We start from the raw sequence: 72,089 nt of genomic DNA, 5'->3' as shown, positions 1-72,089 counted from the left end.
CCTTGTCTGCTGCCATACAACTGGAGTACCACACTGAAATACACTTTTTAGAAGCAGATCTCCTAGAAGTGGTAAATGCCTCACTTCTTTCTGGCACCCTTCCAAAGTCCCTTAAAGCCGCAGTAGTTAAGCCTCTCCTGAAAAAGAGTAATCTGGATAACACCATATAGGCAAGATCATTGAAAAAGTTGTTTTCAATCAGCTGAACAAATTCTTCAAGCTCAAACGGATACTTTTGACAATTTTCAAATCTGGTTTCCGACCACATCACAGCACAGAGACAGCACTCATAAAGATAATAAATGATATTCACCTCAATACAGATACAGGTAAATTATCAGTGCTGGTACTACTCGACCTCAGGGTGGAAAACTGGGTCAGACTTTCTGGGATGGTCCTCAAATTGTTCAGGTCATACTTAGAAGGGAGAGGTTATTATATGAGTATAGGTGACCATAAGTCTGAGTGGACATCCATGACATGCGGAGTCCCACAAGGGTCAATTCTTGCACCACTCCTATTCAACCTGTATATGCTGCCACTCAGCCAAATAATGAGAGATAACCAAATTGCTTACCACAGCTATGCTGACGACACCCAGATCTACTTAGCCCTATCACCAAATGACTACGGCCCCATTGACTCCCTGTGCAAATGCATTGATGCATCTTCAGTTAAAGACAAAACTGAAGTCATTGCATTTGGAAACAAAGATGAAATTCTCGAGGTGAACGCCTACCTTGAAGCTAGGGGTCAAACAACTAAAGATCAAGTCAGGAATCTGGGTGTGATTTTGGAGTCAGACATGAGTTTCAGTAGTCATGTCAAAGCAATAATTAAATCAGCTTCCTATCATCTGAAAAATATCGCCAGAATTAGATGCTTTGTTTCCGGACAAGACCTAGAGAAACTCGTTCATGCTTTCATCACCAGCAGGGTGGACTATTGTAATAGTCTTCTCACCGGCCTTCCCAAAAAGACCATTAGACAGCTGCAGCTCATACAGAACGTTGCTGCCAGGATTATGAGCAGAACCAGAAAATATGACCATATCACACCAGTCCTCAGGTCTTTACACTGGCTTCCAGTTACATTTAGAATAGATTTTAAAGTATTATTACTGGTATATAAATCGCTTAATGGCCTAGGACCTAAATACATTGCAGATATGCTGATAGAATACAAACCCAACAGATCACTCAGATCATCAGGATCAAGTCTTTAGAAATACTAAGGGTTCACTCAAAGCAAGGAGAGTCTGCTTTTAGCTTTTATGCCAGCCGTAGCTGGAACGCAGCAGTGAAGAGTGATCTGATTTCCCCAAGTGGGGCAGAGGAACAGCCTTGTATGCATTATTAATTTTGAAGTACACATGATCCAGTATATTTTTCCCTCTAGTAGCACACTTGACATATTGGGTGAATTTAGGTAGTACTGTTTTCAGACACGTCTGATTAAAGTCCCCTGCTATCACCCACACAGGCCTATCAAGGTTTTAATTACTCTTCCCTTAAACCATGAACCACAAGGAGCTAAAGGATCCATGATAGCAACAAGGTCTCCCATGGTAAAGCTTTGTCGTCGTTTTATCCATTTCTGTCTCTCTTGAAGTAATGGTAAGTATTCCCTTGCCCATCTTTTCCAGAAGAGATCTGACAAGTATTGTACCCGTCTCCATCGCTTTTTGATGTACAAATCTCCCTCATCAAAAACTCCAGGAGTCATTACTGGTTTACTTGTATTACTTTAGAAGGAGAATATGAATAAGTGCTTCAAGATCATTCACATCGTCGGAGGCTTTTGTAATGTGACGGGAAAGACTGCTTCAATCTCACAGAGAAGAGTATGAAAGCTTTCATCAACCATAGATTGTTGTCTAAGGGTTGAATACAACACCTTTTCACAAGCCTCTCCCAAACTCCACCCATGTGAGACCTGGCAGGAGGGTTGAATATCTACTTAAGTTCTCTGGATGACAATGCACGTTGGCTCTTGTTATGGTCTAACCCAGTTACTGCTTCCCTCAGCTCTCGCTCAGTTCCCAAAAAATGTGTACCATTTATCTTATCTCAACTGGGCAACATGACCACAACAATACATAAACAGACGAATAGTATTAATACAGGAGTTTGTATTTACAGTATAAGCCATCTGCTTGCCATGCAGGTGAGAATTATCCTGTAGCGTTTAACAGTTCCTCGGCCTCCCTTGATTTCAATGGGCCCAAAGTAGTCAACTCCAACGTTTGTAAATGGGGGTAAATCAGGTAAAACTCTCTCTGCTGGCAAGTCAGACATTTTTTGCTCTCCAAGCTTTCCCTGAAGATGATGACATATGACACAGTGAGAGATTATTTTCCGACAAGCAGAATTAGCGTTAGTTATCCAGTAACGCTTACGGAGAAATGACAACATATAATTTCTTCCTGTGTGGCCCAGCTGCTGATGTACATACTTGAAGATAAGTTGAGAAACAGCCTGGTCCTTTGACAAGATAACTGGACGCCTTTCTTCCTCAGGCATGGCGACTTTAGCAAGTTTCCGTCGTACTCTCAAAAGACCATTGTCCAGCAATGGATCAAGCCAAAAGATGTCACTCTTTCTCTTGACAGTAGCTCCTGCCTTCAATGCAATAATCTCATCGGGAATCTCTCGCTGATAATACTGAATAATAGCGATTTCTGCTTACATGAGATCATCAGCAGTCAATGATTTGCCACCCATTTTGGCCTTCCTCTTTCGTATTTTATGAAATCTATTTGATTCAGTACCTGGAGCACTCTTTGCACAAGTAAATGCCGGTAAAGCCCTCCTTTGTTTCACAAACTGCATAAGCATCTCCTTGACCTTGAGCATCCATACGACAGAGGTTTTATTGCAAAATCAGAAAGTTTAGAATCAGAAAAGCTTAGAAACCGAAGGGTTGGAGAATTTGAAACCTGACAGACAAAGGCATGTGCTGTGCATTTCACTTTGATCTCTGGGTCATCTGGAGATATTGACAACAGATTCATGTTGGACTTGGGCCATGCTTCTTTCAAAAGAAAATCAGGTCCCTTAAGCCATCTCTTACATGCTAAAAATTCTTCAGCACAAAGTCCCCTAGATGTCTCATCAGCTGGATTTACACTTGACTTTATGTGCCCCCATTGCACAAAATCTGTTGAATCTCTTATGACAGCCACTCTATTTGCTACAAAGGTATGAAACCACTTCGTTTCATTTTGGATATATCTCGGTACAGTCGTGCTCTCTGTCCAGAACACAGATGAGTCCAAATCAATCTGCAACTCCCTTTTTAGCATTCTATCAACTCGTACAGCAAGAACCGCAGCCGTAAGATCCATCATCGGGATTGTCATCTGCTTTAATGGAGCAACTCTTGACTCTCCTAACATAAATGCAGTTGCAAAAATGGTATTCAAAAGACAAGGGTCAAAGTGTGCTTGTTGGTCTTTTGCAGTCCTCATTAATGCATAATTTGCACAACTGGGTGAGGATACAGCCCAAAAAATGATGTACTTTCATCCTATACTCCATAGCTATCTGTCTCACAGCACCACTAGGACACCACAAAAACTCTGGAAGTCCACGTTTCTGGGAAATCTTTACCTGATGAAACATGGCTTGTATATAGCTATCAAAGCGACAGGCTCCTGTCTAAACCTCGTAAGAACTCCCAACAGAGAGTTAGTGAGATAGGGGCCCTGCAGCAGCTGACCATTCAGAGAGGTTCCTTCAAACACTGAACCGCAATCCAACACTACTAAGTTTTTTTTTCCAGATGATATACACCATGGTGTGGTATGTACCAAACCTTACAATCTTCTCGGATCAACTTGTGAGGTGGTACTTCCTCAGGTGGTATTACATCAGACAGAAAGGATGTATACTCTTGCTGATATTCACGGTTTCTTTTAAACTTCCTTTGTAGACCCAGGACACGCTGTTGTTTGGCATGATGATATCAGGAGACTTAACAGGTAAGTCTATATAATAATGACCCTCTTCAAACTTGACTGTGGTTTCCATTATTTCCACAAACTGTTGGTTGTTTCTGGACATGGTAACATCATCATCTGACAGTTTCTCATTCAAATCATGATTATATCAACATATCAACAGATCCTCCAGCCTGGCAACTGAGATCCAATTGGCAGTGACTACAGGACAGCCAGTCATTCCTTTTCAACTATTACCACCTCTTAGTGGCCCATTCACAACCCACCCCAATAGAGTCTTGTCAGCATAGGGTCCTCGCACTTGACTGTTAATGACTTCCCTCTGTTTCAAGATTTGATGCATTGAGACCAATCAACAGTTCAACCTCTGCATTAATACTGGTAGTTCTGATACTCTCCAGATATGGATAATCATTACAGTCATTCTGAGTGAGAATGCTATTCTTGCTCACCGGCATTGATTCTTGAATATACTGACCTTTCTTGGCCTAAAGTACGGAGCAGTATACTTGTTCCTGTAAGATTCAGTTTTCACATAAGATGTTCAATGCAGAAACTGGCTGAACTTCCAGGATCCAAAAACGCATAGGTGTTGACAATCATGGTACCTGACTTTGCCTTGACTTGTACTGGAATGATGGACAGAACACACTCTTCATTCCCGGCCCCAAGTTGACCACAAGCAGGTAAAGTGACAAGAGCTTTTTTACTGTCAATGGTGATGGTTTGCTTTTGGTTTCTATGTGAAGCAAGGAGGGATGCATTTGATTGCAGACTTCACAGATTAATGGGTTTCTGCAGTCTTTACTTACATGCCCAGTCTTCAAGCAGCCAAAACAGAATCTATTTTCTTTCTCTGTGTGTCATGTTCTTCAGACGAGAACACCTTTTCAATGAATGGCAGCCATTACAGACAATACACATTTTAGAAGTTAACTCACCAGCGTTTTATAGTGCTTTGAAGATTTCTCCCCATTTAACATTGTTCAGTGCAAGACTCTGCAATACATCTAGTAAGCAATCCACACTCCAGTAGTAGTCACTCACTCTGCCATATGCGTGAGCCGAAACCCTTTCCATTTACAGAATTCCTCCATGCATTCCAATGCACAAGAAAACTATTCCAAACGATATCCTCTTAGTCCAAGAAGGTTCTTACTTTTGTAATGGCTTTCCTATAAGCCACGGACAGGTGGTAAGATGTTCTTGACTCATGATTTGGAATAAACAATGTCCACACAGCAAAATTTATTTGCTTTTCTGTTTCTTTTCACTTGTTGTCAATTTACTCAAATGTATAGGCTGTTGTTACAGAGTTTAAAGCTGTGATTCTATTGTAAGAACCATATGTTCCCGCCACCTGTCCCTACTGATACAACCCGCAGAAAGTTTAAATATCATGTGATATTACTGGTGACCCCACCTACACCACTGATGCACACTGCCATCTAGTGGTTGAAACAGATTGTTACATTTGGCTCCTATAAGCATCTTGTACTCCTTTAATTTAGAGGGAGTGTAGCTGAAGCTTGACTTCACAAAATTAAATCGCAAATCGGATCGCAATCGTAAAATCTGTCAGAAAAATCGCAATGAGGTATTTTCCACAAATCGCAAAGCCCTCTATTCCAAACCACTTCAATAACAAATGTGGCAGTTTCCTGAAAACAACATAGAATCCAAACATTTTTTGGAGGTTTTCCTAAAGAAATGTAACCCCTCTTTCTGTAGCTTACTAGGTATAGGATGTAGCATAGATGTTTTTTGTTTTGAAGCCTCAAATATTTTTGTTTTTTGTGCCATTATATTGGGGCTAACTTGTTTTTGTCTCTTTTAGATCTGATGGCACTGAAAGTGAAGAGTCAAGAACTAAATGACATGGAAGAGAAAGATCCATATGGGCAAAATCATGATTTCATAACTGGAGAAAAATCTTTTAGTTGCTCAAAGACTGAAAAGATTTCCTCACAAACAATCACTCAAAAGCCTGGAAAGAGTTTAATTGAAAAACAACACCTTAAAGTCCACAGGAAAATTCACACTGGAGAGAAGCCTTACATTTGCCCACATTGTGGAAAGAGTTTAATTTATAAAGGAAACCTTGAGGAACACATGAGAATTCACACTGGAGAGAAGCCTTACACCTGCCAACAGTGTGGAAAGAGTTTTGCTCGAAAAGGGGGTCTTAAAGGCCACATGAGAGTTCACACTGGAGAGAAGCCTTACACATGCCAACAATGTGGAAAGAGTTTCAATCAAAAAGTGAGTCTTAAAGGCCACATGAGAGTTCACACTGGAGAGAAGCCTTACATCTGCCAAGAGTGTGGAAAGAGTTTCAATCAAAAAGGGCATCTTAAAGCCCACATGAGAATACACACTGGAGAGAAGCCTTACACCTGCCAACAGTGTGGAAAGAGTTTCACTCATAAAAGAAGCTTTAAGCAACACATGAAAATTCACACTGGAGAGAAGCCTTACACCTGCCAAGAGTGTGGAAATAGTTTCACTCAAAAAGGGCATCTTAAAGCCCACATGAGAATTCACACTGGAGAGAAGCCTTACACCTGCCAACAGTGTGGAAAGAGTTTCGCTTATAAAGGAAGCTTTAAGCAACACATGAAAATTCACACTGGAGAGAAGCCTTACACCTGCCAACAGTGTGGAAAGAGTTACACTAAAAAAAGAAGCTTTAAGCAACACATGAAAATTCACACTGGAGAGAAGCCTTAAATCTGCCAACCGTGTGGAAAGAGTTTCACTCAAACAGAGAAACTTAAAGCCCAAATGAGAATTCACACTGGAGAGAAGCCTTACACCCGTTAAGAGGTAATGACCCCTTCCTGTTCCAACATGACTGCGCACCAATGCACAAAGCAAGGTCCATAAAGACATGGATGATTGAGTTTGGTGTGGAGGAACTCTACTGGCCTGCACAGAGTCCTGACCTCAACCCGATAGAACACCTTTGGGATGAATTCAAGTGGAGACTGAGAGCCAGGCCTTCTCGTCCAACATCAGTGCCTGACCTCACAAATGTGCTTCTAGAAAAATGGTAAAAAATTCCTATAAACACACTCCTAAACCTTGTGGAAAGCCTTCCCAGAAGAGTTGAAGCTGTTATAGCTTCATATTAAACCCTACGGATTAAGAATGGGATGGCATGTAAAGGCAGGCGTCCCAAAACTTTTGGCAATATAGTGTATTTTTAATCTGAATGCTTGAGAGTTTCACTCTCGCATCCTGGGTAGTTTGGACTTGCCCAGTTTGATTCAGCAGAACATACTCCCGAGGACAGGAGGACACAGTCCAGTAATTCTGCATATGAAACTGCATTCTTGATGCCGTCACTCAGCTCACTCTGGCTACTCACAGTTATCTGTATGTATATTTTAGACAACAATAAAACTAAAAAAAATTTAAAACACAACTCTGCCTCTTCGTTTTCATTTTAAGAATCTTACACATTAATAGCCACACAAATGTGGTCCAGGCAAAGCATACATTGATTATCGTTACTGCATGTATATTTAAACCAAAATGAAATATAAAACTCAACCGATTAATATGTTGTTCAGGCAATATGTGAATATGTACTATAAACAATAAACCACAGATTTGAGCTTTAAAAAACTACTTTCTCACTTGAAAAACTCTTTAAACTAAATTTGGTTAGTGTGAGATGCATTCTGGGATACCTGGCTGGGATACAATGTTTGTATTTCTGAGGCTCTGAAGAAGGCCTGCAGCTGTCACCTGTGGCCAAGAACAGTGGTGAATGATACTATATTTATATTGTCATTGATATTATCACAATCAGAAAATATAGTTTTTAGTCCATATTGCCCATCCCTACCTCACAACAGAAATAAACCTTAGATATCACATGAACATGTGGTCAGTGTGGAAAGAGTTTCAAACTGAAAGGAACCCTTAATTACCATGTGATTTTTATCGTTTGTTTGAGGGAGTATTTTTATTGTCTCTTCAGGATTTCCTGAGGATTAGCTTGCACTCTGGTTAGTTAGAGTGTTTCAGCTGGGCTGCGCGTGAGCGGTCCTTCCATCAGAACACTATTTGTTGTTTTGTTGATTTCTTTGTATTTTGTTTGGAGTTTTGGAAGGAAATCCTGGGTGGGGGTATGCTTCTCGCGCAGCTGAACTCATTTGGAGAACCGCTGTTACGAGGTTTAGCGTTTCAAGTCGCCTCGAGCCCAGCAGTCCTTTGAAGAGTAGTTAGGATAGTTTCAACAAGCAGGTATATCGGAGATGTAAAGCCAATGGAAATCCTGGTGAGTACTCTATTTGCTCCCTGTTTATCGTTTAAATTGTTTATAAAGAGAGCATGTTTTTGTGTGTCGGTATTATGTGTTAGCTATGCAAAACTTGGTTTTGTTTACACAATCTTATGTTAGGGACAACAGCAGGTTATAGATGATTAGTGAATCGGGTTGAAATCACTGTTGTAGCCTATTGAGTATGACTGATTGTTTACTATTTGTAAATTAACACTGCATCGCTGGGTAATGTGGGTTGTATAAATTCCTTCTTGGCAGAATTGTATTGAAACAGTGACTTTATGGCCTGTGGAGATTAAGTTGAATGATTAAACTAAATTTGGTTTTGAGAGTGTTCATTCATCTTATGTGTTTCTAGTGGTGTTTAGTGGATTATTGAGCTAGGCTGTATGAAATGGTATGTCAATATGGGTAATATTCAGGGCCGTGCACAGACATTTTGAGGGGCAGTGGCCCAAACCAAAAAAAAGGGGCACTGGGGTGGGGTGGCATTGGGGGCGAGGATTGGGTGCTTGTCCATACAAATTTTCCATCTTACTCTTACTAGTCAGTCAAAACAGTTTTGATCTAATTTTGTGTCTATCGAAAATAGTGATATATGACATTGTATTATGTTGAATATCAAAGTTGTGGTGTCTATTTGTTAAGGAAGGATTTGTGGACACAATGTTTTTGGCTTTGTGGAGTAGCCTAAATGTTATAGCTTTTATTTTTTTTTAAATAGATAAAATTAGACTCTTGAGGTAAGATGACCCAGCCATATTTGGCACAGAAGGCCCCAAGTGGCATGTTGTTACTGGTGTTATTGTTTTTAAATATAATACTTATTGTAATTAACGGGGCTATTATTTAATATTTTCAGGAATTAGATGTACATTTCAGGCATCTTCACTTTCATTAAAACCTATAGGTTAATTGAGTGATTTCTATTATGAGAAAATATATTAGGCCTATGTTTTTTTATTTTTTATTATGACATCTTCAATTAAAATATGGGCAATTAAATAAGTAAATATTGATATGCTTATACTTAAGTCATAAAAAATTACCTTTCAGATGATTATCTTTTACTGGGATTCAGATTTTTCTGTTATCAGTTATTCAATTATCCTTTTCTAAATGGTCAAAATAAAATTAAGTACAATATTTTTAGTATTTTACATTATGACATGTAAGATATAGCCTCAATAGTAATAAGAATTATATCAAAAGTAATTTATACATTCTGTAACAGTTTATGGGCTCTACAGTTAGTGGCTCTAGCCACCGGGCCACTCCCCTGTGCATGGCCCTGGTAATATTGAATAATCATTTCAGTCTAGGATGTTTTCTGGCACTACTTTTTTTAAGGGAGGTTTATTGAGGTCAATTTATTAACTAATCTTCATTGTAATTTGTATGCTAGTTCAAAATGGTTTCCAATGAGGAATCGAATGTAGAGCTTTCTGAAAAGTTTCTAGATAGGTGCACCAAAGAACAACTTTTAGAACTTGCAGAGAGTCATGCTTTTATTTTGACTAGTAATGATAAGAAGTGCAAGGAAGATTTGTTAAGGGCTGTTAAAAGCCAGTTGATAGCCAAAGGAATTCTTGTTATAGGAGATGAGACTTTTGGTAAGGCTCTGTCTCCAAGTGTAGAGAGAGATGTACTGTCAAAAGAAAAACAAACAGTTTGAAATGGAGAGACTATCGTTTGAGGTACTCAAGCATTAAAAGATAAGGAATGGGAAAAATGAGTTCAGTTAAAAAAATTGGAGCTTGAACAGGAGTGTGAGCGTATTGCACGTGAGAGTGAACGTGAACGAAGGCAGTGTGAGGTGAGAAAGCAAAAGCTTGAACTGGAAGTTAAGAAAGCTGAAGCTTCTAAACCTGTTCCGGTTGTGCAGACTTCTTTTGATGGTGGTCGAAACATTAAGATGGTTCGGTAACACTTTAGAATAATGGTCATTAGTTAACATTAGTTAATGTATTAACTAACATGAACTAACCATGAGCAGTACATTTGTTACTGTATTTGTTCATCTTTGTTAACATTATCTAATATAAATACAGCTGTTCATGGTTTGTTCACGTTAGTTCAACAGTGCATTAACTAATGTTAATAAGATTTTAATAATGTATTAGTAAATGTTGAAATTAACATTAACAAAGATAAATAAATGCTTTATAAGTGCAGTTCATTATTAGTTCATGTTAACTAATGTAGTTAACTAATGTTATCTAATGACCATTATTCTAAAGTGTTACCGATGGTTCTTCCATTCTGTGAATGTGATATAGACAGGTATTTTGCTCATTTTGAATGAGTTGCTTCTTCTCTGAAATGGCCAGAAGAAGTCTGGACTTTACTTTTACAGTGTGTTTTGACAGGGAAGGCTCAGGAAGTGTTTTCTTCTCTTTCTGAAGAGAAGTCAAAAGCGTATGAGTTGGTGCCCGAGGCTTATCACCAACGATTTCGGGGTTACAAAAAACTTGAAAAACAAACGTATGTTGAATTTGCTCGGGAAAAAGAGATTATGTTTACAAGATGGTGTCAGTCTCAGAAAGTAGAAACTTTGAACCATGAATTCTGAACCCAGAATTCAGCGTATCATGATGAAATTACAAAAATATGATCTTCATCTAGTGCAGTGCTTCCCAAACTGTGGGCCGCGGCCCCCCGGTGGGCCGTAGTGGTATTGCAGGGAGGCCGTGGCTAGGTTAAATTAAAATATTAAAATAATTAAAATGTTCTAATTGTTCTAAAATGTGATTTTTTCCCCCCTCCTTATTACAAAAATATAAAACATATAAAATAAAAAAAATTCAATTAAGCCTGTTAGGTCGATTATTAATGGAATTTGGTTGTTATGACCGATCATGCTCAATTGCGCCGAATCAGGGACAGTTGCGTTCAGTCTGTGTTTACAGTTGGTGCGAAAAATAATGCACTGTATCTAAAGATTCTAGTCTTAGAATTTAAGAACCAGCTGTAGCTAGTCGTCCTCACAAAGATTTTATGTTTAATATTTGCGACTGGTGCAATCATGCTGAGGAGATGCGTTCCCTGTAAAACATAATTCTTGTAATTTTATCAAACACAATCTTTTTTTATGTTTCTTTTGTATTTATTCACAAGTTAACTATTTTCGGCTTTTCATTTTGAGCTGCAGACGGAAAAACGTGAAACTGCATTTTGTAAAAAATCAGAATAAGCAGTGATTTTATTTTAAAAATAGAAATAAAGAGCGTTTTTAAATTGGTAATATGAAAGCTCTCGTGCGGACCTGGGAGCGCACCAGGGTACCAAACCCGAGAGGAGGTGCTCTGAGTTTGGTTGCCCTGATTGTTCTCGTAATGCGCAAATACACTGCAGGCTCGCACTCGCTCGTATCCAGAGGTTAAATTGGGCCGGAGCGCAGCTCCAGCCTCCTCAGGTCCACAACACACCCTGCTGGAGCTAAGTGGACAAGAAGAGGTGAGACAGACACAATCCATAGCCAGACTTCGCATTCATGTTGAGCGTGCCATTAGGAGGATCAAAGAGTATCACATATTTGATAGGGTCTTACCAATGACACTAGTGGGCTCTGTCAATCAACTGTGGACTGTTTGTGCCCTCTCGACTAACTTTCAAGGGCCTCTGTTCTAAAGGGTGCCAGTGTCTTTATGGAGTGGTTATAAATTATACTGTCCACTGAATTATGCTGACAACATGTTTTAGAGTCAAGTTTCTTTTATTTTCAACACTGTATATTTTTATGTAATTTCTAGTGCTAGAATATTCTCCACACATGAACATTAGCAGAAACATCTGTTACTTCACAAAAACTTTTAAATATAAAGCACTAAAGTCACGAAACCTCTGAAAAATAAAACACTGTACTTTAAAAACTTAAACATGGGCTCCTGTGTTTAATTTCATAGATGTTCTTTTCATGTACCTTTGTTGCACAAGGCAGTGAGGAAGTATGTAAAGAAGAAACTGTCAAGTTTGCATTTCATGTTTTCCCATTCTTCAGGGTTGAAGTGGACCCGCTTCAGGTGATGGTCCTGTTTGACTGAACAAAGAAATCATACCATGTCATACCGGTGATACCCATCTGTCCCACCATCTGGTAGTAGTACTCATGGATTGTCTTCAGAGCATAGGTTCCATCTGTCTTGCAGTACAAGTATGAACAGTCTTTAAAACTGTCCTTGTCTGGACACTTGATTTCCAGAAGTCCGTAGGTTGGAGCTGCACTAAGGTCACGCACTTTCCCATCAGGTGAGGCCCCCAGATGTGGGGCATGGGGGTTAATTACAAACCCGCAGGGATAGACTTCATTGCCAGTGATTTCCTTGTATTCAGCAGCAGCGACTGGCTCCATTTCAAGGCCTCTCTTCATTGCTTTAGTTTGTGTCAACCGTTTCTCCTTCATGTTGTCTGCTAAACTGTCAAAGTCTCTCACCCTGGAGCAGATTCTTTTGAATGATGATGATGTCAGGCGTTTGGCTCGTACTTGATGCCAGGTCTTGCTACTGCTTTGTCCTCTGGTTTCCATCTCTAGATGCTTTGCATCAGACAGTGTGACAGCCAGGCCACCATAGAAGAATGTTTCAGTATCATCTAGAGCAGTGCTAAATGAGCATGGCTGAGGAGGTAGAGGAAGTTCAGGGTCATTTTCACTGAAAATGGACAGGGGACGTTGAGTTTGATAAGATAATATAGAACCCCGGGGAAGGTCCCCAAATTCTGTGGAGACCAGACCAGCAGGCTGCTTACAGTTCGCTTCCAGTAACTTCAACATCTGGCCCTTACTGCCGATTGTAGCCAGGTTGCCACGAAGAGTCTCTGCGAATTCAGCACTTTGTAAAGGAAGTGGCACAGGACAATACAAATTAGAGACAATCCCCTCAGTAGAGCGCTGTTTTTTCTTTGGTGGTGCATTAGCCAATGGTGGTTTAACTTTGGACACTGTCACAGTGCTAACTGCTCTTGGGCTGAGACCTAATGTCCTTGATGGAACATACCAGGCTTGAGATAAAGATGTTTTGCTTGCAGTTGGGGGGACAGATGCATACCCCATTTTTATATAGTGGGCCAGCGTGTAGAGCAGTCCTATTAAGTGATTGCACTGTCCCAAGCCAGCTTTACAGTAGCAGGTTGTCTTGTTAATGAATGGCTCCTCGAAGGACAGCTCCACCTGTAAGAACAATCAAACAAGTTTAAGAACACATTCACATTTAGATAGGTATACCAACATTTCTAAACATCTAGTCCAGACCCAAACAGTCATGGTATCTCTAAGAATTTAAAAGAATATGTAACTGGCCTAGCAAATTAGGTGATGATATAAATACCTAACATGAAATTACAGAGCATGGTGATGTACACTGAGTGTGCAGTTAATTAGGTACAACTGGCGTTTTCATGTTCCAACAATGAAAGCATAACAGTCAATGTTTAAGTTGCTAGGTTTTAGGGCTGTAAACGATTAATTGTGATTAATTGCTTCCAAAACAAAAGTTTGTATTTACATAATAAATGTGAGTGTACTGTGTATAATTATTTTGTATATTTAAAACCACATACGTGCATGTATATATTTAAGAAAAATGTGTTATTTACATATAAAATATTTATATATAATATAAATTATATATAAAACTATATAGTTACAGTATATACATGGCATGGAAATATTTATTACATATATACAAGCATGTGTGTGTATTTATATATATAAAATAATTATACACAGTACACACATATTTATTATGTAAATACAAACTTTTATTTTGGATGCAATTAATCGTTTACAGCCCTACTACGTTCGTTCTAGACATCAGACATGATACTGATTAATACAGCTTGCAGGGTACCTAATATATTGGACACTCATTGTACTAAAACCCAGGGTTGGGGAATAACAGTAATTTGACAAGCTGTTTATTAAAATAAGATATTTTTGAGGCATAGATGCATAAAAGTTTCAAAGTAATCAAATGATGTTACTGGGTTTGTGCATCCCAGTGGACGACATTACTGATTATTTTTTAGCATCTGTGTTACCTGTGAGACCTGAAGAGTACCTTCCCCAACCCTACTTAACATCGCTATGTGAACTGAGCAACCCATGCCTGTAAACAAATGAACTTATACTTAATATTTATTAACTTTAATAACCAACAGTAGCACCCTGCCTTGCTTTGTAATGACACATTGGAAACAAGCTATTTTGACTAATGTTTCCAATAAACTTTTAGCTAAAGATCACATCAACTGCAACATGTTATTTTTAGTCTAGCAGGGAAATATGAACTGTTGATATGAACGATCAAAATGAACATTTGAACGTTTAGCAAGCGTAATTGTTCTAGCAGTGGCACCACTCCGCAAACTGAGCAGTTTATCCACAGTCATGATACCTGAATGTTGTAAGGTGCCTCGTTTTTTTTTCGCATTGAGCGAGAAGACTTAGCTCTCACACTGTAAACTCCTAAAAATAATTTATTGTTAACACTCAAAATAACAGTCAGTCTTTTAATGTTGTCGGGTCCTGTTGTATTAGCTAGTTAACAAGCTAACTTTAAAAGTAACGTTAACTATGTTGATTTCAGGAAAAAAGTGATTGTCCGTGCTTTACCTTGCACGTCGTGCACATATCCCTCGATCCAGTTGCTGTAACCTTTCAGCAAAACAGCCTGGGGAATCTTGCAGTCGTTATTTGCCCATTTTTCAACATAATCCATTGTAAATTTGGGAAGAGACGAAAGGTTTGATGTCCACACATGTACAGCCATGAAGACAGACGCCTGCTGCTGCGCTCTGACATTGAACTTCCGGTTTAGAGTGTACCCCCCAGCCTCGTTTTGGTTTTCAAGATGGAGGCGCGGTGAATAAGGAGAATTAAAACAGGACAAACATCCAAGCAACCGGGAGCAACAGACGGCCGGCCGTACACATTGGCTCCATCTTGATGATGAATCTATATCATCTCTGTACCTCCTGCAATCTCTTATCGGAATCATTTATTTATAAATTTAAATTTGCTCCATGCAACAAAAAACTCACTAATAGAGTAAAAGAAGTGTCTTTCAAAATAATAAATACATTTTACCCAGTTAAACATTTCAGAAACTGTTTATCATTTATGCTGGTCATGGTATTATACTAAACAACTTTGTGTCTTTTTGAAAGAATTTATCATATAGCTTTACACTATTTCATCCTCTGTAAATAAGAAAGCAAGTAAAACGACTTCAATCTGTAATGACTTTAATTTGTATAACCTAATTGATGTATACTACTCTTACCCTCATGTTCTTTTTCTCTATCTTCCACTTATTTTCCTTTTTTTACCTTTATCTTTAACCATATATTGGTAATTACGTTCTCGCTTTTATATTCTGATTACATTGAACATATTATTGCATTACAAACTTATATTATATTATAAACATGTCATCTTTGTATGTTGTTAGTACGCTCCTTATTCAGTTTTCCACCCCATTAATCTACTAATATAAGGAAAATAAATCAGAGAAGACACAATCACAGTTCATTTTGCATATTTGTAACATATTGCAAAATTTTGAATTATTGATTGTTGCCTATGTTTTGTTTGTTGAGTCTGTGGCTCTAAAAAGGTTTAATTATATTGACAAACGTTTATTATTTTTGCTCTTTAGAAAAATCGCAACAAACAAAAATGAGTGTCATTGAAAAAAGTTCCCAACGCTGTAAATGGTTTCAACACACAGAACAGAATCTCACATATTAGATGTGGCTCAAACTCTTTCTTTGGTAGTTTTTTTTAGCACATCATTGACCAACACTCATTTAAATATGTATTTCTTCAAGAATTCGACTGATATGTGTTTTATTATCTGTATGTGAATGTCTACACACATCTGTGACTTGAGCATGTGATCAGGACTTTTATTTTGTAGTGGTGTTGTGATGTCATAAGACTGCGCCACACTCCTGCATCTGTTGTGATTCTGCTGAACAAAGGTTTGTGTTTTAAGCTTTTAAAGTGTTTAAATCAATGCTAACTGTTCAGGCAATTTTATAGTTTGAACAAGAAATGACTGTTTTGACTGTAATGAACTTAACATTATAATGCGTTATCTAACATTAATGAACTGTATTGTGTGTGAGTAAAGCTCATCCACACATGAGTAACAGAGAAGATGCATCTCATTTCTCTCTATATATCATATCTTTATACCGTGAATCAGTTTATCATAAACATGAACTCGGTCACTGGCGAGTAGAGATGAGAGAAACTGAGCTTTATGAAACTCAACACAGGGGTTTTCCTGGCTCAACATGAGGAGGAGGAGGTGGAGGTAAAATCCTGCTTCGCTCCGACCTGTGGCCATTTTCTGTGAGCTTTGTTCATTATATTCTTGTGATGAATTTAATCCTTTGTAAGTGATCATTTTCCAGTGTAAGATTACAGCTAACACCTTTAACTATTTAAGAATTGATTCAAGTAAACAATCTGGCCAAAGAAAAGGGTTTAAATGTATCATTCATATATTTCTACATCAGTATAGAATATCTTTGTCTGTGTTTGTGGAACTAATGGTCACTCTTTTATTTGTTAAACACAATCCAGAATCCACTAAGTACACTACTTCATTATAGAGAAAACAATCAATGAATAAAAATATATAATCATAAACTGGGCCGTTCCTAGGGTTGCCAACCGTTCCGTATAATACGGAATCGTCCCGTATTTAAGGCATCAATGATTATTTCTCTATTTAGAGGGCTTGCCTGAATATGGGACAAACTGCGTTCCGTATGGCTTTCATATCCCGTATTCAGGCATACGCTCTAAATTGAGAATGAATCATTCCTTTGAGACAAATCACTGTTTGATTTGCAAACATAGTCGTTCGCGGAAGGCTTTAAGACCTGCTCCCGCTTCACAGAGAGTGGCTCGCGCTAATGACAAATCCCTTTCACTGTTCGTGTTCTGATTGGCAAATCAGTTTGGGTGTATGCAAACAAAGTGATTATTGTGATTCAACGTGAGTCCAACATTCAACCAATAAAAAAAAACATGCACTCTCCTTGAGGGAAGACGTGATCAAAAAGAGAAGTCGTCTTTCACTATTGTAAGTTAATGTTGTTAAATAAGTATACAAGTTTTTTTTCTCTAAGTAACTTGTAGCGTATTCTTAACCTCATTATTGAAACACAAAATAACCAATAAAGTCTCAAGCACCAAAAGCAATCCTCTAAGTTCTCTTTAATCGAAATATATGCATTTTTATTTATTCATACATGGTTGCAACAACATTTAGTTCTAAATTTTAAGTGCCATTGTTTAAAAAAATATTTTATTGGCTGAGATTATTCCAATAAATTCCGTTCAGTTATTATGCTTTCAAATTTGTTTCTTCCTGAAAAAAAAAACCTTTTAAGTTTCAATCTTTTAAATAGAGGTGAAATTTAATATCCCTTGGTGTAAAAAATATTCAATAATTTGAGTATGGAGCCACAGTATATCTATGGGACTGAACCATATATGGCCTTTAAAATTAAGATAACAAAAGAAAAGTTTATTGAGAATGAGAATAAAGAAGGCTATTGCGATATATTTAATACTTTTAGAATTACATACACAATATTGATGGCACTCAGACAGGAATGTTCAATTGTGTTGATAGAACAAATCGAGATACATTTCTAGTTTCAACATTATTTGTTGTTCAGAAAATGTGTGACCATTGAACATGTGTACCAATTTACTCATGGAGCCACATTGAGATCCCAATATCTCTGGAAATTATTGGGCCTTAAAAAATTAAGAAAGTAAAAGGTGTTTTAAAAATTAGAATCTATTAAGATATTTTCAAAATGAGCTACAGGCGTGCAAACTTTGATCAAAAAACACAAGTGCTTTTCCCTTTTTTGAACTGTCACCGTTGGCATATAATGCAACAAAGATTGCTAAAGTCAACAGATTTCACTAATAGCCCTACCAATCTCTATGTAAAAATACAATAATGATGCTGCCATCTATCTAAAGTCATTTTACACCCCAGTGAAAATTGTCATTCTGGCCCCCACTACAAAATATTGATTTACTCAGTAAAATTTACTTTTTGTTCATTTATGTTTATCTTTCTTCAGAAACAAAATGAACAAAATCCGGGAAAGTTTCTGAAATGTGGTTGATTTTGACACAACCTTTTATACACACACTTAACTGAAGATACTGAAATGAAACAAACTGTGCGGTACAGTACAAATATTTTGAGTGTCCCTTATTTTCCTATAAAGAACCACGATTGTCCCTTATTTTCTTTTCCAGAAGTTGGCAACCCTAGCTGTTCCTGTTACAGTGACTTTTCTGTCTCTATGATTTACTCATTTACTACAATAATTGTTGTATTTAGAGTGTTTTTATGGGCAGTTTTATGACCGTTTTTGTCCTTTATCAGTGTCTGAACTAGAGCTGATTGAGACACACTCAGAGATTTAGTTTTGAGTGTTTACATTTCTGTTAATTCTTCTCATCTTAAACAGGACAAACACAGAAAAACTCCTGGTGAAGCGACTGAGATCCACGTGACACACTATCATATAGATGGCGTTTATTAAAGAGGAGAGTGAAGACGTGAAGATTGAAGAAACATTGAGAGTGAAACATGAAGATACTGAGGAACAAACAAAGATGGCGTTTATTAAAGAGGAGAGTGAAGACGTGAAGATTGAAGAAACATTGAGAGTGAAACATGAAGATACTGAAGAACAAACAAAGATGGCGTTTATTAAAGAGGAGAGTGAAGACGTGAAGGTTGAAGAAACCTTGACACATGGAGAAACTGAGGAACAAACAAAGATGGTGTTAATTAAAGAGGAGAGTGAAGACGTGAAGGTTGAAGAAACATTGAGAGTGAAACATGAAGATACTGAGGAACAAACAAAGATGGCGTTTATTAAAGAGGAGAGTGAAGACGTGAAGGTTGAAGAAACTTTGAGAGTGAAACATGAAAATACTGAGGAACAAACAAAGATGGCGTTTATTAAAGAGAGTGAAGACGTGAAGGTTGAAGAAACATTGAGAGTGAAACATGAAAATACTGAGGAACAAACAAAGATGGCGTTTATTAAAGAGGAGAGTGAAGACGTGAAGGTTGAAGAAACATTGACACATGGACAAACAAAGATGCAGTTTATTAAAGAGGAGAGTGAAGACATGAAGATTGAAGAAACATTGAGAGAGAAACATGAAGAAACTGAGGAACAAACAGGTTGGTTTCATTCTCAAAGCATTTGATCCTTATTCAAATGTCCAGCTCTACAGAAATGAGGGATATTTTTGAAATCTTACATTAAGTGGGTTGCCTCATGTGGACAGACATGTAGATATCACATGACCTGACAAATAGGGGTGGTTAATCTGTCTGATTTCCCGATTCGATTCGATTACGATTATTGAAGTCCCGATTCGATTACAGTCGATTTTCGATTATTAACGATTCTCGATTAGCGATTATTGATTTTCCATTTCACAACAGTAAACGAAAATACACTACAAAGTGATTGCAGTATAAAAAAAAATTCAGCTACTGAATTACTTAACTCTTTTATTGAGTAACAACAACTCAAAGCACTTGTCGTGTAGTGTCGTGTAGTTACACAGAAATGAATACATCACATTGTGTTGTGACTCATCAAGTTGAACTAAACAATAACAAATAAATGAAAGGCTTATTTCCTTTAGGAAGTAGATCAGAACCAACATACTGTAGAAATTGGACAATTTTCTTCTAGAAAGACAACGTGTTCAGGTGGAGGAAGACTGCAGGTTGCAGTCAAAACATGTCAAGGTAAAGAAGAAGTTTTTTCTCCAAACACCTTGTCTTTCTAGAAGAAAATTGTCCAATTTAATCATTAAGAAGACAAAATGAACATTTTTGAACAACTTACTGTAGCTTCAGCTTATATACTGTACTGTGTTTCCAGCATCAGTCCGGCTGTGTGTGTGTGTGTGTGTGAGATCCGCTCATCGCGTCCTCAGGATCGCCTTAATTCCCGCGAATGTGCGCGTCGATGTGTGTCGCGCTCCCTCATCTGAAGCGCTCATAAATCTGCGGATTGAAGGCGTTTATTCGGTGTTTGTGCGCGAATCTGAGCCGTGCTAACGCGCTAATGCTAATGTGCCTGAGCTCCAGAGGAGGCGAGGCGGGAGGATTTCTAGAGTGTTCCCTCAGAATCATCTCAGCATTAACGAGAGATTTACATTCATCTAATAAACACACACACACACACGGTGGTAGTGTCAGGTTTAGATAAATAAAAAAATCGATTTTTGAAAATTTAATGATCGATTCATGCTCGTCCATAACATACTCGCGATTAATCGATAATCGATTTTTTTCACCACCCCTACTGACAAATACTTATTATTACGACGTCACACATTAAATTAGGAAAAATATTAAGGAAGAGGCCTGAAAAAATATATTTTAAGGAACATAACCCAATATCTACTTTTTTTGTAAAGATTTATACATACAAGTGTTAAATATGTAAGTGCACTGGGAGTATCATCACACTCCCTTTCTTCCGAGGTCCGGATAGCCACTGGAGAGAAGCTGTCCCTTAGTCTTGTGGTCCTTGATCTTAAGGATCTGCACCGTCTGCCTGAGGGCAAAAGGTTAAACAGGTGGTTCCCTGGATGTGATATGTCTTGGTGATGTTGTTGGCCTTTGAGAGAGAGAGTGGGAGCAATGCTTTCCAGGGAGAGTAGCGAACAACCAGTGATTTTTTTGGGGGGGTTAGTATTAATATTAATTATTATCCTTTGGAGGGGTGCCTTGTCTGCTGCCATACAACTGGAGTACCACACTGAAATACACTTTTTAGAAGCAGATCTCCTAGAAGTGGTAAATGCCTCACTTCTTTCTGGCACCCTTCCAAAGTCCCTTAAAGCCGCAGTAGTTAAGCCTCTCCTGAAAAAGAGTAATCTGGATAACACCATATAGGCAAGATCATTGAAAAAGTTGTTTTCAATCAGCTGAACAAATTCTTCAAGCTCAAACGGATACTTTTGACAATTTTCAAATCTGGTTTCCGACCACATCACAGCACAGAGACAGCACTCATAAAGATAATAAATGATATTCACCTCAATACAGATACAGGTAAATTATCAGTGCTGGTACTACTCGACCTCAGGGTGGAAAACTGGGTCAGACTTTCTGGGATGGTCCTCAAATTGTTCAGGTCATACTTAGAAGGGAGAGGTTATTATATGAGTATAGGTGACCATAAGTCTGAGTGGACATCCATGACATGCGGAGTCCCACAAGGGTCAATTCTTGCACCACTCCTATTCAACCTGTATATGCTGCCACTCAGCCAAATAATGAGAGATAACCAAATTGCTTACCACAGCTATGCTGACGACACCCAGATCTACTTAGCCCTATCACCAAATGACTACGGCCCCATTGACTCCCTGTGCAAATGCATTGATGCATCTTCAGTTAAAGACAAAACTGAAGTCATTGCATTTGGAAACAAAGATGAAATTCTCGAGGTGAACGCCTACCTTGAAGCTAGGGGTCAAACAACTAAAGATCAAGTCAGGAATCTGGGTGTGATTTTGGAGTCAGACATGAGTTTCAGTAGTCATGTCAAAGCAATAATTAAATCAGCTTCCTATCATCTGAAAAATATCGCCAGAATTAGATGCTTTGTTTCCGGACAAGACCTAGAGAAACTCGTTCATGCTTTCATCACCAGCAGGGTGGACTATTGTAATAGTCTTCTCACCGGCCTTCCCAAAAAGACCATTAGACAGCTGCAGCTCATACAGAACGTTGCTGCCAGGATTATGAGCAGAACCAGAAAATATGACCATATCACACCAGTCCTCAGGTCTTTACACTGGCTTCCAGTTACATTTAGAATAGATTTTAAAGTATTATTACTGGTATATAAATCGCTTAATGGCCTAGGACCTAAATACATTGCAGATATGCTGATAGAATACAAACCCAACAGATCACTCAGATCATCAGGATCAAGTCTTTAGAAATACTAAGGGTTCACTCAAAGCAAGGAGAGTCTGCTTTTAGCTTTTATGCCAGCCGTAGCTGGAACGCAGCAGTGAAGAGTGATCTGATTTCCCCAAGTGGGGCAGAGGAACAGCCTTGTATGCATTATTAATTTTGAAGTACACATGATCCAGTATATTTTTCCCTCTAGTAGCACACTTGACATATTGGGTGAATTTAGGTAGTACTGTTTTCAGACACGTCTGATTAAAGTCCCCTGCTATCACCCACACAGGCCTATCAAGGTTTTAATTACTCTTCCCTTAAACCATGAACCACAAGGAGCTAAAGGATCCATGATAGCAACAAGGTCTCCCATGGTAAAGCTTTGTCGTCGTTTTATCCATTTCTGTCTCTCTTGAAGTAATGGTAAGTATTCCCTTGCCCATCTTTTCCAGAAGAGATCTGACAAGTATTGTACCCGTCTCCATCGCTTTTTGATGTACAAATCTCCCTCATCAAAAACTCCAGGAGTCATTACTGGTTTACTTGTATTACTTTAGAAGGAGAATATGAATAAGTGCTTCAAGATCATTCACATCGTCGGAGGCTTTTGTAATGTGACGGGAAAGACTGCTTCAATCTCACAGAGAAGAGTATGAAAGCTTTCATCAACCATAGATTGTTGTCTAAGGGTTGAATACAACACCTTTTCACAAGCCTCTCCCAAACTCCACCCATGTGAGACCTGGCAGGAGGGTTGAATATCTACTTAAGTTCTCTGGATGACAATGCACGTTGGCTCTTGTTATGGTCTAACCCAGTTACTGCTTCCCTCAGCTCTCGCTCAGTTCCCAAAAAATGTGTACCATTTATCTTATCTCAACTGGGCAACATGACCACAACAATACATAAACAGACGAATAGTATTAATACAGGAGTTTGTATTTACAGTATAAGCCATCTGCTTGCCATGCAGGTGAGAATTATCCTGTAGCGTTTAACAGTTCCTCGGCCTCCCTTGATTTCAATGGGCCCAAAGTAGTCAACTCCAACGTTTGTAAATGGGGGTAAATCAGGTAAAACTCTCTCTGCTGGCAAGTCAGACATTTTTTGCTCTCCAAGCTTTCCCTGAAGATGATGACATATGACACAGTGAGAGATTATTTTCCGACAAGCAGAATTAGCGTTAGTTATCCAGTAACGCTTACGGAGAAATGACAACATATAATTTCTTCCTGTGTGGCCCAGTTGCTGATGTACATACTTGAAGATAAGTTGAGAAACAGCCTGGTCCTTTGACAAGATAACTGGACGCCTTTCTTCCTCAGGCATGGCGACTTTAGCAAGTTTCCGTCGTACTCTCAAAAGACCATTGTCCAGCAATGGATCAAGCCAAAAGATGTCACTCTTTCTCTTGACAGTAGCTCCTGCCTTCAATGCAATAATCTCATCGGGAATCTCTCGCTGATAATACTGAATAATAGCGATTTCTGCTTACATGAGATCATCAGCAGTCAATGATTTGCCACCCATTTTGGCCTTCCTCTTTCGTATTTTATGAAATCTATTTGATTCAGTACCTGGAGCACTCTTTGCACAAGTAAATGCCGGTAAAGCCCTCCTTTGTTTCACAAACTGCATAAGCATCTCCTTGACCTTGAGCATCCATACGACAGAGGTTTTATTGCAAAATCAGAAAGTTTAGAATCAGAAAAGCTTAGAAACCGAAGGGTTGGAGAATTTGAAACCTGACAGACAAAGGCATGTGCTGTGCATTTCACTTTGATCTCTGGGTCATCTGGAGATATTGACAACAGATTCATGTTGGACTTGGGCCATGCTTCTTTCAAAAGAAAATCAGGTCCCTTAAGCCATCTCTTACATGCTAAAAATTCTTCAGCACAAAGTCCCCTAGATGTCTCATCAGCTGGATTTACACTTGACTTTATGTGCCCCCATTGCACAAAATCTGTTGAATCTCTTATGACAGCCACTCTATTTGCTACAAAGGTATGAAACCACTTCGTTTCATTTTGGATATATCTCGGTACAGTCGTGCTCTCTGTCCAGAACACAGATGAGTCCAAATCAATCTGCAACTCCCTTTTTAGCATTCTATCAACTCGTACAGCAAGAACCGCAGCCGTAAGATCCATCATCGGGATTGTCATCTGCTTTAATGGAGCAACTCTTGACTCTCCTAACATAAATGCAGTTGCAAAAATGGTATTCAAAAGACAAGGGTCAAAGTGTGCTTGTTGGTCTTTTGCAGTCCTCATTAATGCATAATTTGCACAACTGGGTGAGGATACAGCCCAAAAAATGATGTACTTTCATCCTATACTCCATAGCTATCTGTCTCACAGCACCACTAGGACACCACAAAAACTCTGGAAGTCCACGTTTCTGGGAAATCTTTACCTGATGAAACATGGCTTGTATATAGCTATCAAAGCGACAGGCTCCTGTCTAAACCTCGTAAGAACTCCCAACAGAGAGTTAGTGAGATAGGGGCCCTGCAGCAGCTGACCATTCAGAGAGGTTCCTTCAAACACTGAACCGCAATCCAACACTACTAAGTTTTTTTTTCCAGATGATATACACCATGGTGTGGTATGTACCAAACCTTACAATCTTCTCGGATCAACTTGTGAGGTGGTACTTCCTCAGGTGGTATTACATCAGACAGAAAGGATGTATACTCTTGCTGATATTCACGGTTTCTTTTAAACTTCCTTTGTAGACCCAGGACACGCTGTTGTTTGGCATGATGATATCAGGAGACTTAACAGGTAAGTCTATATAATAATGACCCTCTTCAAACTTGACTGTGGTTTCCATTATTTCCACAAACTGTTGGTTGTTTCTGGACATGGTAACATCATCATCTGACAGTTTCTCATTCAAATCATGATTATATCAACATATCAACAGATCCTCCAGCCTGGCAACTGAGATCCAATTGGCAGTGACTACAGGACAGCCAGTCATTCCTTTTCAACTATTACCACCTCTTAGTGGCCCATTCACAACCCACCCCAATAGAGTCTTGTCAGCATAGGGTCCTCGCACTTGACTGTTAATGACTTCCCTCTGTTTCAAGATTTGATGCATTGAGACCAATCAACAGTTCAACCTCTGCATTAATACTGGTAGTTCTGATACTCTCCAGATATGGATAATCATTACAGTCATTCTGAGTGAGAATGCTATTCTTGCTCACCGGCATTGATTCTTGAATATACTGACCTTTCTTGGCCTAAAGTACGGAGCAGTATACTTGTTCCTGTAAGATTCAGTTTTCACATAAGATGTTCAATGCAGAAACTGGCTGAACTTCCAGGATCCAAAAACGCATAGGTGTTGACAATCATGGTACCTGACTTTGCCTTGACTTGTACTGGAATGATGGACAGAACACACTCTTCATTCCCGGCCCCAAGTTGACCACAAGCAGGTAAAGTGACAAGAGCTTTTTTACTGTCAATGGTGATGGTTTGCTTTTGGTTTCTATGTGAAGCAAGGAGGGATGCATTTGATTGCAGACTTCACAGATTAATGGGTTTCTGCAGTCTTTACTTACATGCCCAGTCTTCAAGCAGCCAAAACAGAATCTATTTTCTTTCTCTGTGTGTCATGTTCTTCAGACGAGAACACCTTTTCAATGAATGGCAGCCATTACAGACAATACACATTTTAGAAGTTAACTCACCAGCGTTTTATAGTGCTTTGAAGATTTCTCCCCATTTAACATTGTTCAGTGCAAGACTCTGCAATACATCTAGTAAGCAATCCACACTCCAGTAGTAGTCACTCACTCTGCCATATGCGTGAGCCGAAACCCTTTCCATTTACAGAATTCCTCCATGCATTCCAATGCACAAGAAAACTATTCCAAACGATATCCTCTTAGTCCAAGAAGGTTCTTACTTTTGTAATGGCTTTCCTATAAGCCACGGACAGGTGGTAAGATGTTCTTGACTCATGATTTGGAATAAACAATGTCCACACAGCAAAATTTATTTGCTTTTCTGTTTCTTTTCACTTGTTGTCAATTTACTCAAATGTATAGGCTGTTGTTACAGAGTTTAAAGCTGTGATTCTATTGTAAGAACCATATGTTCCCGCCACCTGTCCCTACTGATACAACCCGCAGAAAGTTTAAATATCATGTGATATTACTGGTGACCCCACCTACACCACTGATGCACACTGCCATCTAGTGGTTGAAACAGATTGTTACATTTGGCTCCTATAAGCATCTTGTACTCCTTTAATTTAGAGGGAGTGTAGCTGAAGCTTGACTTCACAAAATTAAATCGCAAATCGGATCGCAATCGTAAAATCTGTCAGAAAAATCGCAATGAGGTATTTTCCACAAATCGCAAAGCCCTCTATTCCAAACCACTTCAATAACAAATGTGGCAGTTTCCTGAAAACAACATAGAATCCAAACATTTTTTGGAGGTTTTCCTAAAGAAATGTAACCCCTCTTTCTGTAGCTTACTAGGTATAGGATGTAGCATAGATGTTTTTTGTTTTGAAGCCTCAAATATTTTTGTTTTTTGTGCCATTATATTGGGGCTAACTTGTTTTTGTCTCTTTTAGATCTGATGGCACTGAAAGTGAAGAGTCAAGAACTAAATGACATGGAAGAGAAAGATCCATATGGGCAAAATCATGATTTCATAACTGGAGAAAAATCTTTTAGTTGCTCAAAGACTGAAAAGATTTCCTCACAAACAATCACTCAAAAGCCTGGAAAGAGTTTAATTGAAAAACAACACCTTAAAGTCCACAGGAAAATTCACACTGGAGAGAAGCCTTACATTTGCCCACATTGTGGAAAGAGTTTAATTTATAAAGGAAACCTTGAGGAACACATGAGAATTCACACTGGAGAGAAGCCTTACACCTGCCAACAGTGTGGAAAGAGTTTTGCTCGAAAAGGGGGTCTTAAAGGCCACATGAGAGTTCACACTGGAGAGAAGCCTTACACATGCCAACAATGTGGAAAGAGTTTCAATCAAAAAGTGAGTCTTAAAGGCCACATGAGAGTTCACACTGGAGAGAAGCCTTACATCTGCCAAGAGTGTGGAAAGAGTTTCAATCAAAAAGGGCATCTTAAAGCCCACATGAGAATACACACTGGAGAGAAGCCTTACACCTGCCAACAGTGTGGAAAGAGTTTCACTCATAAAAGAAGCTTTAAGCAACACATGAAAATTCACACTGGAGAGAAGCCTTACACCTGCCAAGAGTGTGGAAATAGTTTCACTCAAAAAGGGCATCTTAAAGCCCACATGAGAATTCACACTGGAGAGAAGCCTTACACCTGCCAACAGTGTGGAAAGAGTTTCGCTTATAAAGGAAGCTTTAAGCAACACATGAAAATTCACACTGGAGAGAAGCCTTACACCTGCCAACAGTGTGGAAAGAGTTACACTAAAAAAAGAAGCTTTAAGCAACACATGAAAATTCACACTGGAGAGAAGCCTTAAATCTGCCAACCGTGTGGAAAGAGTTTCACTCAAACAGAGAAACTTAAAGCCCAAATGAGAATTCACACTGGAGAGAAGCCTTACACCCGTTAAGAGGTAATGACCCCTTCCTGTTCCAACATGACTGCGCACCAATGCACAAAGCAAGGTCCATAAAGACATGGATGATTGAGTTTGGTGTGGAGGAACTCTACTGGCCTGCACAGAGTCCTGACCTCAACCCGATAGAACACCTTTGGGATGAATTCAAGTGGAGACTGAGAGCCAGGCCTTCTCGTCCAACATCAGTGCCTGACCTCACAAATGTGCTTCTAGAAAAATGGTAAAAAATTCCTATAAACACACTCCTAAACCTTGTGGAAAGCCTTCCCAGAAGAGTTGAAGCTGTTATAGCTTCATATTAAACCCTACGGATTAAGAATGGGATGGCATGTAAAGGCAGGCGTCCCAAAACTTTTGGCAATATAGTGTATTTTTAATCTGAATGCTTGAGAGTTTCACTCTCGCATCCTGGGTAGTTTGGACTTGCCCAGTTTGATTCAGCAGAACATACTCCCGAGGACAGGAGGACACAGTCCAGTAATTCTGCATATGAAACTGCATTCTTGATGCCGTCACTCAGCTCACTCTGGCTACTCACAGTTATCTGTATGTATATTTTAGACAACAATAAAACTAAAAAAAATTTAAAACACAACTCTGCCTCTTCGTTTTCATTTTAAGAATCTTACACATTAATAGCCACACAAATGTGGTCCAGGCAAAGCATACATTGATTATCGTTACTGCATGTATATTTAAACCAAAATGAAATATAAAACTCAACCGATTAATATGTTGTTCAGGCAATATGTGAATATGTACTATAAACAATAAACCACAGATTTGAGCTTTAAAAAACTACTTTCTCACTTGAAAAACTCTTTAAACTAAATTTGGTTAGTGTGAGATGCATTCTGGGATACCTGGCTGGGATACAATGTTTGTATTTCTGAGGCTCTGAAGAAGGCCTGCAGCTGTCACCTGTGGCCAAGAACAGTGGTGAATGATACTATATTTATATTGTCATTGATATTATCACAATCAGAAAATATAGTTTTTAGTCCATATTGCCCATCCCTACCTCACAACAGAAATAAACCTTAGATATCACATGAACATGTGGTCAGTGTGGAAAGAGTTTCAAACTGAAAGGAACCCTTAATTACCATGTGATTTTTATCGTTTGTTTGAGGGAGTATTTTTATTGTCTCTTCAGGATTTCCTGAGGATTAGCTTGCACTCTGGTTAGTTAGAGTGTTTCAGCTGGGCTGCGCGTGAGCGGTCCTTCCATCAGAACACTATTTGTTGTTTTGTTGATTTCTTTGTATTTTGTTTGGAGTTTTGGAAGGAAATCCTGGGTGGGGGTATGCTTCTCGCGCAGCTGAACTCATTTGGAGAACCGCTGTTACGAGGTTTAGCGTTTCAAGTCGCCTCGAGCCCAGCAGTCCTTTGAAGAGTAGTTAGGATAGTTTCAACAAGCAGGTATATCGGAGATGTAAAGCCAATGGAAATCCTGGTGAGTACTCTATTTGCTCCCTGTTTATCGTTTAAATTGTTTATAAAGAGAGCATGTTTTTGTGTGTCGGTATTATGTGTTAGCTATGCAAAACTTGGTTTTGTTTACACAATCTTATGTTAGGGACAACAGCAGGTTATAGATGATTAGTGAATCGGGTTGAAATCACTGTTGTAGCCTATTGAGTATGACTGATTGTTTACTATTTGTAAATTAACACTGCATCGCTGGGTAATGTGGGTTGTATAAATTCCTTCTTGGCAGAATTGTATTGAAACAGTGACTTTATGGCCTGTGGAGATTAAGTTGAATGATTAAACTAAATTTGGTTTTGAGAGTGTTCATTCATCTTATGTGTTTCTAGTGGTGTTTAGTGGATTATTGAGCTAGGCTGTATGAAATGGTATGTCAATATGGGTAATATTCAGGGCCGTGCACAGACATTTTGAGGGGCAGTGGCCCAAACCAAAAAAAAGGGGCACTGGGGTGGGGTGGCATTGGGGGCGAGGATTGGGTGCTTGTCCATACAAATTTTCCATCTTACTCTTACTAGTCAGTCAAAACAGTTTTGATCTAATTTTGTGTCTATCGAAAATAGTGATATATGACATTGTATTATGTTGAATATCAAAGTTGTGGTGTCTATTTGTTAAGGAAGGATTTGTGGACACAATGTTTTTGGCTTTGTGGAGTAGCCTAAATGTTATAGCTTTTATTTTTTTTTAAATAGATAAAATTAGACTCTTGAGGTAAGATGACCCAGCCATATTTGGCACAGAAGGCCCCAAGTGGCATGTTGTTACTGGTGTTATTGTTTTTAAATATAATACTTATTGTAATTAACGGGGCTATTATTTAATATTTTCAGGAATTAGATGTACATTTCAGGCATCTTCACTTTCATTAAAACCTATAGGTTAATTGAGTGATTTCTATTATGAGAAAATATATTAGGCCTATGTTTTTTTATTTTTTATTATGACATCTTCAATTAAAATATGGGCAATTAAATAAGTAAATATTGATATGCTTATACTTAAGTCATAAAAAATTACCTTTCAGATGATTATCTTTTACTGGGATTCAGATTTTTCTGTTATCAGTTATTCAATTATCCTTTTCTAAATGGTCAAAATAAAATTAAGTACAATATTTTTAGTATTTTACATTATGACATGTAAGATATAGCCTCAATAGTAATAAGAATTATATCAAAAGTAATTTATACATTCTGTAACAGTTTATGGGCTCTACAGTTAGTGGCTCTAGCCACCGGGCCACTCCCCTGTGCATGGCCCTGGTAATATTGAATAATCATTTCAGTCTAGGATGTTTTCTGGCACTACTTTTTTTAAGGGAGGTTTATTGAGGTCAATTTATTAACTAATCTTCATTGTAATTTGTATGCTAGTTCAAAATGGTTTCCAATGAGGAATCGAATGTAGAGCTTTCTGAAAAGTTTCTAGATAGGTGCACCAAAGAACAACTTTTAGAACTTGCAGAGAGTCATGCTTTTATTTTGACTAGTAATGATAAGAAGTGCAAGGAAGATTTGTTAAGGGCTGTTAAAAGCCAGTTGATAGCCAAAGGAATTCTTGTTATAGGAGATGAGACTTTTGGTAAGGCTCTGTCTCCAAGTGTAGAGAGAGATGTACTGTCAAAAGAAAAACAAACAGTTTGAAATGGAGAGACTATCGTTTGAGGTACTCAAGCATTAAAAGATAAGGAATGGGAAAAATGAGTTCAGTTAAAAAAATTGGAGCTTGAACAGGAGTGTGAGCGTATTGCACGTGAGAGTGAACGTGAACGAAGGCAGTGTGAGGTGAGAAAGCAAAAGCTTGAACTGGAAGTTAAGAAAGCTGAAGCTTCTAAACCTGTTCCGGTTGTGCAGACTTCTTTTGATGGTGGTCGAAACATTAAGATGGTTCGGTAACACTTTAGAATAATGGTCATTAGTTAACATTAGTTAATGTATTAACTAACATGAACTAACCATGAGCAGTACATTTGTTACTGTATTTGTTCATCTTTGTTAACATTATCTAATATAAATACAGCTGTTCATGGTTTGTTCACGTTAGTTCAACAGTGCATTAACTAATGTTAATAAGATTTTAATAATGTATTAGTAAATGTTGAAATTAACATTAACAAAGATAAATAAATGCTTTATAAGTGCAGTTCATTATTAGTTCATGTTAACTAATGTAGTTAACTAATGTTATCTAATGACCATTATTCTAAAGTGTTACCGATGGTTCTTCCATTCTGTGAATGTGATATAGACAGGTATTTTGCTCATTTTGAATGAGTTGCTTCTTCTCTGAAATGGCCAGAAGAAGTCTGGACTTTACTTTTACAGTGTGTTTTGACAGGGAAGGCTCAGGAAGTGTTTTCTTCTCTTTCTGAAGAGAAGTCAAAAGCGTATGAGTTGGTGCCCGAGGCTTATCACCAACGATTTCGGGGTTACAAAAAACTTGAAAAACAAACGTATGTTGAATTTGCTCGGGAAAAAGAGATTATGTTTACAAGATGGTGTCAGTCTCAGAAAGTAGAAACTTTGAACCATGAATTCTGAACCCAGAATTCAGCGTATCATGATGAAATTACAAAAATATGATCTTCATCTAGTGCAGTGCTTCCCAAACTGTGGGCCGCGGCCCCCCGGTGGGCCGTAGTGGTATTGCAGGGAGGCCGTGGCTAGGTTAAATTAAAATATTAAAATAATTAAAATGTTCTAATTGTTCTAAAATGTGATTTTTTCCCCCCTCCTTATTACAAAAATATAAAACATATAAAATAAAAAAAATTCAATTAAGCCTGTTAGGTCGATTATTAATGGAATTTGGTTGTTATGACCGATCATGCTCAATTGCGCCGAATCAGGGACAGTTGCGTTCAGTCTGTGTTTACAGTTGGTGCGAAAAATAATGCACTGTATCTAAAGATTCTAGTCTTAGAATTTAAGAACCAGCTGTAGCTAGTCGTCCTCACAAAGATTTTATGTTTAATATTTGCGACTGGTGCAATCATGCTGAGGAGATGCGTTCCCTGTAAAACATAATTCTTGTAATTTTATCAAACACAATCTTTTTTTATGTTTCTTTTGTATTTATTCACAAGTTAACTATTTTCGGCTTTTCATTTTGAGCTGCAGACGGAAAAACGTGAAACTGCATTTTGTAAAAAATCAGAATAAGCAGTGATTTTATTTTAAAAATAGAAATAAAGAGCGTTTTTAAATTGGTAATATGAAAGCTCTCGTGCGGACCTGGGAGCGCACCAGGGTACCAAACCCGAGAGGAGGTGCTCTGAGTTTGGTTGCCCTGATTGTTCTCGTAATGCGCAAATACACTGCAGGCTCGCACTCGCTCGTATCCAGAGGTTAAATTGGGCCGGAGCGCAGCTCCAGCCTCCTCAGGTCCACAACACACCCTGCTGGAGCTCAGCTCCGTCTCCTTCAGCACGAAATATTGTTATTAGACTTTAATTATTGTTCGTCTCCTGGCAAATACAGGCTGCATGGAATTATCAGACGTCATAATGCATTAATCGCTGCATTCTCTGGTTCAGCACCGCGCCCACAGCCATCAAGGTAAAACCGTCACAACTCTAACAGTGAGTTACCATGGAAATCCGCGAATGGCTAGAGCAGCGGCCGGGAACCTCTCTCACACTTTACCAACATATCTAACATTTACTAACATGATCGATAAAAAGATTAGACACACACATCAACAGAGATCCGTTCTCTGCAGAAAAAAGCAGCCAATTACAATTCCCTTGTTGTACAGCCTACCGAAGTTAATGACAAGTTTATCATAATAATATTCAAGTTGTGTGTTCAGTGCTGCTCGCGAGTGTCACGATAAAATAAATAATATAAGCATGATAAGTCAAGAAAGACGACTGAATTACTGACAGGATGCTGTGCGCGCACTCCGAGCGCAACACGGACAAATGGACAAGCATACCAGCCTTTGTCTTCGGTTGCGTGCCTAAAAAGGCCATATAAACACAGAAATATATTAATATGACAAGTCGAGTATTCACATAAACTTAGTAGATGTAAGCACTGGGCGTTCACACACACAAATAGTTTTATATAATTTTTTACTGTGGCTCTTTTGGAAAAATACATTTACCAAAAATGAAAAAAAATGGCTCTTTGGTCAAAAAAAGTTCCCAACCCTTTTCAGGGACGCAGACGAAAATGAAAAGACTACAGTCACAGCTCATCTTTAGGGCGGTATTGTCAAATAATCTACTGCCCACTGACATGGTTTTGAAAGCTATTTATTATAAATTTGGCCTTCAAACTTATTAAAAATGCACATATGTAGATCAGAGAAATCTAAATTTTCTCGGGGGAGCATTCCCCCAAACCCCCCTAACTACCTCAAATTTGGGACCTCGCTGATTTAACCCTTAATCGTCCCTTGGGGTCCAGCTGACCCCACTGGACTTTTCCTCCATTTTTTAAAAGTGTTCCCTTCATCTCAGGGCCATGAGACTCGGTGACTTTTACTAAATAATCTATCTAAACATGCACAAAAAATCTGGGCTTGATTTGGTTGTTCTAAGGGTGTGTAAAAAAAAAGTTACCGTTTAAGTCCCTCGGGGTCAGATTGACCCCACATTGAAAATGAATGGGAAAGTGTAAAAAATGAAAAAAATTCACTTTTTTGTCAATTTTTTTTTACTAAATCCAGTATAAATCTGAAAATTTCCACATTTATATCAAGGTCTGGTCCTAGAGCATAAACACAAAGTAGAACGAACTTTCTATCTCATACACACACACGTACACACACACACAAACACACACATGTGTGTGACTGCAACAGAGAGTATTTTTATTGAAATTGGCAAATAAAATCAACAAAACTGGCATAAATCTGAAAGATTTTCATACATAAATGAAGTACTAATACTAGAGCACAAATGCAATATGGAACAAGCATGTTCACTCACACGCACACACACACAAACACAAACACAGGTGTCTGGAGCATTTTTTTGGATTTTGGCAATGAATGGGAAAATGTAAAAAATGCTTTTTTTTTCACTTTGTTTGTAAAAAAAAATCAACTAAATCCAGTATAAATCTGAAAATGTCTACATTTATATCAAGATCTGGTCCTAGAGCATAAACACAAAGTGGAACGAACTTTCTGTCTCATACACACACGCACACACACACACACACAAACACACACGTGTGTGACTGCAGCAGAGAGCATTTTTATAGAAACTGGCAAATAAAATCAACAAAACTGGCATAAATCTGAAAAAATTCCATACATAAATGAAGGACAAATACTAGAGCACAAATGCAACATGGAACAATCATGAGAAAGAGAGGGAAAAGGGCAAATAAAAGAAAGATGAAAGGCAGCTTAACTTTTGCATAACTTCCCTATGGACCTCTATTGGATAATGTGGTCATTGCACTCTCTTTCTCTTTAACTATAATTCCTAAAGTTTTTCCACAAACCTACAGTTGACGGTATTCTATCCCTAACACATAGAGCAATGTCCAAAAACTATTTATATTTATTTAAGATCATCATTCAAGTGATTTTTTCATAAAAAAATAATTTTTAATGAGCTAATTTATGACATAGTTAGGTATTTGTGCAGCAAATAGGTAAAAAACTACCAAATACCCACAAAAACACAGCATAAATGTATAGTTGAGAAGTAAATAAAAAAAATGATATATAGTTTTCCATGTAAAAAAATTATATTTCCTTATGCAATCGCTCTGTAAAAGTTTGGGGTCTATCTGACCCCAAGGGACTCAAACGTAAACCCTACTTGAGGGGCGATTAAGGGTTAAAAAACCCTGCCTATGGCCCTAAGTGAACTGTAAAGCACTTCTCTTTGTTTGAATAACTACTCAACCCTACCTTACACATTAATACTGGAAAAAGAGCCCTTTTGGTGTAAAAACACTAAGTCTTTTTCCGGCGCGATTTTGACACAAAATTAATAGCCTAAAATAGTTAACTTGTGAATTAATAAAAAAGAAACATAAAAAAGATTGTGTTTGATAAAATAACAAGAATGCTGTTTTATAGGGAACGCATATCCTCAGCATAAATCGCACCAGTTGCAAATATTAAATATGTTTAATAAAAACTTTGTGAGGACGACTATGGTATGGGGGCCGTGGAGCTCTTGCTATGTTTTTGGGTGGCCTTACCACTCTGAAGTTTAGGAAGCGCTGATCTAGTGTATTCACCTGGGAAGTATCTCATTGTGGCTGATGCGCTGTCTCGGGCAACGGTAATTTCAGAGAGCAGCCCCCTCATGGAAGAACTGGAAGGACATGTGAGTACGGTGGTTTCCTCTTTGCCCTTTTCGAATGAGATATTGAAACGTATTGTGGAGGAAACTGCTAAAGATGCTGAGTTGCAAAGGGTGATGGTTCTTCTTCAGCAAGGATGGAGCAAAGGCAAGTGTCTGCTGTATTTTCCAATAAGGGCAGAACTGAGTGTATGTAATGGCATGTTGCTGCGAAAAAGTTGAATTGTCATTCCAGTGTCCATGCGTCCAGACATGCTTCATCGCATACATGAAGGGCATCTCGGCATTGAAAAATGAAAGCGAAGAGCAAGACAAGCTGTTTATTGGCCTGGAATTAGTAGACACATTGAGGAACTAATCAACAAGTGAGACATCTGTTTGAGTCATCATTATAATCAAGCAAAAGAACCCATGCTGATGTGCCTACTCAACCATGGGAAAAGGTAGGAACTGATTTGTTCCAGTTAAATGGCAAAGATTTCTTGGTGGTTATTGATTACTATTCCAACTATCCGGAAATTGAAAAGCTGCGTTCTAGTTGGTTAGTTTTCTTTTTTTCATACCCGCAGGTAAAATAGTTTTGCAGATAAAAGAAGAATTCGGTCATCCAAAAACAGAGACATTGAAGACATATAAATAACATTTCACATACAGATTTACATGACAAGCTGCACCATGACACGCACAAAATCCTCTGTCCAAATTAACTATCAAATACTAAAACATCTCTCTTACTCATATTATTTAAAATTTAAATTGCTGCTGGAACAAAATTATTCCTGTACCGTCTAGTCTTCCATCTCGAAGCCACAAACTGGCGACCAGAAGGAAGTTACTGAAAATCATTCCTTAAGGGATGCGACCGATCATTCAAGACAGCACTTTCTTTCCGGTACAGCTGTTTTGTATAAATATTTCTTAAATTCCGTTGGTTTACTCCTATTATCCTACTCGCCCATTTACAGGGTTCCCACGCTTCTTGAAAGTACTTGAATTTCAGAGACATGGATTCAAGGCTTGGAAAGTACTTGAAAACAAACATAGGTCCTTGAAAGTGCTTGAATTAAGCATGAACTGAATTTTGTTAGAGTAGCATGTAGGGGTGGGCGATATAGCCTCAAAATTATATCACGATATTTCAAGAATATTTGCGATAACGATATTTATGACGATATAGAAAAAAAATATATGGTTAATACGTTTAATTGGTTATTGCAGCTGGTAGGCAACAGCATTTATTAGTGCAAACAAAACCATAACATTACATTTTAGTTTAACAATAACTAATGTAATTTATGCCATGGTCTGTCTGAATTTTTAATTCTAATTGGCTGGAAGGTGTGCAATAAAATCGTTTAATGCACAGGTAGTTCCAAGTCAGATGAATCCTCATTATATATTAATGCGCTGTTTTCATTTCAGGTGTGTTTAGACGGAGCACTGTAATCGGTTTAAAAGTCCGAAAGTCTGCATGAAAATGCTGCATAAACACTGCTTTCATAGGGATACACAAATTTTTCTGAAGTGTTAAACTTTTTATTTTGTAACAAGTTATGAAGATAATGTTGGAATAATGACACAGACATAGCCTGGCTACGCCATCTCATCTGACAGCATTTGTCCCAGGCACTTTCTACTTCAACTGCGCCTGAGGTGTTTCTTACAGCAACACCAGATCGGTTTAGATAAAGTCTCGTGTAAACTGTCCACAGAATCGTTTAATCGGAATGATTTTAATTTGAATGACATAAAAGTGTGGATGTAAACGGAGCTATTGAAGCTCACACGCACACACACACACACACACACACGCGTCACTCGCATTCAGAGAGCAGAGATCGTGCTACACATTCATGAGCACAGAAACTTGTTATTAACGCCGCCCTGTGACTTTTAGCAATAAAATAGCTAAGTTACTGGATCACTACATTATATTTCTCAGCAACGATGTGGTTACATCGCTATTTTTCATTAATAAACCCACATCTTCATTAAGAGAGACGCTGAACAGACGCAGTCACACAGGTACGAATCTCTCTCTCTCTCTCTCTCTCTCTCTCTCTCTCAATAATTAATCCAAATAAATGCTATAATCCATTCATTCAAATAAAGGTAATCTTACACACTATATCTCTGTGTCTGATTCAAAGAAGGCAGAATGCCAGATCTAACGAGCCGTAACTGACTAAAATAACTGTCAATGTTACCCTTCCGGTCAAATATTGCGCTGCAAACATCAATAACAGCTGTAAGTTGTCAATGTTTAGTCAGTTGTCAAGAGGGCTGACCTCTTGTAACCAAGTAGCTCCCTTTTTAGGTACTAAGTAGTTATTGGAGGCTGACATGCTGCTCTTTGTGTATACTCTGACAGGTGTTGTTGCTAGGGAACGTAAATGCGCCATGCCATCGATAGCGCCACGCTATCATTGATATCGTGATATCATGTAAAAATTTATACCGGTATTATCGTGGATGGTATGATATGGCACACCCCTTGTAGCATGGTGCTATTACAAAAATTGGCTTTCATGCGCTGCCAGAACAAAACAGCACTACGGGAGGAAGCTATTTCAATATATTTCTGCTGTTCCATAAGCGCCATCTACTGTCAAAAGCCCTATTCGAATGGTAATTGTTTCTCGTGGGGTCGTAAGGTTTTTTCATCATTTACAGGGGCTAGTCAGTGATTTTTATTGTCGCCCGAATCCAGAATGTCAGTGTTTTTCTCCCACCACCCGCGTAAAAATCCCCAGCTGAATTACCTACAGTTTTTTGACAAACATCAAGGTTGTGTGGTCATTTAATTGCCGTCCGAATCCACATCTCTGAGTTTTCAAGATGAGATCTCTTCAAAATGTACTGTTAATATCCTTTTTGACCCCTGCAGAGCACTGTACGGTTGCGCTTTGCTGTAATTTTGATGCATTTTAAAAATCTAGACTTTAATTACTGAAATGACAAAGCGCATGAGCGCGTTGTTTGTGTTAGAGCTCCGTCGAAATTGATTCATAATCCTTGATTTTCTTCTTAACACTCGCTTACAAACGAATACTTTCTATTATTTACAACGTGTGAACATATCTCCGATACGATTCTCTATAAAAAACAATCGGATTGCTTTGATATCACTACTTCTGTGCGCCGATGCTCTCAAGTCAGTGGATAGTAACCTTTTCACTCCGACCTCGTCTACTCTGTGTGTTTCTACTCTGTGCGATCATCATCCCGACGAACGACACCAGGCTGCGGCAGACGGAGGTTCTGGAGAAGGACTACAGGAGTCTGGTCGAGACGGTGCGCAGAACATCGCCTGAAGCAACGATCATCGTTTCTGGACCCCTTCCCACGTACCGACTAGGACATGAAAAGTTCAGTAGATTATTTGCTCTAAATGAATGGTTAATGTCATGGTGTAATGAACAGAAGCTGCTCTTTGTAAATAATTGGAATCTGTTCTGGGAGCGACCTAGGCTCTTCCGTCCTGATGGCCTTCACCCCAGCAGAATCGGAGCGGCTCTTCTGTCGGACAACATCTCGATGACGTTACACACCACCATATGACTAGTAAGTCAAAGTACAAATCAGTCTTTGCTGTCCTAACTTAATTGACATAGTTACCAATGTAGAACATTATATAGAAACTGTGTCTATTCCTCGTTTAGTGAGGTCAAACATTAAATCTACTGTAGGATCTAGGAAAAATCTAATTGTGATTAAACCTCAAAAAAATCTCAATATTAGTGAACAAAAACAATTTCTAAAACTAGGTCTTCTAAACATTAGATCGCTCACACCTAAGGCGGTTATTGTAAATGAAATGGTCACAGATAATAGTTTCGATGTACTTTGCCTTACTGAAACCTGGCTTAAGCCAAATGGTTATTTCGGTCTTAATGAGTCTACTCCACCAGGATACTGTTATAAGCATGAGCCCCGTCTGATTGGTCGTGGCGGGGGTGTTGCAACAATCTATAGAGATATTCTAAATGTTACCCAGAAAACAGGTCACAGGTTTAATTCGTTTGAAGTACTAGTGCTAAATGTTACGCTCTTAGATGTAAGAAAGAAATCCGTATTATCTCTAGCCTTGGCTACTGTGTATAGACCTCCAGGGCCCTATGCTGATTTCCTAAAAGAGTTTGCAGACTTTCTCTCAGATCTATTGGTCAACGTCGATAAAGCATTAATTGTTGGAGATTTTAACATACACGTAGATAACACAAATGATGCATTAGGGGCTGCGTTTACAGATCTATTAAATTCCTTTGGGGTCAAGCAAAACGTCACTGGTCCCACTCATCGTCTTAATCACACACTAGATTTAATTATATCACATGGAACCAACCCAACCGACATAGATATTATACCACAAAGTGATGATGTCACTGACCATTACATGGTAACTTGCATACTGCGTACTGCTGAAATCTGTCATGTTGCACCACGTTATCGAACAGGCAGAACAATCCTTCCACTATAGATAGATTCTCAAATAGCTTACCTGATCTGGCTCAGCTGCTCAGTGAACCCAAACAAACAGATGAACTAGAGGAAAAGACTAGCAGTATGAGCACCATTTTCTCTAGTACATTAGAAATTGTGGCACCAATTAGATTAAAAAAGGTTAGAGAGAAAACTAAAGCACCACGGTACAACAGTGCTACACATGTTATCAAGAGAGAAACTCGTAACTTAGAGCGTAAATGGAAACAAACTAATTTAGAGGTCTTTAGAATCGCGTGGAAAGATAGTATGTCACGTTATAAAAAGGCCCTAAAAGCAGCCAGGGCTGAGCATCTCCGCAAACTAATAGAAAATAACCAAAATAATCCAAGGTTTTTATTTAACACTGTGGCTATACTAACAAATAAACAAACATCGCCTGAGCAAAATATTCCGTTACAGTTTAGTAGTAATGATTTTATGAATTTCTTCACTGAGAAAATAGAAGGCATCAGAAACAAAATTGTAAATGTACAATCTTTAATGATGTCTTAATAGTGGTGCAACGGATCACAAAGCTCACGGTTCGGATCGAACTACGGATCATGAGTCACGGATCGGATAATTTTTCGGATCAGAATAAAAGGGGGAGGAGACTATTTTTATTTGCTTTCCATTTATTACATGAAAACTTTTGGTGTTAACATAACCTATATGGTTTATAGGTTAACAAGAAACTTAACATAACCTATATGGTTTATAGGTCAACAAGAAACTTTTGGTGTTAACAAAAATAAAATAAATATATAACCATCTGAATTAACCAAATTTGACTAAAAACAACCTGAGATGTGAAAATGGGCCTGAGTTTCTTCTTTTTTTTTTTTTTTAAGAGATTATGATGTCAACATTCTCAGGGAAAGTAGACCTCTCACACTTGTCAGCATTGCAATTCTCTTTGTAGGCCTATACACTATTTTATAGATATCATGTTTAAACTTAAACAATGTTTTATTGAATTCATTACTTTGTATTTATATAGCCTAATACCTACTTTAGATGTATATATTACGTTGCTCATGCAAATTGCAAAACAGACAATAGACTATGTTAAAATAACAAACATTTTAAATTAACTTACGCTTTTCTTTCGTTTTTAAATCTTTTTACAAGAAATCCTGCAGGTCATAAAGAATTTTTTTTTTCCACCTCCAAGAAAGGACAGGTGCTCTCCATTATTTCTCCTTGTTTACTTAAAGGCCGTTTTCCTTGCTTTACTCGAGGCAAAATGCCATGTGTTGACTTTAAAACCGAGTAGACTTTACATTATATGCATCTGTGGTGGAATTACTAGATTTTCGCATCGATACATGTTTGTTTTAATGCGGATGCGCTGTCACTTTAATTCAGCGCCAGCACATAAAAAAAAAAAATAGACTGTGCGGAAACGATCAGCACATCTGTATGGCCACGTGCTCCTGGAACGCACTGACAGACCGAAGCCCCGTGCAGTGAAAGCTGTATCCGTTAACAAGGGTACGGAAAAAATACGCACCGCATACGCACGGCAAACGGAGTATCTGTGAAACAGGCGTCAGCAGGTGCCATGCTCGATGTATGCGCCACTTTCATACGGCTTTCTCGTGCCACAGTGCCTACATACTGTTACAGTTTTGTCCACCACCCTTCTTCCGTCATCATTATATTTTACGGGGAAGCCAAAATGCTCCCATACATGTGATTTGAATGATGCGGGAGGCTTTTCAAGTTCTTCTACTTCTCCACTAGCCACTGATTAACATGCCCTATTCACGTGAACATGCGTTTCTCTGAAACTCAGCATCGAGTTTAAAGGAACGAGATCACTTTATAAAGCAATATTGGCAGAAAAACTGTCTTTTAGTCTGCGATCGCTAAACAATTCAGATTAATCCACAAGTTTAGCGGGTCACGTGCGTGCCGAACCGTGGGTCGTGATCCGTACGGATCACGGATCAACTGCGATCCGTTACACCCCTATATCTTATGATTCAACCTCAATTATCGCCCCTCAAGAACTACTACACCGCTTTACAACTATAGGACAGGAAGAGCTAAATAAACTTATCATTGCATCTAAACCAACAACATGTTTATTAGATCCAATACCCACTAAACTACTGAAAGAGTTGTTACCTGTAGTGGAAGAGCCTCTTCTCAATATTATTAACTCGTCTTTATCTTTAGGTCATGTTCCAGGAATAATCAAGTTGGCAGTCATAAAACCTCTCATTAAGAAGCCACAATTAGATCATAATAACCTAGCAAATTACAGACCAATTTCAAATCTCCCATTTATGTCTAAAATACTAGAAAAAGTTGTGTCCGCTCAATTGTGCTCTTTCTTGCAAGAAAATGATATCTATGAAAAATCTCAATCAGGATTCAGGCCGCATCATAGCACAGAAACTGCGCTCGTTAAAATCACAAATGATTTACTTGTAGCTTCTGACCGAGGCTGTATCTCAATACTAGTTCTACTCGATCTTAGTGCTGCATTCGATACTATAGATCATAAAATACTATTAGATCGACTTCAAAATTACACTGGTGTTCAGGGACAGGCATTAAACTGGTTTAGATCGTACTTATCAGACCGCTATCATTTTGTCTGTCTAAATGGGGAAAAATCAAAGATAACATCAGTAGACTATGGGGTGCCGCAAGGATCCGTGTTAGGCCCTCTGCTATTCTCAATATATATGCTGCCACTTGGTAATATTATAAGAAAACATGGAATTAGTTTCCACTGTAATGCTGATGACACTCAATTATATATTTCATCACGACGAAAACAGATGAAAACAGCTAAATTATCGCTAAATTATCTAAACTGACAGCGTGTGTTGAAATGATTAAATACTGGATGATGTGTAATTTTCTGCTATTAAATTCAGATAAAACGGAGGTATTACTTATTGGTCCAAAAAACTGCCCACAACTTTCACAACCACAACCTCTCACAATACAACTTTAACTTGGAAGGATGTCCTGTCACTTTATCCACTACAGTAAAAGACCTGGGTGTTATATTAGACCGCAACTTGTCTTTCGAAAATCATATTTCATATGTTACAAGAACGGCATTTTTCCACCTTAGAAACATTGCTAAACTACGTAACATGCTATCTATTTCTGATGTTCTGTGTTCATATAACACCAATTTTATCATCTCTACACTGGTTACCTATTAAGTTCCGTATCAATTACAAAGTATTGCTACTGACCTATAAAGCCCTAAATGGTTTAGCTCCAGTGTATTTAACGGATCTACTATCGCCCTACAATCCATCGCGCTCTTTAAGATCACTAAACTCGAGGCTTCTGGTCATTCCTAGGATATCTAAGTCCACTAAAGGAGGGAGGGCATTTTCACATTTAGCTCCTAAACTCTGGAATAGTCTTCCTGATATTGTTCGAGGTTCAGACTCGCTGTCCCAGTTTAAAACTAGATTAAAGACGCATCTCTTTAGCCAAGCATTCACATTATAATTACCTTTTATACTACATTTAAATCGGATCAAAAGCATTAATATTCTGAACAGCAGCTATGCTAATTATTTCCCATCTGCTTTTCTGTTGTTATCTCGGGACACTAGTCCCGAGGTAACTAGTTCGTCAGCTCCAGTTTGTATCCAGCCTCTCATGGAGACTTCAGATTCCCCAACACCTGTGATGAGACGACTCGACGCCTGTGAAGAGACGACTCAACGCCAGCGTTGTTATGGCCTAAATTAATACATGATTGATTAACTTTTTCTAACATTTTTCTTTAACATTCTCTTTCTAACATTTTTCAATGTACATTTATGAAATGCACTTTCTGTAAAGCTGCTTTGAAACAATGTGTATTGTGAAAAGCGCTATACAAATACATTTGAATTGAATTGAATTGAAAAATGCTGGCAAGTATTTACAAGAGCAATATTTCATCACCGTTCAAAAAATGAAAAGAAGAAAAGCACGTAAACATTTGAAATGGGCCGTTATTACGGCAGCAATTATATCTGTTAAATATAATATGTGCAGGTCTTAAAAGCCTTTAAATTGATTTTTAAAAAGGTACATGCACAGGTGATTTAATAAATAATTTTGCATATTTTTAATGCCTAACAATCAACTTGTCCATATCTTTTCATTTAATTGGAAAATTCATGTGTACAATATTATCTCTATATTTCGATGTTTTAATTAAGTAATGATTTATAAAAAAGAAAACTAAAACTAGTGTGAAATAAATGTTAAATGCAGGAATAAGAGCTGCAAACTGCGTCTCTCGTTAAAACTCGCTCGTAAAAAACTCTTGTACACCAGCCTCTTTCCTCATTGAATTTTGTAAAATTGGAAAATTTTTCCCAATTGGAAATTGTATTTTAGTTGCAGTATATGCCTTAGCATTACTGCATTAATGATAGACTCAGGTACAGTAGGTATTTGATATATTAGCAGTAACACACCCACCTTTCTCGTATTTATTGTGCTTGATTTAAAATAAAAGGTGCTTTAAAAAGTCCTTGAAAGTCCTCCCTGCATTTAACAATTTGGTGTAGGGAGTTTTTATTCTTCATTGACAGGCTTCCATACCACACCACAATGGAAAATGACATAATAGATTCAATAAAAGCAGAGTAAAACATAGTCAGCATGTGTCTGTCAATATAAAATTTAGCAAGTTTCCTAAGGCAACTCAAACGTTGATGACCCTTTTTACAGACCATTTCACAATTCAACTCAAATGACAGTTTTGAATCTATAACTGTGCCAAGATATTTATAACTCTCCACACGATCGTAGTGACGTGATCAACAGCGTGTGTTCTAAAATAAATGATCATGTCTTTCGTTTTGATAATATTTAACTTTAGATAAGAATCATTGCACCAAAATCATCCACAACTGGACCATGACCAGACTCTTCCCCCTGCAGCAGGCTCACTATCACTGTGTCATCAGCAAACTTAATAAATATCCTGTTTTCATGTAAGCTTTGACACATATTGGTGTACAAAATGTATAGTAATGGTGAAAGAACACAGCCTTGAGGTGATCCAGTGGATAAACATGATACATCCGAAAAGCTACCATTCACTTTTACCCTCTGCATTCTGTTAGTTAAAAAGTCCAGTAACCATCCGACTAAATTGTGGTTCAACTTGTAATACTCTAGCAATCTTCTGGCTAGGATGTGTGGTTGTATAGTATTAAAAGCAGAAGAGAAGTCAATGAACAACAATCTTGTGTGGGTATTTTTCCCCTCCAGATTCTTAGTCAGTAAGTTTAACAACATAAGTGAAGCATCCTCAACACTTCTATTTGCTCTCTCTATATATACATATATATCTATATATATCTATACCAATTTCTCAAATTATTTCATTACTAAGGAGGTGAGGGCAACTGGTCTCAGATCAGATTTGATACTTTAGGGTTATTGCATTTGGGAACAGGAGTAATAATAGACATTTTTCCACAGGCTAGGTACCTGTTGTGCCCGTAGTGACCAATTAAAAATATCAGAAAATATTGAAGTTAATTGCTTTGCACAGTGCTTTAATATGCTCCCACATATGTAGTCTGGACCAGGACTCTTATTCACCTTAGTGGAGAGAAACATTTTCTCCACTGTTGCCTGTTCTAAGACTATGTGGGAATCATCCTTACACAGGCATCGTAATTCTTCTACGTCATCTTTAAAATCAAAACTTGAATAAAACCTATTAAGAGCATTCGAAAGGTCATCATTTGATCTAAAACCGTCAATACGCACAGTGCTCTTGTTCACATTATGCTGTAATCCCACAATTTTCTTCATACCAGACCAAGCTGAGCCTAAATTATTGACTGCCAAATTATTTTCCAACTTAACTTTATATGCTTGCTTAGCTTTAAGGATCTCCGTTCTAACATCCTTCCTCGCTCTTGCCCTCTCTAAGCCTTCCCCCTGCTTGTAGGCTAGCTTCTTGCTTTGCAAACTTGTTTTGACTGATTTTGACATCCATGGTTTAGTATTTGGAAAAACCTTAAATTTACGTGTAGGCACAATCATATCCTCACAAAAAGTTATATATGAACAACATACAACATCAGTCAGTTCATCAATATGTTCACAAGAGTCTTTAAACACCTCCCAGTCCGTACAATCGAAGCACCCTTGCAAATGGACGATAGAGTCTTCGGACCACATTTTAACTTCTCTCATCTGAGGTTTTTCTCTCTTAAGTAAGGGTTTATAAACAGGAAGGAGATGCACACAGTTATGGTCAGCAGATCCCAGTTCTGACAATGGTACAGACTTATATGCCCCCTTTATAGTCCCGTAACAGAGATCCAGCATCTTATATTGTCTTGTTGGGCATGTGATATATTTATAGAAATTTGGCAGGGTCTTTTTAAGTGACACATGATTAAAATTTCCCAAAATAAAATTTGGCGCCTCTGGTGAAATATTCTGAAGTCCTTGAACAACATCAGATACAATGTTCGATGAAATGGCGTTGTTAGCTTTCGGATGAATGTACACAATAGTTATAAATGTAGCCCGGTGAAACTACAGACACTAAAATATTGTTTGACAGTAATATGGTGATTTACATTATAAAATGTTTATTTTATTTATTCTGTGCCTTTACAGTGTTTTCGTATATATGTATATAGTTATACTGTATATTTCATCTCTTATTTACGTGCTCACGTATCACGCATTTGACGATAAAGGGGGTGTGGCTAGGAAAAACGAGGAGAGACGAGACGGGGAAAAGACAATATAGCATATAGTCTGACTAATAAAAGGATATTCTACACGATAATCTTTCATATTTAGCGTGAATCCGTCCTTAGTGATTTGTGTTTTGATACTGGGAACTTTACCTAGTCAGAATTAGTGATATTCGACATGGATTTCACTCAACGCGTTCATCCCATTGTGCTCGTGGTAGGGTTAGGGACAGGTGTGGTGATATGGGTAAGAAATGGTTTCAACACATTTGCTCGTTGATTGTGTAGGTCCCTTACCTAGTTCAAAGGTTGGTCATCTGTATTTACTTAAAGTTATGTGTTTGTCTACTTGATATCCAGCTGCATATCCTGTCAGGTCCATCACTACAAAATCTATTCTCAAAGCTTTAACTGATTTTTGTCAACATTTGGCATTCCCAGAATTATCCAGTCTGACCAAGGCTCTAATTTTATGAGCCGTCATATCACACGGCGTCTGAACCGCTTCTTTCTCCCAAGAGAGCCTGGGGTTTGGCACAGATAGGCAGGTAATCCACGCAGGAATGGGGGAGGGGGTGAATTGCCTTTTTCACCCTGATTAATATTATCGATCAACATATTATCCACAGTTGATCTAATGCCGAGCAGTGTTTGGCGGTCGTACACTGGAAGAGAGTCTGCAGTCTTTGAAACAGTTAATAAAAACAGGACAAACATCCAAGCAACCGGGAGCAACAGACGGCCGGCCGTACACATTGGCTCCATCTTGATGATGAATCTATATCATCTCTGTACCTCCTGCAATCTCTTATCGGAATCATTTATTTATAAATTTAAATTGGAAAAAGATTTGGTCCATGCAAAAAAAAAAAAAAAAAAACTTTCTCACTGATAGAGTAAAAGAAGTGTCTTTCAAAATAATAAATACATTTTACCCAGTTAAACATTTCAGAAACATTGTTTTTGGTATTATACTAAACAACTTTGTGTCTTTTTGAAAGAATTTATGGCCCCACTTTATATTAGGTGGCCTTAACTACTATGTACTTACATCAAAAAATAAGTACAATGTACTTACTTTGTTCAGATTGTATTGCAAAATACCTTTGCTGTTATTGAGGTGGTAAACGGGTAGGGTTCGGGACAGGTGTGGTGATATGGGTAAGTTTAGGGTAAGAAATGGTTTCAACACACAGAACAGAATCTCACATATTAGATGTTGCTCAAACTCTTTCTTTGGTAGTTATTTTTAGCACATCATTGACCAACATGCATTTAAATATGTATTTCTTCAAGAATTCAACTGATATGTGTTTTATTATCTGTATGTGAATGCCTACACACATCTGTGACTTGAGCATGTGATCAGGACTTTTATTTTGTAGTGGTGTTGTGATGTCATAAGGCTGCGCCGTGCTTGTGCATCTGCTGTGATTCTGCTGAAGAAAGGTTTGTGTTTTAAGCTTTTAAAGTGTTTAAATCAATGCAAACTGATCAGGCAATTTTATAGTTTGAACAGGAACTGTTAAATGACTTATGATTATTCAATTTGATTATTGAACTTAACATTATAATGCATTATCTAACATTAATGAACTTTATTTATTTCGAGTATTTCCACACGTGAGTAACAGAGAAGATGCGTCTCATTTCTCTCTATATATCATATCTTTATATCGTGAATCAGTTTATCATAAACATGAACTCGGTCACTGGCGAGTAGAGATGAGAGAAACTGAGCTTTATGAAACTAGACACAGGGGTTTTCCTGGCTCAACATGAGGAGGAGGTGGTAAAATCCTGCTTAGCTCCGACCTGTGGCCATTTTCTGTGAGCTTTGTTCATTAAATTATTGTGATGAGTTTAATCCTTTTTTAAGTGATCATTTTGCAGTGTAAGATTACAGCTAACACCTTTAAATATTTAAGTATTCAAGTGGCCAAAGAAAAGGGTTCAAATGTATCATACATATATTTCTACATCAGTATAGAATATCTACGTCTGTGTTTGTGGAACTAATGGTCACTCTTTTATTTGTTAAACACAATCCAGAATCCACTAAGTACACTTCATTATAGAGAAAACAATAAATTAATAAAACTATATAATCATAAGCTGGGCCGTTCCTGTTACAGTGACTTTTCTGTCTCTATGATTTAGTCTATATTTAGTCTAATAATTGTTGTATTTAGAGTGTTTTTATGGGCAGTTTTATGACAGTCTTTGTCCTTTATCAGTGTCTCATCTAGTCAAGTCAAGTCAACTTTATTTACAGACGTGGTCAAATTTGTTGGTACCCTTACAGCTCATTGAAATAATGCTTCATTCCTCCTGAAAAGTGATGAAATTAAAAGCTATTTTACCATGTATACTTGCATGCCTTTGGTATGTCATAGAATAAAGCAAAGAAGCTGTGAAAACAGATGAATTATTGCTTATTCTACAAAGATATTCTAAAATGGCCTGGACACATTTGTTGGTACCCCTTAGAAAAGATAATAAAGAATTGGATTATAGTGATATTTTAAACTAAATAGTTTCTTTAATTAGTATCACACATGTCTCCAATCTTGTAATCAGTCATTCAGCCTATTTAAATGGAGAAAAGTAGTCACTATGCTGTTTGGTATCATTGTGTGCACCACACTGAACATGGACCAGAGAAAGCAAAGGAGAGAGTTGTCTGAGGAGCTCAGAAAGAAAATAATAGACAAGCATGGTAAAGGTAAAGGCTACAAGACCATCTCCAAGCAGCTTGATGTTCCTGTGACAACAGTTGCAAATATTATTAAGAAGTTTAAGGTCCATGGAACTGTAGCCAACCTCCCTGGGCGCGGCCGCAAGAGGAAAATCGACCCCAGATTGAACAGAAGGATAGTGCGAATGGTAGAAAAAGAACCAAGGATAACTGCCAAAGAGATACAAGCTGAACTCCAAGGTGAAGGTACGTCAGTTTCTGATCGCACCATCCGTCGCTTTTTGAGCGAAAGTGGGCTCCATGGAAGAAGACCCAGGAGGACTCCACTTTTGACAGAAAAACATAAAAAAGCCAGACTGGAATTTGCTAAAATGCATATTGACAAGCCACAATCCTTCTGGGAGAATGTCCTTTGGACAGATGAGTCAAAACTGGAGCTTTTTGGCAAGTCACATCAGCTCTATGAACACAGATGAAAAAATGAAGCTTTCAAAGAAAAGAACACCATACCTACAGTGAAACATGGAGGAGGCTCGGTTATGTTTTGGGGCTGCTTTGCTGCACCTGGCACAGGGTGCCTTGAATCTATGCAGGGCACAATGAAATCTCAAGACTATCAAGGCATTCTGGAGCGAAACGTACTGCCCAGTGTCAGAAAGCTGTGTCTCAGTCGCAGGTCATGGGTCCTCCAACAAGATAATGACCCAAAACACACAGCTAAAAGCACCCAAGAATGGATAAGAACAAAATATTGGACTATTCTGAAGTGGCCTTCTATGAGTCCTGATCTGAATCCTTTCGAACATCTGTGGAAAGAACTGTAACTTGCAGTCTGGAGAAGGCACCCATCCAACCTGAGACAGCTGGAGCAGTTTGCTCAGGAAGAGTGGGCCAAACTACCTGTTAACAGGTGCAGAAGTCTCATTGAGAGCTAAAGAAAACGTTTGATTGCAGTGATTGCCTCTAAAGGTTGTGCAACAAAATATTAGGTTAGCGGTCCCATCATTTTTGTCCATGCCATTTTCATTTGTTTTATTATTTACAATATTATGTTGAATAAAAAATCAAAAGCAAAGTCTGATTTCTATTAAATATGGAATAAACAATGGTGGATGCCAATTACTTTTGTCAGTTTCAAGTTATTTCAGAGAAAATTGTGCATTCTTCGTTTTTTGTGGAGGGGTACCAACAAATTTGAGCACGTCTGTATATAGCGCTTTTAACAATGTAGATTGTTTCAAAGCAACTTTAAAGTGTTAAACAGGAAAATAATGCAGCATAATTTTATTCAGCTGTATAGCCATTCTGGAGAAAACGCTGATGTCATCAGTTCATTTCAATTATCATACAGTGACAGTGTGGGCTTTAGATCAATAATTAGATCAGTAATTTAGTTTATATGGTTAAATGAAAAATTGAGTGTATCAATCAACTAGAGCTGATTGAGACACACTCAGAGATTTAGTTTTGAGTATTTATATTTCTGTTAATTATTCTCATCTTAAACAGGACAAACACACAGAAAAACTCCTGGTGAAGCGACTGAGATTCACGTGACACACTATCATAAAGATGGTGTTTATTAAAGAGGAGAGTGAAGACGTGAAGATTGAAGAAACATTGAGAGGGAAACATGAAGATACTGAGGAACAAACAAAGATGGCGTTTATTAAAGAGGAGAGTGAAGACGTGAAGGTTGAAGAAACATTGAGAGTGAAACATGAAGATACTGAGGAACAAACAGGTTGGTTTCATTCTCAGAGCATTTGATCCTTATTCAAATGTCCAGCTCTACAGAAATTAGGGATATTTTTGAAATCTTACATTAAGTGGGTTGCCTCATGTGGACAGACATGTAGATATCACATGACCTGACAAATACTCATTATTAAGACGTCACACATTAAATTAGTAAAATAATATGGAAGAGGCCTGAAAAACTATATTTTAAGGAACATAACCCAATATCTACGTCTACCTGAGGGCAAAAGGTTAAACAGGTGGTTCCCTGGATGTGATATGTCTTGGTGATGTTGTTGGCCTTTGAGAGAGAGAGTGAGAGCAGACAATGCTTTCCAGGGAGAGTAGCGAACAACCAGTGATTTTTTGGGGGCTGTATTAATTATTATCCTTTGGAGGGGTGCCTTGTCTGCTGCCATACAACTGGAGTACCACACTGAAATACACTTTTTAGAAGCAGATCTCCTAGAAGTGGTAAACGCCTCACTTCTTTCTGGCACTCTTCCAAAGTCCCTTAAACCCTCCTGAAAAAGAGTAATCTGGATAACACCATATTGAGCAACTACAGACTAATCTCAAATCTCCCTTTCATAGGCAAGATCATTGAAAAAGTTGTTTTCAATCAGCTAAACAAATTCTTAAGCTCAAACAGATACTTTTGACAATTTTCAAATCCGGTTTCCGACCACATCAAAGCACAGAGACAGCACTCATAAAGATAATAAATGATATTCACCTCAATACTGATACAGGTAAATTATCAGTGCTGGTACTACTCGACCTCAGTGCTGCATTCACAACAATCTTCATGACAGGCTGGAAAACTGGGTCAGGCTTTCTGGGATGGTCCTCAAATGGTTCAGGTCATACTTAGAAGGGAGAGGTTATTATGTGAGTATAGGTGACCATAAGTCTGAGTGGATATCCATGACATGCGGAGTCCCACATGGGTCTATTCTTGCACCACTCCTATTCAACCTGTACATGCTTCCCACTGAGCCAAATAATGAGAGAGAACCAAATGGCTTACCACAGCTATGGTGACGACACCCAGATCTACTTAGCCCTATCACCTAATGACTACAGCCCCATTGACTCCCTGTACAAATGCATTGATGAAGTTAACAACTGGATGTGCCAAAACTTTCTTCAGTTAAACAAAGACAAAACTGAAGTCATTGCATTTGGAAACAAAGATGAAATTCTCGAGGTGAACGCCTACCTTGAAGCTAGGGGTCAAACAACTAAAGATCAAGTCAGGAATCTGGGTGTGATTTTGGAGTCAGAATTGAGTTTCAGTAGTCATGTCAAAGCAATAACTAAATCAGTTTACTATCATCTGAAAAATATCGCCAGAATTAGATGCTTTGTTTCCAGGCAAGACTTAGAGAAACTCGTTCATGCTTTCATCACCAGCAGGGTGGACTATTGTAATGGTCTTCTCACCGGCCTTCCCAAAAAAGACCATTAGACAGCTGCAGCTCATACAGAACGCTGCTGCCAGGATTCTGAGCAGAACCAGAAAATATGACCACATCACACCAGTCCTCAGGTCTTTACACTGGCTTCCAGTTACATTTAGAATAGATTTTAAAGTGCTATTACTGGTATATAAATCGCTTAATGGCCTAGGACCTAAATACATCGCAGATATGCTAATAGAATACAAACCCAACAGATCACTCAGATCATCAGGATCAAGTCAGTTAGAAATACCAAGGGTTCAGATACGTCTGATTAAAGTCCGCTGCTATCACTCACACAGGCCTATCAAGGTCTTAATTACTCTTCCCTTCAACCATGAACAACAAGGAGCTACAGGATCCATGATAGCAACAAGGTCTCCCACGGTAAAGCTTTGTCGTGGTTTTATCCATTTCTGTCTCTCTTGAAGTAATGGTAAGTATCTTTTCCAGAAGAGATCTGACAAGTATTGTACCCATCTCCATCACTTTTTGATGTACAAATCTCCCTTTTCAAAAACTCCAGGAGTCATTACTGGTTTACTTGTATTACTTTAGAAGGAGAATATGAATAAGTGCTTCAAGATCATTCACATTGTCAGAGGCTTTTGTAATGTGACGGGAAAGACTGCTTCGATCTCACAGAGAAGAGTTTGAAAGCTTTCATCATCCATAGATTGTTCTCTAAAGGTTGAATACAACACCTTTTTCACAAGCCTCTCCCAAACTCCACCCATGTGAGACCCGGTAGGAGGGTTGAATATCCACTTAAGTTCTCTTGATGACAATGCACGTTGGATCTTGTTAAGGTCTAACCCAGTTACTGCTTCCCTCAGCTCCCACTCAGAGAATTACCCTGTAGCGTTTAACAGTTCCTCGACCTCTCTTGATTTCAATGGGCCCAAAGTAGTCAACTCCAACGTTTGTAAATGGGGGTAAATCAGGTAAAACTCTCTCTGCTGGCAAGTCATAAACATTTTTTGCTCTCCAACCTTTCCCTCAAGACGACGACATATGACACAGTCAGAGATTATTTTCCGACAATTAGCGTTGGTTATCCAGTAACGCTTACGGAGAAATTACAACATATAATTTCTTCCTGTGTGGCCCAGTTGCTGATGTACATACTTCAAAATAAGTTGAGAAACAGCCTGGTCCTTTGACAAGATAACTGGACGCCTTTCTTCCTCAGCCATGGCGGCTCTAGAAAGTCTCCCTCCTACTCTCAAAAGACCATTGTGCAGCACTGGATCAAGCCGAAAGATGTCACTCTTTCTCTTGACAGTGGCTCCTGCCTTCAATGCAATAATCTCATCAGGAAATCTCTCGCTGATAATACTGAATAATAGCAATTTCTGCTTTCATGAGATCATCAGCAGTCAATGATTTGCCACCCATTTTGGCCTTCCTCTTTCAGTGTTGTAAGAAATCTATTTGATTCAGTGCCTGGAGAACTCTTTGCACAAGAAGATGTCGGTAAAGCCCTCCTTTGTTTCACAAACTGCATAAGCATCTCCTTGACCTTGAGCATCCATACAACAGAGGTTTAAGTCTTACAAAAGCAGAAAAGAAGTTTAGAAACCTAAGGGTTGGAGACTTTGAAACCTGACCGACAAAGGCATGTGCTGTGCATTCCACTTTGATATCTGGGTCATCTGGAGATATTGACAGCAGATTCATGTTGGACTTGGGTCATGCTTCTTTCAAAAGAAAATCAGGTCCCTTAAGCCATCTCTTACATGCTAAAAATTCTTCAGCACAAAGTACCCTAGATGGCTCATCAGCTGGATTTACACTTGACTTTATGTGCCTCCATTGCACAAAATCAGTTGAATCTTTGAGGGTGTGTAACTGAATCTGTCAATCTGTAACTCCCTTTTTAGCATTCTATCAACTCGTACAGCAAGAACAGCAGCCGTAAGATCCATCATCGGGATTGTCATCTGCTTTAATGGAGCAACTCTTGACTCTCCTAACATAAATGCAGCTGAAAAATGATGTTCAAAAGACAATGGTCAAAGTGTGCTTGTTGGTCTTTGCAGTCCTCATTAATGCATAATTAGCACAACTGGGTGAGGATACTGCCCAAAAAATATGTACTTTCATCCTATACTTCATAGCCATCTTTCTCACAGCACCACTAGGACACCACAAAAAACACAGAAAGTCCACGTTTCTGAGAAAACTTTACCTGATGAAACATGACTTGTATATCAGCTATCAAAGCGACAAGCTCCTGTTTGAACCTCGTAAGAACTCCCAACAGAGAGTTGGTGAGATAGGGGCCCTGCAGCAGCTGACCATTCAGAGAGGTTCCTTTAAATACTGCACCGCAATCGAACACTACTAAGTTTTCTTTTTCAGATGATATACACCGTGGTGTGGTATGTACCAAACCTTACAATCTTCTCGGATCAACTTGTGAGGTGGTACTTCCTCTGCATATTCCTTATCAATAACATCAGACAGAAAGGATGTATACTCTTGCTGATATTCACGGTTTCTTTGTAGACCAAGGACACACCCATTCCGCGACACTGCGGTTGTTTGGCATGATGATATCAGGAGACTTAACAGGTAAGTCTATATAATAATGACCCTCTTCAAACTTGACTGTGGTTTCCATTATTTCCACAAACTGTTGGTTGTTTCTGGACATGGTAAAATCATCATCTGACAGTTTCTCATTCAAATCATGATTATATCAACATATCAACAGATCCTCCAGCCTGGCAACTGAGATCCAATTGGCAGTGACTACAGGACACCTTTTTCACTATTACCACCTCTTAGTGGCCCATTCACAACCCACCCCAATAGGGTCTTGTCAGCATAGGGTCCTCGGACTTGACTGTTAATGACTTCCCACGGTTCCATAAGATATTTATGCATTGAGACAAATCAACAGTTCAACCTCTGCATTAATACTGGGAGTTCTGATACTCTCCAGATATGGATAATCATTTAAGTCGTTCTAAGTGAGAATGTTATTCTTGCTCACCGGCATTGATTCTTGAATATACAGCTCTGGTAAATCCATAAAAGTTTCTCCATAATAGGCATGAAATTTGAAGACCAGAGAGCATGAACGTGTCTACAGACCTTTCTTACAGGCCTAAAGTACGGAGCAGTATACTTGTTCCTGTAAGATTCAGTTTTCTCATAAGATGTATACAGAAACTGGCTGAACTTCCAGGATCCAAAAATGCATAGGTGTTGACAATCATGGTACCTGACTTTGCTTTGACTTGATGGACAGAACACACTCTTCATTCCCGGCCACAGTTTGACCACAAGCAGGTAAAGTAACAAGAGCTTTTTTACTGTCAATGGTGATGGTTTGCTTTTGGTTTCTATGTGAAGCAAGGAGGGATGCATTTGATTGCAAACTTTACATATTAATGGGTTTCTACTAGTGATGTGTCGTTCATGAACGACACATCGTTCATCCTGAACAAATCTTTAATATGACTCGAGAACAACGAGTTGTCTCAGAGCGATTTGTTCATTTTGTGTTGACCGCGCATGCGCAACCTCTCATATGTTCTGTACAATAAACAGAAATTATTAGTTCAACTTTCGAGTCTTGGTTTGAGTCATTCGTTCATCAAGTCCCAGCCCCGTTAGGCAAGGCTATGCAGTCACCGGAAAAAGAAAAGATTAGTTCATCTCTCGAGTCTTCTCGTTCAAGTCCCAATAGACTGAATGCAGAAACAGTTAATCTCTCAAGTCTTGTTCTTTTGTCACGTGACAGCCATGTTGGATACAGAAATTAGTTAATTCACAACCCTCCTTACAAACAAGTGCATAGTTTTTATGTTTGTTTAGTTCAGTTTTTTAGCTAGTATAATAATTGATTTTCTTATGAGGCCTGGGCAGGTTGGGTTGGTTAGAATGGATAGGCATAACAAATGTTTATTGCACATATCTTCTGATGATTTTATAATAATAAATATATTACAACATGCAGTCAATAATACGACTGTAATGTTGTATATGTTTCGAGCCGGGAAGTGGGAAGCGTGAAAAAAGAACAAACGACTTGAACGAGAAGACTCGAGAGATAAACTAATCATTTCTGTTTCTGCATTCAGCCTATGGGGACTTGAACGAACGACTCAAACGAGAAGACTGGAAAGATGAACTAATCTTTTCTGTTTCCGGTGACTGCATAGTCTTGTCTATGGGGCTGGGACTTGATGAACGAATGACCCGAGACTCGAGAGATGAACTAATCTTTTGTTTCTGGACGCATGTATTCATTTCCATATGAGGCTGCAGAGCCGGCCCAAGGCATAAGCGAACTAAGCGGCTGCTTAGGGCCCCCTTGGCCACCAGGGGGCCCCCAAGAGCACATGAAATGACTTTTTGCTGCATGTTATTTTAATGATTGAAATTGCGAAACGGCCTTAAACAATTACTAAATAAACTGCAAAACGTTACGTTTTCTAATATATGCACGGATTGATTCTGACAGCACTGCACGAGCTCGCGGCACCCTCGGACACTATTCACTTGTAAGCCAGGGTTCAAAGTCCGAAGTGCGAGAAAAATCAGCGTCAGTTGCCCGGTAACCTTTTTATGAATGGATGGATTTGAGAATGTGATGTGGTTTAGTTAAGTGCGAAAATCTTTTGGACGGAGTAGCCTACAGCATAGCTTCCAGTTTCTCAGTATAAGTGTTTTTCTGCAAGTGCTATATCGTCCCCTTGGAATTATAGCCCACGTTGTGTAGCCTATATTTTGGAAGTTTTTATTTACAAAATAAATAGGTTCTTTCTACACAGTCGAATGGAATGCACTTTTTTTTTTATTTCCACCAAAATAAAAGCTCTGTTTAAAGAGCACCTATCATGGAATTTTGAAATTTACCTTTCATGTAGTGTGTAACATAGATTTAAGTGAACAAAAACATCCTGCAAAGTTTTGAAATATGACAGTGCACCGTATATATAGTTATTTTCTTTCAAAAGTAAGAGTCGACTCTGAGTCATTTTTAAGAATCGTTAGAAGACCGAAGCTTTTTCTCTGACTAGATGACGTCAACTTGTCAAGTTATTTGAATACGATACGCCCACTTATTTCGCTCCAAGACGCCAGTGAAAACTAGAAAACATCATGGCGACGAGACGCTGTGTTCTGAAGTGTGACTCAAAAGCAAACTTTTTTCATCTGCCCAAGGATGAGCATTTGAAGACTAAGTGGCTTGAAGACAAACCATACATTGTCGCGATTGTGTGTTTATTTAATCATCAAATGTCTCTATTTGCATGTCTCGCGATCTCAGGAAGCTTTTATTATGGACTTTTATTATGGCACATGGTATCTTCTTCGTCTGTCTGTACCATATATGGACTACATGTGCACAGAGCGCCCTCCGGCTGCCAGGATGAATTGAAAACAACACAAAAGAGACTCCATCGCTCGTGATTAGGCTACATCTGCGCATTTTGAGGAAGTATTGAATAAAAAATACTCCTCTGTTTAGAAGTTTGACACAGACATATGAGAATCTATCAATATGTCTCCTCATCTGCACAATTTTGAACTAAAAGCCCTGAGGGATGTTGATTTGTCGCGAGTCTTCGTGAGGAGAATAGAGGAGTTTTTTATGAATGAGATCAGCTGAGGCTCATATTACAATCAAACGGTTCCGATGCGATTTTCATATTCATAACTCCTGACACATATTAACAAATTACTGTCACTATAAGACTTTGATGGGCGTTCCGTTTCCGAAAATATCTGCACAGACTATACCAATCACAACTGACTGGGTCATCTGACCAATCACCGCAGATTAGCGTCACTTAAAGGCAGGGTTTTGAAAAGTGAATCACTAAAGGAATCATTTGAGAATCGCTGTCAAAACAGGTAAAAATAAATGCATATTATAAGAAAACTAAAGTCTTTTTTGTCATTGCATGCATGCAGAACTGTTGTTGGGGACTTCTAAAACAATATTTGGAACATTTTAAATGCCATGATAGGTGCTCTTTAATGTTTGAAAGAAATCAACATTTCTTGTTTTTAAACTAAGTCTCTTCTGCTCACCAAGGCTGCATTTATTTGATCAAAAATACAGTAAAAATATTAATTATTGTTATGTAAAACAGCTGTTTTCTATGTGATATAATAAAATGCTTCAGTGGTTCTTCAGCGGTTCTTTGGCTGAGGTGCTATAGAGCACCGCTGACTATGGTGCTATATAGCACCGCTACCATATACAGAACCTGTTAAGATATGGTGCTATATAGCACCAAAAGTGGTTCCCCTATGATTACGACAAAGACACACTTTTAGTGCCATATAGCACCATTTTATTTTTGTGTGTAAATTGTAATTTATTCCTGTGATCAAAGCTGAATTTATCATCATTACTCCAGTCTTCAGTGTCACATGATCCTTCACAAATCATTATAATATAATGATTTGATACTCAAAAAACATTTATGATTATCAGTGTTGAAAACAGTTGTGTACAATGTTTTTTAGGATATTTTTTGAAAGCTTTCTATTTCAGAGAATTGCTGTTCTTTTGAACCTTCTATTCATCAAATAATCCTGTGGAAAAGTGAGCATATTCAGCATAAGAAACTTGTTTTAAAAACATTTTTTTAAAAAAGATAAAAAATGTACATATCCCAGTCTGAACTGTTGTACTGTAAGGTTTTGAATATTTACACCTGACCACACCTGTGGGTTTGCTACTGGTACAATTAAAAACCGTATAAGGGTGAAAACATGACAGCCAGACATGATGTAAGAAACAACGCTACAACTACTAACATTGATACTGGGTGTGCAAATTATCAAGAATTGACAATAGTCAATCGTATTGGTGGTGCTGAGGGGCCCCCAAATAAAATTCTGCTTAGGGCCCCTTAAGGGCTTGGGCCGGCCCTGTGAGGCTGTCACGCTGACAAAAGAAAGAACGATTTGTATCGGGAGGTGAGGTGAACTAACAGACTGCATACATAGCCTGAAGCAAGCTATAGCAATTAATTAATAATTTATTTTTCAAGGTTTGGCCATGGCTGCATTAGCTTATAGTTTATTTTTATTCCAGAAGTTCTAAATGTGTTGAAAAATGTAACATGTAACATTTTAATTAGATTCTGCAGAAATAAACAAAAATACTTGAAAAAAGATTTGTTAATTTTGCTGAACAAGATTCAAAGATCCGAGTCAGTAAACTGATCCGAACATCCCACTACTAGTTTCTACAATCTTTACTTACATGTCCACTCTTCAAGCAGCCAAAACAGTTTGCTTGAGATAGTAAAGACATTCTTGCTTGTCACCTGTTTTCTTTTCAATGGCTTGTTCAAATGTTTTAACAAAAGAGCCATACTGCAATAGATCTCCTTCAAACTCTCGTTTCGTAGTGCTTCGAAGATTTCTCCGCATTCAACATTGTTCAGTGCAAGACTCTGCAACACATCCGGCAAGCAATCCACACTCCCCTAGAAGTCACTCACTCTGCCATATGCATGAGCCGAAACCCTTTCCATTTACAGAATTCCTCCATGCATTCCAATGCACAAGAAAACTAGTCCGAACGATATCCTCTAATACCCCTTTTCCACCAAGGCAGTGCTAGAGCTAATTCAGAGCCAGAGCTAGTCCCAGTTCATAGTTGGTTCGACTGAGGAGCCTTCTAAGAACCGTTTGCTTTTCCACATGCTGAGAGCCACAACAGAGCCATGTCTTACGTCACTGTATACGTCTCATCTTTCTCAGCAACGAGAAAGGCAGTGTTGCCAAGTCTGTGGTTTTGCCGCGGGCTGTTTTTTCATGTCCGCGGGATGAAGTGACCCCAATTATGTGATATTTAGCCCCGGGAATGCGAGTAGGCAACCATGTCAAAAAACACATATTTTACCCCCAAATGTGATTTTTACTGGGGAATCCCTCCCCTGGAACGCGATTGGGCTTGTTTTGAGAAGCAATTGGGCGGGTTTTGTTGTGAAAACCTGGCAACCCTGGGCAGCGGGAAACACAAACACACCAGGCTTGTTCGAGACGCATCGGCGCTGCGCAGACCGATCCACGTATGATATATAAAAAAAAAAAACGCATGAGTGAATCAAAAGCAAAAGGAGTCATATGCTCTCGCTGGACTCGTTATCATACGGCGATCGGTCTCTGCACAGCACCGCTGCGAACAAGCCTTCCATCAACAAAGCAAACGTTGCGTTACTATTGATTCACATGGCTTTACGATCCTACATCGGCATCAAAACACAACGAAAACACAGCGAATCCAACGCATTCATGCAGTTCGCCGTAATTTGTATAGACGGAGATTACAAACGAGCAGCAGCTGTTAGCTCCATTAGCTGCTATTTCAAAAATGGCGGATCTCAAGTTTGTGTTGGCCTTGTTGACCCCGCCCCCAGCGCCTGACGTAATCGGTTCTTACTTCTAGCCCTGTTCTAGCCCAGCAATGTTTTGGTGCTACTTAAGAACCACTTTTCCTGGCTCGGAGCTGGGGCTTTGGGTGTGGAAACACAAAGAACTGATTTGAAACTAGGCTCAGGCTCCGATCTAGCTCTAGCTCTGCTTTGGTGGAAAAGGGGTATTAGTCCAAGATGGTTCTTACGCGGCGAGGGTGGTCTTTAATGAGCCGAAGAGAGCGCATGTCACGCCTCTCTTCATCAGTCTGCACTGGCTACCAATAGCCGCTTGCATCAAATTCAAGGCACTGGTGCTCGCCATCAAAGCAACCACTGGCTCTGCACCAATATACCTAAACTCGCTCGTTCAGACTTACACACCCACATGGAAATTACGTTCTGCCAGTGAACGACGCCTTGTGGTGCCATACCAGAGAGGCATGAAATCGCTGTCACAGACCTTTTCCTGGACCGCCCCCACTTGGTGGAATGACCTGCCTTTCTCAATTCGAGCAGCCGAGTCTGTAGCCATTTTCAAAAAACATCTAAAGACACATCTCTTCCAGCAGCACCTGACAAATCAAGAATAGCACTTATCATTCTATTCATTTTCTGTCTGTCTAATTTATTTATTAATAAAAAATTATAATAATTATCTGTTCTGTGCTAGATTAACTGAGACTTGCTACAGCACTTGCAAATTGTTGCCCTTGACTGTTCTAGTTGCTTCTATTGCCCTCATTTGTAAGTCGCTTTGGATAAAAGCGTCTGCTAAATGACTAAATGTAAAATGTACTTTTGTTATGGCTTTCCTATAAGCCACGGACAGGTGGGAAGATGTTCTTGACTCATGATTTGGAATAAAAAATGTCCACACAGAAAAAAATCTTTGCTTTTCTGTTTCTTTGCACTTGCTGTCAATTTACTCAAATGTATAGGCTGTTGTTACAGAGTTTAAAGCAGTGATTCTATTGTAAGAACCATATGTTCCCGCCACCTGTCCCTACTGATACAACCCGCAGGAAGTTTAAATATCATGTGATGTTACTGGTGACCCCGCCTACACCACTGGTGCACACTGCCATCTAGTGTTTGAAACAGATTGTTACATTTGGCTCCTACAGCATCTTGTACTCCTTTAATTGTTGCTGAAGCTTGACTTTAAAAAGATTTAGTTTCAAATCGAATCTCAATCGTAATATCTGTCAGGTATTTAGGTATTTTCCCCAAATAGCAAAGCCCCTTTATTCCGAACCACTTCAATAACAACTGTGGCAGTGTCCTGAACACTTAGAATCCAAACATGAGGAAAAAAGAGTTTGGAGGTTTTCCTAAAGAAATGCAATCCCTCTTTCTGTAGCTTACTGGGTATAGGCTGTAGCATAGATGTTTTTAGTTTTGATGCCTCAAATGTTTTAATGACTTGATGTCTGTTGTTTTCTGCCATTAAACTGGGGCGAACTTGTTTTTTTCTCTTTTAGGTCTAATGGCACTGAAAGTGGAGAGTCAAGAACTAAATGAAATTGAAGAGAAAGATCTGGATGGGCAACATCATGATTTCATAACTGGAGAAAAATCTTTTAGTTGCTCACAGACTGAAAAGATTTCCTCACAAATAATCACTCAAAAGACTGGAAAGAGTTTAATTGAAAAACACCTTAAAGTCCACAGGAAAATTCACACTGGAGAGAAACCTCACACCTGCCAACAGTGTGGGAAGAGTTTCAATAATAAAGGGCATCTTAAAGACCACATGAGAGTTCACACTGGAGAGAAGCCTTACACCTGCCAACAGTGTGGAAAGCGTTTCACTCATAAAGGAAACCTTGAGAAACACATGAGAATTCACACTGGAGAGAAGCCTTACACAAGCCAACATTGTGGAAAGAGTTTCACTAATAAAGGAAACCTTGAGGAACACATGAGAATTCACACTGGAGAGAAGCCTTACACCTGCCAACAGTGTGGAAAGAGTTTCAATCAAAAAGGGAGTCTTAATGCCCACATGAGAATTCACACTGGAGAGAAGCCTTACACCTGCCAACAGTGTGGAAAGAGTTTTGCTCAAAAAAGAAACCTTGAGGAACACATTAGAATTCACACTGGAGAGAAGCCTTACACCTGCCCACAGTGTGGGAAAAGTTTTACTCAAAAAGGACAACTTCAGATGCACATGAGAGTTCACACTGGAGAGAAGCCTTACACCTGCCAACAGTGTGGAAAGAGTTTCACTCGAAAAGGGAGTCTTAAAGGCCACATGAGAGTTCACACTGGAGAGAAGCCTTACACCTGCCCACAGTGTGGGAAAAGTTTTACTCAAAAAGGACAACTTCAGATGCACATGAGAGTTCACACTGGAGAGAAGCCTTACACCTGCCAACAGTGTGGAAAGAGTTTCAATCAAAAAGGGAGTCTTAATGCCCACATGAGAATTCACACTGGAGAGAAGCCTTACACCTGCCAACAGTGTGGAAAGAGTTTTGCTTATAAAGGAAGCATTGAGGAACACATGAGAATTCACACTGGAGAGAAGCCTTACACCTGCCCACAGTGTGGAAAAAGTTTCACTCAAAATAGAAACTTTAAGCAACACATGAGAATTCACACTGGAGAGAAGCCTTACACCTGCCCACAGTGTGGAAAGAGTTTCACTCAAAAAAGAAACTTTAAGCAACACATGAGAAATCACACTGGAGAGAAGCCTTACACCTGCCAACAGTGTGGAAAGAGTTTCGCTTATAAAGGAAGCATTGAGGAACACATGAGAATTCACACTGGAGAGAAGCCTTACATCTGCCAACAGTGTGGAAAGAGTTTCACTCAAATAAAGGTTCTTAAAGTCCACATGAGTGTTCACACTGGAGAGAAGCCTTTTACCTGCCAACAGTGTGGAAAGAGTTTCACTCGAAAAGAGAGTCTTAAAATCCACATGAGAATTCACACTGGAGAGAAGCCTTACTCCTGCCAACAGTGTGGAAAGAGTTTCACTCAAACAGAGAAATTTAAAGCCCACATGAGAGTTCACACTGGAAAGAAGCCTTACACCCGTTAAGAGGTAATGACCCCTTCCTGTTCCAACATGACTGCGCACCAGTGCACAAAGCAAGGTCCATAAAGACATGGATGAGCGAGTTCGGTGTGGAGTAACTTGACTGGCCTGCACAGAGTCCTGACCTCAACTTGATAGAACACCTTTGGGATGAATTAGAACGGAGACTGAGAGCCAGGCCTTCTCGTCCAACATCAGTGCCTGACCTCACAAATGTGCTTCCAGAAAAATGGTCAAAAATTCCTATAAACACCCTCCTAAACCTTGTGGAAAGCCTTCCCAGAAGAGTTGAAGCTGTTATAGCTGCAACGGGTGGGCCAACTCTATATTAAAGCCTACGGATTAAGAATGGGATGGCATTAAAGTCCATGTGCATGTAAAGGCAGACATCCCAACACTTTTGGCAATATAGTGTATTTTTACTCTGAATTCTTGAGAGTTTCACTCTCGCGTCCTTGGTAGTTTGGACTTACCAAGTTCGATTCAGCAGAACATACTCCCGAGGACAGGAGGACACAGTCCAGTAATTCTGCATATGAAACTGCATTCTTGATGGTGTCACTCAGCTCACTCTGGCTACTCACGGTTATCTGTATGTATATTTTAGGCAATAATAAAACAAAATATGTTTTAAAACACAACTCTGCCCCTTCATTTTCATTTTAAGAATCTTGCACATTAATAGCCACACAAATGTGGTCCAGGCAAAGCATACATTGATTATCGTTACTACATGTATATCTAAAACAAAATGAAATATAAAACTCAACCGATTAATATGTTGTTCAGGCAATATGTGAATATGTACTATAAACAATAAACCACTGATTTGAGCTTTAAAACACTACTTTCTCACCTGAAAAACTCTTGTGAAGTTTATTTATGTTGTGAGGTAGGGATGGGAGATATGGACTTAAAACTATATTTTCTGATTTTGATAATATAAATGACGATATAAATATAGTATCATTCACCACTGTTCTTGGCCACAAGTGACAGCTGCAGGCCTTCTTCAGAGCCTTAGAAATACAAACATTTTATCCCAGCCAGGTATCCCAGAATGCATCTCACACTAACCAAATATAGTTTAAAGAGAAATAAACCTTAGATATCACATGAACATGTGGTCAGTGTAGAAAGTGTTTCAAACAGAAAGAAACCCTCAATTACCACTTGAGAATTCACTCAAGAAGTGTGGAAAAGTTTGTAAATGGACACCTAGAAGCTCACATGAGAAGTCTTTGTTGTTGTATTTTTGTACCGCTATAACTCCTAAATCATCCCATAACCTATAACAATCATAAATTGTTCTCACCTGGTTAAAGATGTTAGGCGTTGCTTCAGCACTCTTAGACTTTGTTTCTAAACTTTAATCAAATCACCAAAGAATGGTTTTGGTTTACTCAAAATGTTTCAAAATAATACAAAGACAGTCATTCAAAAGGTAAAACGTTTTACAGAAATTACAGAAAAATGTGCAAGTCTTCACCTGAAAGTCTTATCATCTGCTTTCCCCGGCCGGATCAGTCCTCCACTGGAAGGGTAGGCCCTGGCATGGTTTCTCCTTTTTTTCACCCTCTTCTGGGCCTTTTGGGTTTTCCTGACGTGGTCTTTCTGTAGTCTTTCAGCTAAAAGATTTTTCATAAACAATTAAATTTAATCTGTCACATTTTCATACCTTAAGCAGAGATCTTGTTTTTGGTCATTCATCAGAAGAATTCAAATTCACTTGTGGGCCATTTGGGGACTGCACAACACCCTCTTCTGAAAAAAAAAAAAACCTTGTCCATCTTCCCTGTCCTTTCTGCTGTTTTTGGCAATCTATTAATTGGACACTCCAATCTTACAACAGTTCCTTTTTTGTCACTTTTATATTTTTTCTCAATATATTACTTTTTTTTATGCATTTGGCAGACGCTTTTATCCCAAGCGACTTACAGTGCACTTATTACAGGGACAATCCTGGAGCAACGTGGAGTAAAGTGCCTTGCTCAAGGACACACTGGTGGTGACCACTGGGATCAAACCAGCAACCTTCTGCATATCAGTTAAGTGGTTTAACCCACTGGACCACCACCTCTCCACCTCTTAGTTGAATAAATCTCTTTTCTGCCTGAGTAATGATTTTTCATGAAATCGGCCAATCAACTTTAGGATCAGGATATCTAGGAGCTTTATGGATATAGTTATCGATGATCCAGTCATAATCCACACATAGTCTCTGTACCACTCCAGAGAACCAGCATGCTCACCTGTTCTGACTCAAGAAGTGATAAGCATATGTTCAGCCCTCGTGTTCAGCCTCCTCGTGTGAAGACCAACTGGGGAAAAGACATCGACTCTACCTGCGCGTGACTCCACCGAGTAAGAACACTGGTAAGGCACTTATTTATTCCTTCTTCATTCACCTTGCCTCTCTCCTACCATGTGCTTTTAGTACATTCCCGTTGTCTCTCGACCACGCTCCACTATTACAAGTTAGCACAACACTGCTAATTTGCGTCCTATTCCCTCTTCTGCTAATGCTCCTTCCTCTTTTTCTGTGGGTTTATGGAATTGTCAGTCAGCGGTCAACAAACCTGACTTCATTCCAGCCTTTGCCACTCTATCAACTCTTGGCTTTGACTGAGACCTGGATCTGTCCAGAAGACTCAGCAACCCCTGCTGCTCTCTAACAAGTTCTCTTTCTCTCATATCCCTCGCCAAACTGGGAGGGGTGGAGGCACAGGTCTTCTCATTACTAACAACTGGAAATACTCAACCCACGCCTCTATGCAATAACAACTCATTCGAATACCATGCCCACTTGTAGTCATTGGTGACTTCAACATTCACATCAACAAATCTTATGCTGCAGACTACCACTAACTCCTAGCCTCATTTGATCTCACCCACCTCAGCACCACACATTCCCACAAATCTGGCAACCAACTTGACCTCATCTACACACGCAACTACACTACAGATAACATGTTGGTGAAACCTCTACACATCTCAGATCATTATTTCATCACATTTAATCTACAACTTACTAATTGTGCACCAACAATCCCTCTACCAGTTACTTTCAGACGAAACCCGCACTCACTTTCACTTTCTCCTTCTCATCTCTCCTCTGTTGTGTCATCCTCTCTTCCCTCATCCACACGATTCTCATCCATAGATGTAGCAATCGTAGAGAGAAGCAATCAAACATCAGGGAGAACAACTAGTGTGTGAGTACTGTTTTCATTTTCTCATTTGATCTGTAGTTCAGCTGTTATTTAGAACGTTGTCTGTGTGGTGTAGTTGGCTGTTTGTTGTAGTCTCATTTGTTAACACGCTGATCACGTGACCTTGTGCGAGCTCAAGCGTTTCACTGGGAGTAGCCAGCTGTATTCAATAACGACACTTAACGTGAGGATAAATTGAGTGGTACTCCGCGGCAGCCCTTGTGTGAAGCCCTCCTCGTGTGAAGACCGAAGAGTGTAAAGACTATTCGACTCTACTCTGCGTGACTCCACTCGAGCAAGGATACCGACAAGGCACTTGAGTATAGCTTTCCTTCTACTTTGTCCACTTTTGTGTTTTGCTTGTTTTTATCTGTTTATTTCTCTGACCCGTATTCACTATGTGCTTCCAAATCTCTACTATTATCACATACACCCATAAGTCACGCTCCGTACATTCTAGACCCCGTAATCCTAATAATCTGCGTAGTGTACCTATTTCCTCTGCTACATTAATGTCCATTCCAATTGGTCTCTGGAATTGCCAGTCTGCTGTAAACAAAGCAGACCTTATTTCATCTATTTCCACTCATTCACATCTCAGTCTTATGGCTCTAACTGAAACCTGGATCAAACCAGAAGACACAGCCACTCCTGCGGCTCTCTCAAATAATTTCACTTTTTCACACACCCCTCGCCCGATTGGGAGGGGTGGAGGTACTGGTCTGCTCATCTCAAATGATTGAAAAATTTGAGCCCATTCCTTCTCTATCTGCCATCAGTTAATTTGAATCACACTCAATCACAATCACTCACCCTGCTAAAATCCATGTTGTAGTTATTTATCGCCCTCCAGGTCAACTGGGTAACTTCTTGGAGGAATTGGATATTTTACTCTCGCACTTCCCTGAGAATGGCACTCCTCTGGTACTGCTCGGTGACTTCAACATCCACCTTGATAAACCCCAGGCTGCAGACTTCACCACTCTTCTGACCTCATTTGACCTTAACCTCACAAATCAGGTAACCATTTGGACCTTATCTACACACGCTACTGCTCCACAGACAACACTTTAGTTACTCTATTGCACACCTCAGATCACTTTCTCATCACTCTTAACGTCCTACTGACTCCTGACACAACACCACCCCCTCTGCCCCCTGGCTGTCTGATGTTCTCCGCGAACATCGCTCTGGACTCCGGGTGGCAGAGAGGAAGTGGCGCAAAACTAAAAACGCTACTGACCTAACCCTGTATCAGTCTATTCTCGCTTCTTTCTCTACTAACGTCTCCACTGCTAAAACTACATACTACCACAACAAAATCAACAACTGCTCTGACACTCTTGCACTTTTCAGAACATTCTCTTCGCTCCTTTGTCCTCCTCCGCCCCCGTGCTTCATCAACTCTTACAGCTGATGACTTTGCATAATTTTTCACAAACAAAAACTTATCCATCAGCAGCCAATTCTCCACACCACAAACCAACACGCACATCTCAACAACCATCACACACACGCACCCCTCCTTCTCTCAGCAGATGTCTCCAAACTCATCCTTTCCAATCATCCCACTGCCTGTCTGCTTGATCCTATCCCCACCCACCTCCTTCAGGCCATTTCTTCTTCTGTTACTCCTGCACTCACTCACATTGTCAACACCTCTCTTCACACCGGGACCTTCCCCACAGCATTTAAGCAGGCTCAGGTAACCCCACTGCTTAAGAAACCCTCTCTGAACCCAGCACTTTTAGAAAACTACAGACCGGTATCCCTTCTGCCTTTCAATGCAAAGACACTTGAGCGAGTTGTGTTTAACCAGCTCTCTACGTTTCTTGAACAGAACAACCTCCTGGACATCAACCAATCCGGCTTCCAAAAGCGGCCACTCAACTGAGACTGCCCTGCTCTCGGTTACAGAGGCACTGAGACAGGCAAGAGCAGCTTCCAAATCCACAGTACTTATCTTAAGTATAAGATAATTTGTCTTTGTCTTATTTGTCTGCTGCTTTTGACACAGTTAATCACCAGATCCTCCTGTCAACTCTCATGAAGATGGGCATCTCAGGAACTGCTCAAGTCTTACCTCTCAGGTAGGTCCTTCAGGGTGTCATGGAGAGGTGAAGTGTCTAAGTCACATCATCTAGCTACTGGAGTTCCCCAGGGCTCAGTGCTTGGACCACTTCTCTTCCCCATCTACATGTCATCACTGGGATCTATCATTCAGAAACATGGCTTTTCCGATCACTGCTATGCCGACGACACTCAACTCTACTTCTCATTTCAACCAGATGATCCCAAGGTTGGTCTTCGTATCGCTGCCTGCCTAACAGACATTTCTGCCTGGATGAAGGAACATCACCTGCAACTCAACCTTGCAAAGACAGAACTGCTTGTGGTCTCAGCCAACCCAGAACTTCATCACAATCTCTCCATTCAGCTAGGATCATCAACCATAACTCCGTCCAGGACAGCCAGGAACCTTGGAGTTGTGATTGATGATTAGCTAAAATTCACTGACCACATTACTGCAACAACCCGGTCCTGCAGATTTGCGTTATACAACATTAGGAAGATTAGACCCTTCCTATCAGAGCAGGCCACACAACTCCTGGTACAAGCTCTTGTTCTCTCCAGACTGGACTACTGTAATGCTCTTCTAGCGGGCCTTCCGCCATGCACTATCAAACCCTTGCAACTGATCCAGAATGCAGCGGCAAGGGTGGTCTTTAATGAGCCGAAGAGAGCGCACGTTCAAGCATTCCTTCTCTATCTGCCATCAGTTAATTTGAATCACACTCAATCACAATCACTCACCCTGCTAAAATCCATGTTGTAGTTATTTATCGCCCTCCAGGTCAACTGGGTAACTTCTTGGAGGAATTGGATATTTTACTCTCGCACTTCCCTGAGAATGGCACTCCTCTGGTACTGCTCGGTGACTTCAACATCCACCTTGATAAACCCCAGGCTGCAGACTTCACCACTCTTCTGACCTCATTTGACCTTAACCTCACAAATCAGGTAACCATTTGGACCTTATCTACACACGCTACTGCTCCACAGACAACACTTTAGTTACTCTATTGCACACCTCAGATCACTTTCTCATCACTCTTAACGTCCTACTGACTCCTGACACAACACCACCCCCTCTGCCCCCTGGCTGTCTGATGTTCTCCGCGAACATCGCTCTGGACTCCGGGTGGCAGAGAGGAAGTGGCGCAAAACTAAAAACGCTACTGACCTAACCCTGTATCAGTCTATTCTCGCTTCTTTCTCTACTAACGTCTCCACTGCTAAAACTACATACTACCACAACAAAATCAACAACTGCTCTGACACTCTTGCACTTTTCAGAACATTCTCTTCGCTCCTTTGTCCTCCTCCGCCCCCGTGCTTCATCAACTCTTACAGCTGATGACTTTGCATAATTTTTCACAAACAAAAACTTATCCATCAGCAGCCAATTCTCCACACCACAAACCAACACGCACATCTCAACAACCATCACACACACGCACCCCTCCTTCTCTCAGCAGATGTCTCCAAACTCATCCTTTCCAATCATCCCACTGCCTGTCTGCTTGATCCTATCCCCACCCACCTCCTTCAGGCCATTTCTTCTTCTGTTACTCCTGCACTCACTCACATTGTCAACACCTCTCTTCACACCGGGACCTTCCCCACAGCATTTAAGCAGGCTCAGGTAACCCCACTGCTTAAGAAACCCTCTCTGAACCCAGCACTTTTAGAAAACTACAGACCGGTATCCCTTCTGCCTTTCAATGCAAAGACACTTGAGCGAGTTGTGTTTAACCAGCTCTCTACGTTTCTTGAACAGAACAACCTCCTGGACATCAACCAATCCGGCTTCCAAAAGCGGCCACTCAACTGAGACTGCCCTGCTCTCGGTTACAGAGGCACTGAGACAGGCAAGAGCAGCTTCCAAATCCACAGTACTTATCTTAAGTATAAGATAATTTGTCTTTGTCTTATTTGTCTGCTGCTTTTGACACAGCTAATCACCAGATCCTCCTGTCAACTCTCATGAAGATGGGCATCTCAGGAACTGCTCAAGTCTTACCTCTCAGGTAGGTCCTTCAGGGTGTCATGGAGAGGTGAAGTGTCTAAGTCACATCATCTAGCTACTGGAGTTCCCCAGGGCTCAGTGCTTGGACCACTTCTCTTCCCCATCTACATGTCATCACTGGGATCTATCATTCAGAAACATGGCTTTTCCGATCACTGCTATGCCGACGACACTCAACTCTACTTCTCATTTCAACCAGATGATCCCAAGGTTGGTCTTCGTATCGCTGCCTGCCTAACAGACATTTCTGCCTGGATGAAGGAACATCACCTGCAACTCAACCTTGCAAAGACAGAACTGCTTGTGGTCTCAGCCAACCCAGAACTTCATCACAATCTCTCCATTCAGCTAGGATCATCAACCATAACTCCGTCCAGGACAGCCAGGAACCTTGGAGTTGTGATTGATGATTAGCTAAAATTCACTGACCACATTACTGCAACAACCCGGTCCTGCAGATTTGCGTTATACAACATTAGGAAGATTAGACCCTTCCTATCAGAGCAGGCCACACAACTCCTGGTACAAGCTCTTGTTCTCTCCAGACTGGACTACTGTAATGCTCTTCTAGCGGGCCTTCCGCCATGCACTATCAAACCCTTGCAACTGATCCAGAATGC

The 72,089-nt window shown here is 39.2% G+C and overlaps 3 protein-coding genes across 3 annotated transcripts in view; all 3 read left to right on the top strand.

Annotated features, from left to right (window-relative positions):
* The window catches only part of LOC307126233 (uncharacterized protein), a 12,249-nt gene extending 4,893 nt beyond the window's left edge, over positions 1–7,356 (top strand). Inside the window, exon 3 of the mRNA XM_079816665.1 lies at positions 5,799–7,356. Within this exon, the coding sequence (XP_079672791.1) occupies positions 5,799–6,691 (893 nt within the window). The 3' untranslated portion in view covers positions 6,692–7,356. The remainder of the gene's footprint in view (positions 1–5,798) is intronic.
* An 8,813-nt stretch (positions 7,357–16,169) lies between these two features.
* On the top strand, positions 16,170–28,418 carry LOC307126658 (uncharacterized protein). The gene is made up of 3 exons (XM_079817293.1): positions 16,170–16,235; positions 18,768–19,495; positions 26,861–28,418. Exons 2-3 carry the CDS (start codon positions 18,829–18,831, stop codon positions 27,751–27,753), a joined length of 1,560 nt encoding a protein of 519 aa, XP_079673419.1. The 5' UTR covers positions 16,170–16,235; positions 18,768–18,828; the 3' UTR covers positions 27,754–28,418.
* A 10,447-nt stretch (positions 28,419–38,865) lies between these two features.
* Positions 38,866–64,799, top strand: LOC307126081 (uncharacterized protein). Its single transcript, XM_079816453.1, has 4 exons — positions 38,866–39,187; positions 48,204–48,267; positions 51,026–51,260; positions 62,600–64,799. The coding sequence occupies exons 3-4, from the start codon at positions 51,089–51,091 to the stop codon at positions 64,168–64,170; spliced, it is 1,743 nt and encodes a 580-aa protein (XP_079672579.1). The 5' UTR covers positions 38,866–39,187; positions 48,204–48,267; positions 51,026–51,088; the 3' UTR covers positions 64,171–64,799.
* The last annotated feature ends 7,290 nt before the right edge of the window (positions 64,800–72,089 follow it).

Source organism: Gobio gobio, assembly GCF_949357685.1.
Source record: "Gobio gobio genome assembly, chromosome: 5".
NCBI classification, from domain to species: domain Eukaryota; kingdom Metazoa; phylum Chordata; class Actinopteri; order Cypriniformes; family Gobionidae; genus Gobio; species Gobio gobio.
This window is presented reverse-complemented; position numbering and strand designations above follow the sequence as displayed.

What these genes read in the sequence shown, in the direction of transcription:
- LOC307126658 (XM_079817293.1), top strand. Translation starts at nt 18,829, where the DNA reads ATGGCGTTTATTAAAGAGGAGAGTGAAGACGTGAAGATTGAAGAAACA. An exon ending in AGAAACTGAGGAACAAACAG is followed by an intron (nt 19,496 to 26,860) that starts GTTGGTTTCATT and finishes TGTCTCTTTTAG; the next exon opens with ATCTGATGGCACTGAAAGTG.
- LOC307126081 (XM_079816453.1), top strand. Translation starts at nt 51,089, where the DNA reads ATGGTGTTTATTAAAGAGGAGAGTGAAGACGTGAAGATTGAAGAAACA. An exon ending in AGATACTGAGGAACAAACAG is followed by an intron (nt 51,261 to 62,599) that starts GTTGGTTTCATT and finishes TTTCTCTTTTAG; the next exon opens with GTCTAATGGCACTGAAAGTG.